We start from the raw sequence: 72,089 nt of genomic DNA on the forward strand, positions 1-72,089 counted from the left end.
CTCTACACTGCTCAGTGCACGGCTCTAGATGTGTGGTATAGTCAATATAAACTAGTGAATGAAGGGATGACTGGAATGTACGGGTCTGATTTATCATCTAGGGTACTATCATATTCACGTGTTCGAATTCCTTCCAACTGGAAGAAGAAACACAATTTGAATTATTGTCAAGGAATATTTATATATTCCAAATGACAGATATGGGACAGGAGAGCCATCCAGTGAAAGAGGAAATATTAGGCTTTTAGTGAACACGACTCTAGCCACCCAAGAAAAAAGAAGGAAATGGATTGTCTGAAAATATCACTACAAATAGTAACTTTAGAAACAATATTGAAATTAGACTATAATAAACAGGAAAAATAGGGAAGGAAGGGCATTGCCATATAGTGATGTGGGTGCTAAGTGTTTTACTTTTAGTCAAACTTATTTTTTAAAACTCTTGAAATATTAGGATATCACAACCAGATGAGGAAATAACATTTCAGAAAGGTAAAGTAAGTTGTCTAAGGTGACACAGCTTCAACACAGGTATGACTAGATCAAAATTCAGGGATCTTATCTATAAAGGCTCTAATTACTATCTCTAAAATCATGCACTATTTCACATTAAGAGCCATGTTATAGTTTGGCATAAAGTATTATTTGGGGAATTTATTTTTAATTTTTTTCATCATGACTTGTCTAATAAGCAGAGTAAAAAATATGATAGTTTTTATTTTACATATGAGAAGGTTTAGGCTTAGGAGAGGGCTCCTTTTGCCTTTTCCATTCTTTGGGCTGCTCTCATTCCATTATGCTTCTGGAATGATGAAATCCTCATCTTCATTTTTCACTGGAGATGACAGCATTTTGGATATAGTAGGCAATTTGCATTGAATGTAGCAGGCTGAACTTCATATCCAGAGATGACACAGAAGTCATCTGGCTCATTTCTTCGGTGATACCTTTCCTCCAAAATCTCATGTAGAAGGATTTTGAAAAGGCAAAGTGACTTGTCCAAAGCAATTCAGCGTGGACACTGAGGCGTCAAACTGCAAAAACAGTTTGTTTCAAAATCCCTTGGTATATTTTTTATACAACAGCTGTAGTGCTTGATGTGATGGGAAAGGAAGTCTTTCTTAGTTTCTCAGAGTTCTTGCTTCTTCTAAAATGATTGAGCTCTGTTTCAGCCACATGATGGTAAGGAGGTGGAACCAAGGTCAGATGAGACTTGGGATGATCTGATGGCCATGCTGGTCTCTGCCTAATCCTGGAATCTCACTGAATAATACTTGACAGCGTGTTTTTGGTTTTTGGTTTTTGTGTTTTTTTTTTTTTTTTTTTTTTTTTGTTTGGTTCTCCTAACAGGAATGTCAGAGATCTTTCCTCCTGCCATGGGAGGGAGGAGGAAAAAAAAAGGTCTTGTGTTTTTCTCTCCTGCATCTTTCACCAAAATTCTTTTGACGTCAGATAACCTTCGCTTAGATCACTTCCAATTTCATTACATACAACATCCCTTTATTACTCATTTCTTCCATTTTTTCTATGCCCAAGGATTTGTTTAAACTTCATCTTTTCTCCATTCAGAGAGTGACTTCAGAGAAACTTACCTTTTACCAGCCAAGAAATTCACGTGTTCTCCGGAACATGTTTTTGCTTATCCTCTGTTCTAAGCAGTAACTGCATCTATTTAAATCTGTATCTAAATCTCATTACCTATATCTATAAAATAGAGACAGAGACAGAGAAAGAGAGAGAACACAACTCTAGAACTAAAGGGAATATTTAGATACAGACAGAGAAATCTGAGAATCTAAGAATCAGAAATGTGTACTTGTCGCACGTGAAGAAATCAGGAGAAATCAGCTTTGAGTTTTTCTTCAGCTTGGAACTATATAGCCATAGAATGGAGAAATGCAATTCTCACAAGCCACTACAGCTCTAATACATTAGAAATCCAAAAATAGAACTTGAGCCAAAGCCCTCATTCATCCATCAGCCCATCCATCCACGCATTTATTCATTCAATATTAATGAACATTTAATAGATTCTAGCTAGTAGTAGATCATTACATTGCTTTGAGTTGGTTTCTACACACATATGTCTTTCTCAGAAGCTATTACTAGGTCTTTAGACCATTATCTGACAATGAATTCTAGTTTATTGTTTGCTTATTGTTAGGGCACTTTTTATAACTCCTTTTTCTTATACATTTCTCTTCATTAACTTTCTCTTTGGACAATTTCCCTCTTAAAAAATTCTATAATGATCCATTCAAGAGGCTGCAAAAGTAGTTCTCATTTTACTGAATAATCCTGGGTTTGTCATATACCTCTTCTAAGGTAAGCTGCACATTTTATTAACTATATCTACTGAGGGTTTCTTTACTAATTAGAGCGGGTTATTCCTTAACTATTAAAATCAAGCATAAAATACAGAGAGATAAATTGTAACTGTAGCTCAACTTTCCTAAGTACAAATTCTCACAAAATAGTTCAGGGAGAAGAATTATTAAACCATTTTCAGGGAAGAGAAAACTGAGGCTACAAGAGTTGAGCTCTGTCCATGGGTAGGAAGTTCATTCATGTGGAGCTGAGATTTACCTCAAATTGTCCAAATCCAAAGTCTTGACTATTTTCTACCAAATTAAAGAAGAGAAGGTTATTCGAACGGGAAGAACCACTGGATGCTACCATACTGGTGTCTATTTCTCCTGGTGGAGAGCTGTTCTTTTGCCTCATAGCCTTCCCTGGTGGCTTTTCCAGCTCTCAAACCAATGGGCCATCATGTCTGTGAATGATCTCCTCTTCTATCAACGCAGTTGGAACTCCCACTTTAAGTGTGTCCTGTATAATTTTAAAAGCAGTGCCTCTTTCCCTTCTGTAGTAACCCCCTCTCCATTCCAACCATGCAAGTGTCCAAGACCTACTATTACAGTGGTTAGTTATATTAAATAAGAAATGGTCACAGATCATAAATGCTCCCACATAAATTGTGCTCAAAAAGATGTGCACAGAAATTTAAGTTCTAGATCACATTTGTTTCCAAGTTGCACTGTGTTCACAGCATTTCCTCCTGGTTCATGTAATGAATCCTTATTTGTTTAATGACAGTGATTAGATGCGTTAAATTACCAGAAATAAAATCCATTTCCCTCAGCACTGGGCATATATACGAGAACCTTCAGTTGTGTATTCTCCAGGCTCCATTTTATAACGGCACTAAATGCTTATAAACAAGCATCTGTTGCAGTAATTTAAATGTTTTCTCCTTATGTACTGCATGTATATTAAAAACAGAATGTGTTATTTAAAATATTAGTTGTGTTCATGGGTTAGAATCTTTATTTGTGAATAGCTAGCATATAAAGATCACCAAGTGAATACAGCAGAGTGCATCTTTGTGATTCAAAGAGGCACATCTTTCATCTGACTCTTTTCCATTTGTTATTCAGAATCATGTTTCAAAGTACTCAGAATCTACATCTAAAAGAGGTCTTACCTCTTCTTGCTTCAGGTGATTTTAAAGAAAATAACTACTTTTTCTTCAGCTATCCAGAGATTCAAATGCAATTTTGACATTTGCTGCCGTGAAATAATAGTGCTGATGACAATTAAAATTAGAATAGAAATTGAAAATTAAAATGACAAAAAGGCCCTGGAGTTCAGAAAAATGTATATAAAATAGGGTCATTGGAGGAAAGAAGAGTTGGAAAAATAGTAGGCTGACAGTGATTTTAGAAATAAAATGTTAATATGTATAATGGAGGCTTATATTGTTCCATGTAGAATGAGGTGACTCTTACCCTACTATTTTGGGTGCTATGACATTTGATGTGTAAGAAATTAGATGGAACATGAATTAAACTGTTAAAAATAAGAAAGGTCAATATATAGACATTATCTGAGATTTCTTTCATTAATTTTACTGCTTGCAAATTCAAATGGAATTACAGAATAAAGCCAATTTTACAGACATGCCATTTGATCCAAGCCCTTCGAAATAATAATATTTAACCTTAATCACCAATCTATTATAAAGTGATTTGCCCTTGATTCATTCAATAAGTGGCTTCCACTCTCAGCTCTGCTTTGCGCACTTTTGTAGACATGTATTTGATGTCTATGTATCAGAATACCCTCCATTGAAGACTAGCTTCTGCATGATAGTTTAACTAGTGAATGCAGTGCCAATTAATAAGTTAATATTTACCTTCAATTAAAATATGTAGTTTTAGGGCATTCCTGTCATGGCTCAGCAGTAGCAAACCTGACTAGTATCCATGAGGATGCAGTGGCCTCACTCAGTGGGTTAATGATCTGGTGTTGGGATGAGCTGTGGTGTAGGTCACAGACATGGCTTAGATCTGGCATTGCTGTGGTTGTGGTGTATGCAGGCAGCCACAGCCCTGGTTCAACCCCTAGTCTGGGAACTTCCATATGCTGCAAGTGTGGAAGTGGGACCCTGAAAAGCAAAAAAAAAAAAAAAAGGTTTTATCCATACACAATCATTCTGCCGTTTATATATTCAGATTATTCATTTAATTATTGTATTAGTTTACTGCTGTGTAACACATTACTACTAGCAGCTTAAAACACTCCATATTTATTATCTCATAGGTTCTACAGGTCAAAGTTAGGCATGGTGTACCTGGATTCTCTGTTCAGGGTTTCAGAGGACTACAGTCCAAGTGTTGCTGGCAATACAGCTCATCTGAGAGGTTCAGGGTCCTATACCACGCTCATTCAAGTTGTTGGCAGAATTGAATTCCTTGGGGTTGCAATACTGAGGTGGGATTTTCCTTGCTAGCTGTTAAACTGGGAACCAATCTTAATTTCTAAGGCTGCCCACAGTTCCCTGCCAAACAGCCTCTAAAAGAAGTTTGCAACATTTGTTTTCTTCCAAGCCAGCAGAAGTGCTTATCTCTAAGGCCTTTCTCTGGGACCAACTAGAGGAAATGCTTTGCTTTCAAAAGGCCCACCTACATCGGTCAGCTGTACCCAGCACTGCCTACTAACTTTCGCATCAATTGATTTGAGACCTTAATTATAACTGCAAAATTCCTTCGAAGCAGTGCCTGGATTAGTGTTTAATGACATGTGTACACTTTAAGGGCCTGGATCTTATGATCTTATAGGACATCTTAGAATTATACCTAATTTACAAAAGATAAAATGACAGTTTTTTTATGAAACAAAGAGATTTCAGAATAGTCTTTCATTGGGAAGCAGCATGATCATGTATGTATGCTTAAAACTTTTGGCTCAATTTTTGTTTCCTAATTATCTGTTGTTCTAACTACATCTTATGAGCCTTAAATATTATGTTTTTATTTTATTTACCTTTTAGAATTCATCATGGATCATGACATAGTGTTTCCACACATAAACCCTTTGTACAGTGGCATTTACACAAATCCGGACTGGTGAAAAAAGGATACACATGCGCACACATATATGTATATACATACAAACACACACATATTGTACTCAGACCATCTTTAAGATCTTATAGATGCAAACTATTGCATTTGGAATGGATTAGCTATGAGATCCTGCTGTATAGCACTGGGAACTATGTCTAGTCACTTACAATGGAACATGATAATGTGAGAAAAAAGGAATGTATACATGTATGTGTAACTGGGTACCCATGTTGTACAGTAGAAAAAAAAAATAATGTATTGGGGAAATTAAAAAAAATAAAAATTAAAAAAAATTAAAAATACAAAGATCTTTGGAAAGACTTTTTACCTCTGTAAGAATAAAATTTCATAGCTCTCATAGGTTTATAGGTAGGATGCCTATGTGTCTTGGTTTACCCAGCAAAGTCTCAGTTCATCTCTGTTTTACTGGTGATATTATTAACAGTGCTACCTTCTATTCTAAAATACATCTATCTGGAGGATAATGTGAGAAAAAGAATGTATATATGACTGCATCACTTTGCTCTACAGTAGAAATTACAGCACAATGTAAACCAACTATAATGGAAAAAATAAAAATCATTTAAAAAATAAAAAAATAAAATAAAATGGATCTATGTTTGGACAATAAATCACACTGTCTACTTTATGGCTGTTGTGAGGATACATTCTGAAAATGTGTGGAAAATCCTTCATTGTGTTTGGCTAATAGAAGGCACTCAAAGACCGTAAGTATAGACACCCCCTTTTTACCAGCTTGCATTTGTGTAAATGCCATTCAGCAAAGGATTTATGTGTGTAAACACCACACTATGTTCAATGATGAAGACTGAAAGATAAATAGAATAAGAACTAATATGAAGGCTTATGGGAAAAGCCAGGGTATTAGAAAATTAGAAAACAAAAATTAAGAGCCAAAAGCTATAAGTAAATTTAATTTGGGAATATATACCTAGAGTGATCAATTACTTTTAGGAGAAGAAACTATATGAGAGGAAATTTGCATTGATTCTTAAAATATGAATAGAATTTCTGTCAATGAAGAAGAAAGGGGAGAACATTTCAGTTTGAAAAAATATTAGATCCATCCCAGAGAATGGGTTAGACACTCCATGTGGATAGAACACAGAATGATGACAGGGTCCAGTGACAGATGGAGCCAACAAGGTGAAATTTGTTCCAAATAGGACAGGATTTTGACAGCTGGGCAAGGAGTTAATATGTTTTTAATAGGTGACTCACAGTCTGTCAAATGATTTTAAGAGGCAAGGAGGGAAAGAGGAAACTGCTTCAGGAAAATCCTCCAATAATATGAACAAAAATAATGGTGTCCAGAGTTAAGACAGTAGAGGCTTAAATAAAGAGGAAAGGAAAAAAAACGTAAGAAATGGAAACATACATATGCACACATATATCAAAGCTGTTTATGGCGAGATATCATTCACTAAGGGAGGTATGAAGGAATCTATTGAATAAAAGCAGAGAAAGGTGTCATGTTTCACCAGCAGAAATACCAAGATTTAAGGTAGCAAATTTACGGAAACATATTGTTCAATTAGCGAAACTGTAGCCAAGTATTTAAATTATTACAGGTTTGAAAGGCCAAGAGAAGCTGGAAGAAAGCAGAGCTGAGTATGGTTTGCACTTTATTAAACTAAAGAGTTAGTATGGTTAAAAGCAAAAATCTGTCCAGGAAGAGATAAAAGTTCCCTTTAAAACAAGCACATTCCTTAATTGATTGCTGTGTTTTTGTCAACAGAACTCCTGTTTTATGGTACTAGCACTATAATTATAAAAAACTACAGCCAACAGAGATGGGGCTGTATCTTGTCTACTCGGTTGCACCTTGGGAAAATATATGTGGAGAAGTTTGCAAAGGAGGCAGTCATGCTGCATGGAACTTTGCAAGAAAGACTGTGGCCCAGGAACAATAAAGTTAACTTGAGTCTGCCCATTTAAGATATATTACTCATTAAGTATAGGTGTGTATTTAAAAATATATATGTATGTTTAGTACATATATATTTAAATATATGTTTTAATATATATGTTTACATGTGTATTTTAAATTTGCTTACATATATATATATATATACACACACGCAGGTATGTGGGTATGAGTGTGTATTTCCTTAGTGTCCATTGAGTTCAGCTAACTATCAACACGATGGAGGAACCAGAGGACAGGGAAAAGTCCAAGACAACATCTGTGTGGATGTTAACTTTAGTCTGCAGCAACCTAGAAGTCTGATGCTTTAGATTATCTTTTTTCTTAGTATAATCCTAGATATTTTGGTGTAGTCAGAATGGCAGTTGAACAGACGGTCACCACGGTATATGTTCTCAATTCTATTAAGTATTCTATCTATTTAGCTTCCCATTTTTCACCCCATTACTTCCAGTGATCCAGGGAGAGTATAGGTTTCAGCAGCATCCCTGACTGCCTCTTTTATATTCCCAGGAAGTGTAATGGTCTCTCTCTGCATCTGGTAACTGATACCATTAATTAGACCTGACAAATTAATGATAGGCTATATTAACCACATGTGTCTAAGCATTTCACAGATATCTCCTGCTTCTAGGGGGAATCATTTAGGCTAAAGGAAAATATTTAGAATCGTGGATTCACTAGTAAAGTCAGATTTCCTGATCTCAGGGATATCTCCAGTAGGATTTAACAAAGGGTTGGGATAAAGCTATTGCATGCATTTTTCCAAAAGCAGCAAAAGCCTATCAGCCAGATCAACTAGATTGAAACCCCAACCCAATGGACAAAAATCATCAGTAGTTCCCCATCACTCCTTAGCCAGATGAGGCACTTCATGTTCTACCTTTCCTAACTTATATCTATTTCCTTTCACATGGATTACATATCAGTCCTGTTCAATTACTTGCTAATCCATGAGTATGTTTTGAAGGGCATTGCACATTTGAAGTTCATTTCATCTAGATAAGCAGGATTTGGCTGTACTTGCTTGGTTCATCCTTATTTTCTATCCCAAGAGTGTGCCACAGCAAAGAATACACAATTTTATTCCTGCGTTGTTCCAATGGCAAGACATAGGTAGTAATCTTGGTAGAAGAAATACAACCATCAATAGTTCATTCATCCAATTAACAAACTACATGTTCTATGCTATGCCAAGGCCTGTGTATCACGGTCACACAGCAAGGAATAATTGGGGACAATCCCAGCACGTGGAGAGTACCAGTTCTCTCTACTAAGGCGTCAGGTTATTAAAAGAATAGAGAAGGAAAAGCCAGGTCTGAGGAATTTTGCCTCAAGAAGAAAGGAGGAGTCAATATGGAATTGGGATATAAAGCAAACATAGCCACTCAGCTGAATCCAGTTAGAATCTGATATCTCTTCCCATTTACCCCAAGGTCACAGGGAGGTCAACATGTCTTACGATTTAAAACTAGGTGCCTTAAGTGACTCCACAGCCAAACTGGGAAGGATTCATGCATCAATAAAGAAAGGATCATGTTGTTTTCCCTTCCCTGGACACGGGACAATCTAGGAACAAGAGAGCCCAGAGGTCTAGTCGTGGTCCTAAGCATTTGACCACAGGACTCAAACTGCTATCAGTTCAGCACCTGTGCTGGAAGGAGTTAGAAGAAACAAGAGTGCTATACAACCACCAGTAAAAGATGTATGATTATAAAGACTTCTTGTTAGTGGTGCTCACAAGCCAATGACAAAGTTCTAAAGTAGGTTGCCATTCAAGACATTCAGAATCTAAATTGATAAAATAAATTAAGACATGATTTGGAAAGCACGCATAGGTATATGTGCCTTCATTTAATGAAGCAGTAATTTTTTTTTCTGTAAAACAGGGGCACGAACACTGACATCTTGGATTTGTCAGGATTATTACACAGGAGGATAGGAAAAAGACAGAGGAAAGTGCTATGGATGCTGCATCTCCTACCCCCTGGCCCATGCTACCTTCACCTATAACTGTGACAGGGCTTTCTCAAGGTGCTGATGGCTTCCCAGGCAAGCATCTGCATCTCTCTACATCTCTAAGAGTGTTCTCCAGCACCCCTGGGGTTTGCTAAATTAAAAGCAATTCCCTATTTTGAAACATGGGGAATCAACATCTGGGGCAATGGTCTGTCACTGGGGAGTGTGAGTTGGTATATAAATAACCCAGTCTCTATCTCTGGTCTTACAGTTTGGAGCATGCTCCACACTTGCTCTCAACAATCCTCAGTGCCTTGGAGTGTCAGTTACCCACATCAGTAACTAACGAACCTTTTAGTACTTTTCTTTCTTTCTTTCTTTCTTTCTTTCTTTCTTTCTTTCTTTCTTTCTTTCTTTCTTTCTTTCTTCCTTTCCTTTCTTCCTTTCCTTTCTTCCTTTCTTATTTTACTCCCTCCCTCCTTTGCAATTTTGATCATCTCCCGATGAAGTCTGTACTCAAGGCCTTAACTCAATGCCTCCTTTTGGGAACACCCCAACTAGGATGGGAATTCCCTCCCCTCCATTCCTTCACTTCACATTATGTTGTACCTATTCAGAGATTTAATTTAATATTTTATCATTGATTCAGTTATCTTTCTTACAAAAATTTAAGCTTCTTAAATATAAGAACAAGATTGTATTCAGCATTCTAATTTTAACATCATTGTTCTCAGTGAAAGGTTATTGAATGGATGAATAAAAAAATGTAGAGATATAAATCCATGAGTTGTTTAACACCTTACTGAGGAGGCCTGTGACCAAAAGAGCAATAATTCACTTGACAATAGCAGATGGTAATTTCCATATCCTCTGAGGATTTAAACCCTGGTTTACCATAGGCCACTTTTCCAGAAGCTGAGTTACCCTCTCCTGAAAAGCAAAGTAAAATAAACAATGAAGAACCATGGCAGTAGCATATATAATATTTGGCAATCCCTGGTAGATTCAGGCAAGTATAATCCTAAGAGAGCGATCATGTTAGACTAAGGACCTCAGGAATATTTGGGAAAATAAGATAAAGAAGGTGACTTTGGGTGCCAATTTTTCTACTGGAGGAACTAACCCTCTATTTGGAACCATTCTTTCTATCTGAAATAGCTGTTCAACAAGTTGGAACTGACAGTAGACAAAAAAGTTTTACTGCCATGCATCAGGTAGCTTGATGCATTTCATGCCTGAATAAATGCAAAATGAAATTTTAGCTGAAGGAGATGGTACAGCAAATGGTTTTTCACCGAGCAGGGAGGAAGGGATATGTCTCCCATGGAGCAACTCATGGTGACAATGTGTCTGATTCATATTTTAATTGCCAGAATAAAATCAAATACCCATAAGTTCAGGCATGCTAATGAACAAGAAGCAGAATTAGATTTTTCTCTGCCTATTAAATTTTGTAATGTTGAGAGAAGCAAACAGAGCACTGTGGATCCAAATATTACCCTGAGGTGTTATAAGCACTAAAACTTGAAGATTAACATTGAATGGTTTTTTTATAAGACCCTTTTGAAATGACACTGATTCTTCAGCAACATGGTTTCCCCAAAAAAGACATATGTTAAGATAATTTGCTGAATTTTCCTATTAAATTTTATCAAATTGAGACACTGTAAAATAAATCTGACTTTTGATCCATGTTTTAAAAACTGGCTTGGACAACTGCTTGCCATAAGAATTTACTTTGTATCGCTTCTCGGCCTTTTGGCTAAGATCAAGTGTAGAATTTACTTTGTTACTCTCTCTCTCTTTAAAAATGATATTGTCTACTATATGTTATTTATTAAAGAAAATTTGTTTTACTTTTGTGAATTGACAATATAAATATTAATCCTAACTGATAGATTATTTCACAAAAGATGTTTGCTTTTTTTAAAAATGAATGACTATGTTTGCTTTTTTTAAAAATGAATGACTATGAGTTCAGCTTAAAACACATACCCATTATTAATGCTTTGGTTTGTCCAGGTATTCTAACTATAGGGAAAACACACAATCTTGAAATTGTAACAATAACTTACAAGTTCTTTTTGCAAAACATTCTATTTATTACAGATTTTTGATGTTATTGCTATGGATTTGTTGCTGTTTCAGAGGGGCAAGGGTGAGGCATATTTTGAATATATCATTCATTTTATTCCATAATGTTAATTCCATAAGTATTGAATGTATACATTCTCTGGAGGTTCCCAAAATTCATAGTATTATTATTTCCCTCCAGATAGACTTTCCTGAATTATGCAAGTTTAGGAAAGTGACAGAAGAATGTGAAAAGGCAGCACCCTGTCTATATACTTCCATATACTCATATCTAATCTGGGATGTGGACAATATAAAGCAATGGAAGTGCCTTGGCTATCCAAGTGTGATAGAGCTTAGGGTGTGATACATGAGAAAAGCAAAAATAATATGTATTTTAATAATGTAATTTTAAACTCCAATATTACATTTTTCTTTAAAATTCATATGTAGATACTTAAGAAATCCCTAGGTACTCAAAAGAAGGCATGGTAGAGTGTGGACTGATTGTGTGACTGGGTGTATGTGTGTTTACTAATGTGCAACTCTGTGTGTGTGTGTTTACTAATGTTAAGTCCAATGCTGGGCAGTAGAGGATAACAGTAATGGGATACTTATCCTCACAGTTATTTATGTCATGGGGTTTATAAAATTACAAAGGAAATGAGAGCCGATAAAAAAAGAAAACATTTAAGTATGATGAGTCAGGCGGTTCTAGGTACTATAATGAAAATCTCAGAATCAAATTTTCAGAATGACTGGAATTTGGGAAGCTGGAAAGTAGGCGCAAGAATTTATCTGAAGGATACCCAGATATACCCACAGTCTTGTGTGTGTGTATATAATAAAATTATATATATGTATAGAGTGCATTATTTTTTGATATATATGTACATAGTAAAATGATTATGACGGCTAAGCTAATTAACATATCATCTCACATAGTTATCGTTCTATTTTTTGTGGTGAAAGCAGCTGAAATCTACTCTCTTAGCACATTTATACTATTAAATACTGTATTATTAAGAATATTTATCATGCCTGTACATATGATCTGTAGACATTTATCCTATATAAATGCAACTTTATCCTCTTTGACCAATATCTCCCCATTTCCTGCCCTCCCAAACACCATTTTACTCTCTGCTTCTATGAGTTTGACTTTTAAAGATTTTTTTTAAAGATTCCACTTATGAGTGAGATCATACAGTATTTGTCATTCTATGTGTGGCTTAATTCACTTAGCATAATGTCTTCCAGGGTCATCCATGCTGTTGAATATGATAGATTTTCCTTCTTTCTCATGGCTGGAAAATATCCCATCTGTTGACAGTCTTGGATTCTTTCCATATCTTGGCTCTTGTGAATAATGCTGCAATGAACATGGGAGTACAGATTTATCTTCGAGATACTGATATCATTTCCTTTAGATATTAAACCAGAAGAAGGATTGTTGAATTTTTCAAATTCTTGATAAATCTCCATACTGTTTTCCACAATGGCTATACCAATTCACATGCCCAGCAACCATGTATAAAAAAAGTTCTCTTTTCTCCACATTCTCTCAGTCTTTTGTCTTTTTTGGTAATAGCCATTCTAAAGGGTGTGAAGTGTTCTCTCATTGTGGTTTTGATTTGCATTCCCTTGATGATTAGAGCAGATCCTTTTCAGATGTTTGATTTGCAAATAGTTTATCTCATTCCTTAGTTTTCTCATTACTCTGTTGACTGTTCTTTCTAGTGTGCACAAGTATTTCAGTCTGAACAATTGTGGGTCAAGTTTTGCTTTTGTTGCCTCTGTTTTTAGGACATATCCAAAAATCAATGCCCAGACCAAAGTTAAAAACTTTTATTCTATATAATTTTTTCTAATAGTTTTATGGTCACAGGTGTCACATTTAAGTCATACATTTTGAGTTGACTTTTCTCTATGGATTGAAATATGGGTCTTATTTCACTCTTCTGCATGTAGAAAAACCAGTCCCAACACTGTTGATCAAAGATATAGTTAGTGTATACATACATAATTCTATATGATTGTTATATCATACTGATTTGTTGTAACTTTTATAATTAGAAATAACGTTCTGATTCTTTGTAATATTCTTGTCTTATAATCCATTTCATCTGGTATTAGGATAGTGTTTTCTTACTATTGCTGATTGAATGATATGACTTTTTCTATCTTTTTACTTTTGACCTATTTGTATTTTTGAATCAAATGTATGTCTCCAGTAGATAGCACATAGTAAGATCTTGTTGTTTGCAATCAAGGCTGTGCACACTGTGATTGGATAGTATTCCATTAATAAAGAAGCTATAACAATATTATTGCTATAGCTTATGCATTTATAAAGTTTTAAAATTCTTTTTATTTTTGAAAATTATCTTCATATTTATTTATCTTCTCTTTATTTTGTTACCATTTGACATCATATCCTTGCACAAATTCATCTTTTGCTTTCACACATCATTTTTTGCTCTTACTGTGAAATTTTACATATGTGTATATTACATAGATTTTAGATTATTTTGTAAATATTATTTTCATATAACTAAGGTTTAAATCAATTAAGAGAATAAAGGAGAAAAATATTCATATAATTTTTTTTCACAGTGACAAAATTACCTTTATGAGAACCTTTTTTTTTTTTTTCTTTTTTTGCTTCTTTGCACATGTGTATCTAAATAGCCATCTGGGTTTCCTTGCTTTCATCTGGAAGGACTTCCTCTATCTTTGTTTTTAGTATATCTTCTAAGTTGACTCTGTTAGCAACAACACATTCTCTCAGTTTTCTCTACTATGAATTACATTTCATCTTCCTTTCAAAGGATAGTTTTGCAGGATATAAGAGTCTTAGTGGATGTTTCCTATTTCTTACAGTATTTTGAATATGTCTTATCACTCCTTTCTTGCCTTTATTTTGTGTAATGGAAAGCTCTTAATTTTATCAGAGTCCCATTGTACATAACTTATTGATTATATCTCACTGATTTCAGGATTTTCTCTTAGTTTGTTTTACTGCCGTTTGGATTGCATAACTTCTATCAATCTATCTTAATTTCTTCAGGCTGTTAAGATTCACTTTTGAACCTCCCCTAGAATGTTTTTTCATTGTAGGTAATGTAATTTTTCATTTTATTACAAAAATCTCAGCCTATAATTTCTTGGATAGAGCTTCATCACATGAATATGTAAAAAAAGCAAGCCCATGATCTCTTGGCTGCAGTCATCTGAAATTTAGCCATTACAATATGAAGCTGGGTGAAGAAAACTCATCCTCTAGGGCACATCACCTGAAGCTGAGTTTCTATTATGTTGAGCCGGAGAGAAGATAAGTGAGGTCATGGCTCAACTTTCACCAGCTCTCATTATCTTCATTGAGATTTTGTAGATTTTTTTAAATAAATGTTTTTTTCATTGACGTAATCCTACAATAAATTTCATACATCTTGCATGTTTATTTTGGATAATTTTCACCAACTTCAGTTGTTTTATATAGCATTAAATTCAAGGTACTTACATGGCATTTCTAGAATTTGTTACACAAGAGTTGTCTTTTGTTATTTACATCTTATATCTGTATATATCCAATGTTCAAAAAATGCTCTTGAAAACTAAGTGAATAAGGCTGAAGAAATCTAATATACTGGCTAGCATTAAATGTTAATGTAGTTGATTGGCCCCACATATAAAGGTTTGAAATTATAGATATTTAATGCCAGATTGCTTTTTACTTCTTTTGAAAATTATATATATATATGTGTGTGTGTGTGTGTGTGTGTGTGTGTGTGTGTGTGTGTGTATTATATATTTATGTGTGTGTGTGTGTGTGTGTGTGTGTGTGTGTGTGTGCGCGCGCTCAGAATCTAAGTGCACCAAGAGGGCAGATTTGATTACCATAGAAATAAGATATCTCTCCCCTCTACATCTTGTTCAGCCAATAAGAATTTTTCAATATAGATTACTCTGTACCTTTTAGAGAAATCTGTCTATAAAATTCAAAGTGGAAAAGAATGCACAAGGGAAAATGAGCATCCCTCTCCTCAAATGTCATGCTAAGTAACACTTGACAAAGAATCCTTAAATGGTATTTCAAGGAAAACAATATTTTACTTGTATTTCTCCTATGGAAAAGTCTATATTCCTATTATCATATATAATATAAAGTCTGAGAATTGAGATCCCCAAATAATAAACAATTCACTTAATAGATTAAGAAGTCTAAATTCTAATTCAGGGATATCCATAGTCAAAATATTGTCTCTTTTCCATATTTTCTGCATATCCTTACAGTGGTGGCAATAAAATAAATCCACAGCATCTTAAAATATATATTTTAGTCCTTATCTTCTGCTTCTGTTGTAGTATATAAAACTTAGCTCCTTCAACCATGAGACTAAAACACCCTGCAGCTGAGTAAGAAGTAGTTAGTAAAACTCTTGGGTTTTTACATTTCTTTTTTGTTTTGTTATGTATTTTTCATGATTAGTTTAACTGAAACCTGGTATTTGGATGGTCCAAGAAGAGATGATTACTTTACTTTAGACATTTATGAAGAAAACAATTCAAATAAATTTTTATTATTGGTCCTGCTACAGTACTGAAACAAATGTGTTTAAAAATAACAGCATAGTGGGAAACATGCTGGATACTAGATGTGCCTCACAACCTCAGCTCTCTTACTCTTTAAGTCAAGACCTTGGTTAATTACATTTTTGAAACACCTTAAATACGCCTTTTGTATTTTGTATTACTTTAGGGTTAATTTGTTTGTCTTTTCTCATACCTCTATGAGGAAACATTATCTGTGAGCAAACTATACTGATGGCGGAAAATGGGTCAGTAAAATGTGGGAGGTCTTCTTATAATTATTTCTTAAAACTGCAGGATTCATTTAGCTCAATCAGCTTCTCAAGGTTTGTGACATTCTAGGATACGGCAATGATGCCTATCAAATGGACATTGCTCAAATAATAATTGACTGTCAGTGAGCAACTAAGTTTCTTCCTTGCTTTTAATGCAAAATAATCACATGAGTTTTGAAGAAAGCATGTTCAAAACAATAGCCCTAATACATGCATGTGTGATCACTGTTTGCTCTTTTCATGTCATTATCCATTAGTGAATGAGGGAGAGTTTCCTTTTTTCCAGATGCATTAGAATAACAAATTGCCCCCAACTCTTCCATAGTCCACTGAGATTCATTTTTATATTTACAGTAATAGCCATTTAATGGAAGTTTGTTATAAAATTCTAAAGAATAAGAGTGAATCACAAAAACAGTCTTCACCATTTGTATTTTTAAAAGTGACAAAATCTGAGCTATATAAATTTTATAAACAACAAATAAAATCTGTACTGAATAAGTTTTGTAAATCACAATTACACTTCCTACTGTTCATACTTTGTAAAGCTCACATGCATTTCATGTTACTCAATTAGCTTGGAGCAAACAGACCATGGCCAAAGGAAGGATATCGTAATGCAAGGAGAGTTTCAAGCGAGTCCTACAATCATTGAAAAAATGTTTTCCTTTTTAGTTTCCTAAAGCAAGAAAAGACTGGATAGTGATTGTAACTCTCTTAGAACATCAAAAAGGTTTTTCTTTGCAAAGAATAACACATTTTCTTTGGGTGGCTCCAAAAAGAGAGGAGTATGCCCTAAGTGTACAGAAGATACTAATCCAGGATAAACTAAATACTTGTAACAACCACAATGGAAAAGATGTCCAAGTGTTTCAGCATGTTATTTAAATATATTGGGGGAGGGGCAGGATTTCAACACAGAGGCCCTAGAATTGACTAACCCACCCTTTGCTTCCTCTTTTTGTTTTTTGTTTGTTTGTTTTTGTTTTTGTTTTAGTATTTGGCTGCAACCCATAGCATGTGGAAGTTCCCAGTCCAGGGATCAGGGATTGAACCTGAACCAAGGTAGGCACCTAATCCACTGCAGTGACAACACCAGATCCTTAACCTTCTGCACAACAAGGAAACTCTGCCTTCTTTTTCTTCTTCTTCTTTTTTTTTTAGTGATATTTTCAATGCATTTTTTTTTTCCTCCAAGTACCAATCTCAGGGCAGAAATCATGTGTCCTGCACATCTAGACTGAGATGAATCCATTCTAAGTGTTTGATGTCTTTCTTTTCTCTTACTTCCTTAAGAATGTAACTTTTTTTCTTGCCTCTGTTTCCCTGATTTACTGAAACATTTCTGCTTAGGAATTCTCTCTCTTATTTCATTTTCTCTGTTAGTAACATTAAAACTTGTGGAAAAAAAAAAAAAGGCACTATTTCCCTCCATGAAGCCTGCTCCAAAGCTTCTTCACATGAACAATCTATACACTTTCAGTGACGTTCATGTTTTATATGATTAGGATATTTAGATTATTTCAAATATCATAGTTAATTCAAGTATATATGTAAGACATAATACCTTTATTTAGTGTCAGGATATTTACAGTTCTCTAATAGGCATTTTAAACCAATAATATTATTTAAATTAGATAACAACCATTAAAAAATACATATTATTATATGAGCAGAAGGTAATAGAAATTTTCAGCAAGATTGAATAATTTGGCCTCTATCATAGGTCTGCTTTGACTCCCAGTGATATTCTCTTACCACAAACTTATAACATGGCGTGAACTTAAGTAGCTTGAAGGCTGGAGGTTGAAATCACATGTAGACTCATGTACTCAGGATCTGGTGGTTTCTTTGGACTCTTTTCTAATGTCTCTTTAAAAATTGGCTAGGTCGGATAAGCAATGAGATCCTGCTGTGCAGTACTGGGAACTGTATCTAGTCACTTATGATGGAGCACGATAATGTGAGAAAAAACAATCTATATATGTATGTGTAACTGGGTCATCATGCCATACAGTAAAAAACTGACAGAACACTGTAAACCAGCTATAATGAAAACAAAACACATTATATTAAAAAAATAAAAATAAACACATTGACTTTCACTCATGTCAGTTAAAAAATATTAGCTAGGTCTGTTAGCTAGTGGTAGCCTGGGGTTCCTTACAAGATGATTGTCTGATATCAAGGGGTGAGCAGAGAAAGAGAGAGAGAGGGAGAGAAGGAAGGTATAGTGCCTTTCATCAATGGCATGAATGCCACACAATGTCACTTGTGCTACAATATACTGATTAAGTTGGTAAAATTATGAAGAAATAAACCTCTAATTTGGCTAACTACTAGAAGAACAAGTAGTAATGAAATATTATCGTGGACATTTAAAAAATACGTTCTGTTACAAATTTATTCATGGCCCATACTTTCTCCAACCTCTTAATTGTTTACTTTTTCCTTTTTACACTTGTTGATATGGACCTTGGAGAGTAAGCAGAGTCCAAAGCCTTTCATAAGTCAAATTTGGTTTCATTATGTATAGTTATGAGGTTTTTGGGAGTTGCCTTAACAATTCTAGCCGACCTTAGATTCAACCAGCACAATATCACATTGATTTTGCATCACAAGCATTGGAAATAACTGGATTTGGATTTCCTCAGTGATGCAGAGGGTTAAGGGTCTGGTGTTGTCATTGCAGCGGATAGGGTTGTTGCTGTAGCTCAGGTCTGATCCCAACCCCTGGCCCAGGAACTTCTACACACTGCAGGAGTGCCCCCCCCCCCTGAAAAAAATCTGGATTTTTCACCAAATATCCAAGAACAAATAGAGCATAGGATTTACTCCTCTATGATATATCATGATTCATTTCAATAGAACATTTGATTTTTAACCATAACTGTAGTTAAATTTATGTAATTGTGCATTGCAGTACAGCCATAGAATACGTCAATCATCATATTTCTCCCTAAAGGAATGACTTTTATTTAAAAAAATATTGACTGTGTTCTTTCTCACTTTTTTTTTTTTCTTGTCTTTTTGCCTTTTCTAGGGCCAATTCTGTGGCATATGGAGGTTCCAAGGCTAGGGGTCTAATCGGAGCTGTAGTCACTGGCCTACGCCAGAGCCACAGCAACACGGGATCTGAGCCACGTCTACGACCTACACCACAGCTCACGGCAACGCCGGATCCTTAACCCACTGAGCAAGGGCAGGGATCAAACCCGCAACCTCATGGTTCCTAGTCGGATTCATTAACCACTGCGCCACGAAAGGAACTCCCTTTCTCATTTTTTTTAACATAAGTTCTGAAAAGACCATGATCCTATAATCCTTTTCATTTTAATTGTAGGTGTTTTCAAAAAAAAAAAAAATCACTGTGTATTAATTAGAAGAATAGGTAGGATCAGGGCTGAAGTGATTAGGAAAAAAACAAGCAAGCAAATAAAACCAAGGCTCACATTATGAAATTTATCACAGAAATCTACTCACTGCTTGTAATCAGTATAACACATTTAAAAACTTCTAATACTTGATTTTCAGAATGCTTGCTCTGCTTGGGATCCTTTCCAACATCCTCTTTTCTTCACTTTCTTGAATCCTAATACTTTCTATCCTTCTTGATTCATTTCAAAGAGTTCCCATATGAATTTGACCTTGTGGAAATATACATTCTTGAGACTTCCCCTTCCAGGAACATGAAGTAAATGTATTTTTTTTCCTATTGCTCCTGCTCAGTACAACCTAAGCCTAGGATATTATATATCAAACATAAAGAGTTTATAAAGGTTAAGAGAAGAAGGGAGGCTAGCTAGGGAATTTGGGGGCCCAAGGAATGTCATGTTGGTGAGTTCCTTGGGTTTCCTTTTAGTCTTGTATATCTCAGACCTGGAGCTGAAGAAGCCAACATCCCCAAAATGCCAATGGGCACAGCCCAAAATTACCAAAACACCCCTGCTCACCCAAGCCAAACTAAAGACAAGGAAAGAGGCAACCAATCAAGAAAGAAACCATTTGAACAATCATCCATCAACCCTAGCTAAACACCACAGCCAAAATGGTGGCTCCACTTCTTCTATATCAGCAATGGCTAAGTGACTGATCTAGACTTCCATTATTGCCAGTAATGAAGTATCCCCCAAATCACCACCAGGATGGTGTCAGAGAAGAACCAGTAAAGAGTAAGGACTTTCAAGGGTCCTTGACAAATGCTAACTTTCATCCTCACTTCACAACATGATGTCAGAGGAAGCAATGTGGGGTTACCCAGACTTTTAGCCCCTAGACCTAGATCTCAATAGTAACAAGGCACTCCTCCCCCTCCCAGTGGGGCTACTATCAGAGCAAACCTAGCAGAGATCAAGAGTTTTAGCTAATACCCCTTCCACAGCATGTCACTCATAAAACAAAGAATTAAGAATTCTGGAAATTGAATCAAAAAGACATTCGGTATCTAATGATAGATAAGTTAGAATTATCTGACAAAGATTTTAAAGTGACACCATAAAAATGATTCCACAAAGAATTTTGAACACATTTGAACTGAAAAAGACCATTTATAAAAATTTACAGCTAACATTATACTTGCTAATGAAACAATTAATGCATTCCCAGTACAATCAAGAACAAGGCAAGGATATCTGCTCTTATCAGTTTTATTCGACACAGTGCTGAAAGTTCTAGGCATTGCAATAAGGCAAGAAAATAAAGACATACAGATCATAAATAAAACTTTCTTATATGCAGATTATATGATTACCTAAATAGATAATCCCAAGAAATCTACCAAAAAAAAAATGTTATCCAAGAAATAATATTGAGTTCAGTAAGGTTGTGGGATACAAGATAAATTTCAATAAATTGAATCTATCTATCTAGGAAAATATGTGGACACCAACAATGAATAAAAACAGACAACATATAATCACTCATAAAATAGGTGCGAATCAGAAAAAAAAAAGAAATTGAAATAGTATTATGCTGAAAACTACAAGATCCTGATGAAAGAAATTAAAATAGACCTAAATAAATGAAGAGACATGAATATTCATGGTTAGAAGATGCAGTCTAGACTCATCAATTATCCACAAATTGGTATAAAGATTTTATTCGATTGCTATAGAAATCTCAGTAGTTTTTGGAGATATAAACAAGATTATTCAAAAATTATTCTAAAGCATATATGGAAAACAGGATCTAAAGTAGCTAGAACAATTTTGAAAAATAAGAATAAACAGGAGGGAGTAAGTCTACTTAGATTCAATTCTTCTATAGCTATAGTAATCAAAACTGTGCGGCACCTGTGGAAAGTAAACACATATATCAAGGGTACAGAAGAGAGGATCAAGAAATAGACCTACACAAATATGCCCAAGTCATTTTTGACAAAGATGAAAATGCAATTTAATAAAACAAAAATAGTCTTTCAACAAGTAGTGCTGGTTCAATTGTACCTCCAAAGGCAAAAATGAACCTCAACCTAAGTTTTACATCTTATAAAAACCAATCAAAATGGATCACAAACTTAATGATAAAGAAAATTAAGAAAAAATTTAGTTAAGTATAAAAAAAGAAAATCTTTGGAATCTGGGGCTAGGCAAAGGCTAAGTCTAGAGTCATAGTACTGTTGTCAAAATCACAAACTTTAAAATGAAAAATTGACTAATTGTATTTTACTAAAATTAGTAAATTTTCCACTATGAAATATTCTATTAAGAGGATGAAAAATAAAATATAGACTGGGAGACAATATTTATAAACCATATAACATCAAAGGACTACTCTCAAAAAATTATCTAAAGAACTTCTCAAGCTCAATATTTAAAAAAAATCTAACTAGAAAATGGTCAGAAAGTGTTTCTGTTGTGGCTCAGTGGTAACAAATCTGACTAGTATCCATGAGGATGCGGGTTTGATCCCTGGCCTCGGTCAGTGGGTTAAGTATCCGGCACTGCTGTGAACTGTGGTGTAGGTTGCAGATGTGGCTTGGATCTGGCATTGCTGTGGCTGTGGCATTGGCAGGCAGCTATAGCACTGATTAGACCCCTATGCTGGGAAGCACCATGTGCCATGGGTGTGGCCCTAAAAAGCAGAAATAAATAAATAAATATTTAAAAAAGAAAAAGAAAATGGTCCAAAGGCATAAAAGACATTTCACCCAAGAATAAAAACCACATGAAAAGAGATTAAATACTATTAAGCAATGTCATTAGAGAATGCAGATAAAAACCACGTTATCACTAAACATTACATTAAAAAGGCTAAATTTTGTTTTTAAAAATGTAGTGATGACAGCAAATGCTGGTGATGGTGCAGAGAAACTTATTAATATTTTGTATTTATGGATATTTAAAATTACACAGCCACTCTGGAAAACAGTTTGCTTAAATAATTAAAAATGTTAACATCCACATGATGCAACAATTATACTTTTAGGCACATATCCTCCCAAAAAGGGAAAGTTAGGTTCACACTGAAATGTGTACACAGATGTTTGCAGCATCTTTATTTGTAAGAGCCCAAACTGGAAACAACAACCTTTGTGCATCAATGATGAAATTAACTACAGTGCATCCATGCTATAGAGTATACTAATCAACAATAAAAATAATAAAGCATCAATCTTTTGATGTGTGTAACAATGTAGATGAATGTCCATTACGCTCAGTCAAAAAAGTTAATTCTAGAAAGTGATATACTGTATTATTGCACTTACATAACATCCTGGAAATTATGAATTTATAGAGAGAGAGAAGAGTAGATGCCAGGGCTTGAAGAAGAGATTGAGGAGGCGGCGTAAGAGAAGGTAGCTTTAAAGTGGCAATATGAGGGATCCCTATTATAATGGAAATGTTCAGTATTTTGTATGTATAACTAATAGCATACTGGTTGTGGTAACTTTTTTTAAGGGCCTTATTTGTGGCATATGGAAGTTCCCAGGCTACGGGTCGAATCGGAGCTCCTACTGCCAGCCTTCCCCACAGTCACAGCAACGTGGGATCCAAGCTGTGTCTGCAACCTGCACTGCAGCTTATGGCAATGTTAGATCCTTAACTCACTAAGGGAGGCCAGGGACCAAATTCGCATCCTTATGGATACCAGCTGGATTCTCAACCCGCTGGGCCACAACAGGAACCCCTATTATGTTTTTATAAGAGATCTCCAATGGGGAAACTGTGTGAAGATTATGTGGAGTCTTTTTGTACTATTTCTTACAACTGCATACCCATCTACCACCAAGTCAAAATGAAATAGTCAATTAAAAATGTTATTCTTTAACATCTTATTTACTTGATTTTACATATTATCTGTAAGTTATCTGACTGAAGCATCTTAAAGACAGAAAAACACTTTTTAGAGCCCTCACCAATTTTGTCTGCCCTCTTTTCTTGACAGCAATCAGAGTCTTAAAAAGAACCCACTCCTTGGCCTCACATTACCTTTTTAATTAAAGATTAGCATAGACTTTTGGACCAATATAAATCATCTCCTGTCTACTTCTTCACCAGCATTTCACTTCTCATTGTTACTCTTTTTGTATTTAAGAGAAATTGAACAGTTCTTGACTATGTCAAAGCCCTTCCCAGTGTAGGTTTTCTTGGCTCTGAGTCTTATGATTACTGGTCTCTCTTCCTGGAATTAACTTTAAGAGACTGCAGTAAGTGGGAGAAATTTAGTTGCATGCTATTTAAGGTTTTAAAGAACAGGCAATGGAAACAGAGAAGACTGAAAAATAAGTCTTGCCAGGAGACAGGAAAGGTGGGAGGGTGGTAAGACAAGCTTATCAGGACTATTTTTGAATCCAGCTTTAAGGGGCCTGTCACATAATAAGGCTCACAATAAAACAATACAGAGATAGATGAACATGAGAGACAAAAGTTTCTCCTTTAGGTGGTTAGATGGAGGGCTGCATTTTAGAAATGTTTATGATTTTAGGAAATATTAGAAATGTATAAAGCTTTCTATCAGTTTTACAAGTCCCCCAAAGAGATTAAAATGCCGAGAATATAGTAGCTTGAGTCAGCGTGACTTTTAAAGGTAAATTTATTTAACAGTGAACTCTTTTTAAAAATGAAGCACAATTTTATTTTTAAGGTCCTTATAAGTCCTTAACATTTACTCCATCACCCACCTCCCCCCCAAAACTCCCTTCCCCCAAAACTCCCTTCCCCCCCAAAACAATTGTCCACGAAAAAGTTTCCTTTCATTGTAGCCTTTCTTTCCACATATTTTCTCAAGTTTAAGTGTGTCAGGAAAATCCCATAATAACTTTACACTTAGATCTGTCTCTGTGCTTTCCCCAGAACAAGGCTTCTGTGGTTTTAGAATTAAGGAGGGCAGTAGAGGGAGCTCTGACGGCATCAATTCCAGGGATGTAAATTTCTCCCTTTCAATGAGCTGGCAATCTCACAAGCTCAACGAGGAACTCACACCTCCTGAGATCCTCTGAATGTGGGAGAATACTTGAGATATTCCATGCAAGACCAAAACATGGAAATAGTTTTAATATCTACATTGCTTCCCACTTTTATGGAGATCCTTGAAATTGTTGATAAAAGACCATTCTGCACCTACCTGGCATAGAGGTCTCATCCCTACACCTATCTCTTTTCTGTCATTTAAAGGTCAAGCATAGATTTCAAAATCAGTAGGAAAACTTTCTGATGCAACACTATAAATTTGTCTCTTTGATGGAAAAGGGGAAAAAAATAATACTCCCTCTTCTCCACTAGTGCCCCCTGGTCATTTGCCCTTCTGATCCAGCATTTTTGATTTCCTGGTCTTGAAGCCTAATTCTAACTCTCCTATGTTCCTTCAAATCTTCAGTTTACCAATCCATTGACTTCCCACCTGCCTCTTCTAATCACAGGCCAGTAGTCTGATGACAAAGAGAACCAGTGACCTTCCAGGAAGAGGTCCCCTGGAAACGTCTCTCATGAGGTTAGTGAATGTGACAGGGAGCAATTCACAGCTGTTGCTACTAATGGCATTTAGCAATAGCTTTAAAAAAGGAAATCCCTTGGCACAGCTAACAAAGGTCATCCAGAAAGCACCCGTGCCAACTCGCAGCAAAATACCAGTCTTGCTTCCCATCATAAACTCTATTACTCATGCCTCCTGTGTCTCACAGTGTCTGTATTTACCAGTCATTCCTGGACTAGAGCCACCAACCACGCCATTGTTATAAAGTTAGCAGAGTGACTTTTTTCCCAGGTGCTTAGACCTCAATGAAAAATAAAAAGTACTGAGCCTCAGTCTGCAAGAAAACCAAACAATGTTCATGGTTCTGCCACTTCTTGTCATCCAGACTTAGGGTATTGCTTTAGCTGACTCTAAATCTCAGTTTCTTTACTTGTAGATCAAGTTTAGTTATTCCCATATTACAAGGCTTTGCAAGAATCAAAAAGATTTATGTGGTATTTCATACAGTTTTTGGCACAATGAGAGGATTTTATGAATATAGTAATATTACGTTTATTGTGTTTACTGTGGTTTTTCATGTCCTCAATATACTGAATATTTTGAGAGTCTTATGACATGTATTTACTTATTGCTATTATATGAATTCATTTTTAACATGTGCTTATTCTGAGAGGTACAGAGTCCCAGTAAAATGTCATCAAAATACCACCAATTGGAAACTGTGCAGTAAGTGATCATCAATTATTTTCCACCACCTCAGCTAGTCAAGGTATGAGAACAGACTTAGACAGAATTAAAGAAGGGGTTATAGTGGTGAAAATCAGTGACAACTACTCCAAAAACTGACCTAGAGAATTATAAGGCTCATCTAGAGAACTAAATGCAAGACCAGAAGTTGAAGGTTTTTGCTTTATGCGGGAGTCAGGACGTATATTACACAAATTTTTGTTAAATTATAAAACCACTGTAACTAACCTATATATAATCCTTTTATTGTTTGAAATTTGTCTCTTTGAGACTGTGAGCATTAAATGTCTACAAAATATGAATGAATGTGAATTTTCAACAAGCTGGAAATTTTTGCTGGTTGCTTTTAAATCCTCAACAAGCAGAAATTTGCCATCTACTTTTTTGCATTATGTTTAGTTTGGGGTTGTAAATGTGCATAAAGCATGTCCTCAGTTTTCAAAATGTTTATAGATTAAGAAGGAGGCACTGAAGCAATCTGTTGTTTAATAACAATTACTACAATGGGGTGCAGTAGATATGGTTAAGAATAATCACGGATGTCTTCAGAGACAGCTACTACTTGAGAAGAGGGTTAAAGAATGGTAGAATGTGACCAAGTATAAATTTTGTAGGAAGCATTGGAATGTTTTAGGTGGTTTATGTCGGGGGGAGAATTGTCTCATTTCCTAATTTTCTCTCCTGGGAAATAATGGAGACTCCATTATTAAATAAGATGATAACAAGGAAGATATCATAGACTAGAATGGGAGGCAGCTACCAAGATAGTCCAAGATCCTGTAGACAGCTGGCAGGAAAGACAGGAGATTCAAGATGCTGATGAGGCATTGAGAAATAACCCTCTGTAGAAAGTGGAAAGTCCTATGGCTTTTTTTTTTTTTTTCCCACCATTATTTTTTCTCACAATAATAATCTTCTGGGTTTTACAGATCCACAAAAGGACCTCAAGGTCTCCTGGTCAAGCTGATTTCAGCTTTTAAAGAATGTTGTATGGTGAGAACAAAGGGAAATTTTAGCATGCCCTGGAGGATAGAGGATCAAACTGGCTATATTGAGCAAATTTCCTGGATAACTGAAAGGAAGGCACTCCTACTCTTTGCCTTAGACCATGTCAATGCATGACTGTACTGGGAATTATATGTTCCCCTCCCCTATTAAGACTAAGATAGCCAATGGTCAGGGTTTTATTTTACTTGCTTTGAATGGACATCTCGGGGTCATAACTAGGATTATTCTCTATCAATATACAACTGAAGGATAAGAATCTAGTGATTAAGTGGAGAATTCTGAGTCAGGGTGTTCGTTCTGCAGGGAGGGGGGATATCTTAGTCAAGGCTGAAACAAAGTCCAACACGTTACTATCAGGAGTGATGGAAGGCATGGTCAGGAAAAACTTAAAAAGTGCCAAACAATGGAACTATCAGAAATATTCTCAAGAAGGCTGCACTTCAGAAGTGGTAAACCAAGGTCCTCACAAGTACCAGAGGACAATTACCAGAAGGTTGGATCCATCCATATCAGATTGGGAGCAATTATGACGACCCTTCCCACCACTAACTAACCACAAAGAAAAGGGTTCTGGTTTACAACTTGAAGGCTCTAATTTAAATATTGGTTTTGGCATATTATGGTTTTATAACTAAAGAGTTATGTACTATAACTGAGCTTCGGGTACCTTTTCTGTTAATAAAAAAGAGGTGTATGTTTATGTCCTCAAAAGTATTACAGTAATTTGTTGTGATTATGTTTTACATAATGCATGGTGTTTTACACACTCCATACTGTCTTTGACGTTGAGAAGATCACCACCACACAATCTCATCTATGGCTCTAGGATAGGTATATAGTAACAATTGGATTGAGCTTTAAAATAGTTCTTGGTTATTTACTAAACAGCAATAGAAAAACTTAGAAAACAAATTTATGGTTACCAAAGGGGAAAATGGGGGTGGGGGGTAAATTAGGAGTTTGGGATTAATCTATACCTACTACTATATATAAAATAATAAACAAGGACCTACTGCATAGCACTGGAACTCTACAAAATATTCTGTAATACCCTATTTTGGAAAAAAAATCTAAAAAAGAATAGATTTATGTTTTATGCACAACTGAATCACTTTGCTGTACACCTGAAACTACCAACATTGTAAATGAACTATACTCCAACAGAAAATAAAAAGTTTTAAAAATAAAATAAAATAGCATTTGGTGTGTGTTAGGCACTTAATAAATATAGCTGACCCTTAAATAACATGGGTTTGACCTGTATGGGTCCACTTATAAGCAGGGCTTTTTCAACAGTAAATACCCTAAGTTCTAGAGGATCCGCCCATGCACAACCGTGGATATGAAGGAACCAGGTATGCAGAGTGCTGACTGTAAATTATTGACTATGTCAGCGGTGAGTGTCCCTAACCTTCATGTTATTCAAGGGTCAAATGTATTTGATAAAATGAATCATCTGATATACTTACTCTACAATATTAGAAGAGACTAGATGATATGGATTTGGTGGCAACACCATTAAAAGAATGTCCTAGAGAAAGGTTTATTCCACTGCCCTCCTTTCATACAGAAGAAATTGCAAACAAAGAAATTTAGCATCTATGTAGGACAACCAGTTAAAGCTAACATTTAAACCATTTGTTAGCTTGTATTTGTTCTTTTCATAACTTTTTTTTTTCTTTTTTGGCCACCTTGCAGCTCATGAAGTTCTCCGGCCAGGGATCAGATCAGAGCCGCAGTTGCCACCTATACCACACCTGCAGCTGAGGCAGCAATAATCCCTAACACACTGTGCCAGGTGGGGATCAAACCCACATCCCAGTGCTTCAGGGACATTGCCAATCTGCCAATCCCTGTTGGGCCACAACAGGACCTCCATTTCATTTCATTTTATTCATTAGGTTAAGTTGAATAACTAATCTAAGAGATCTGTGGGGAAGTATTTATTCTTTATTTGGTTCCAGAGAATTCAATGACTGTTCTTTCAGACTAATGCTTCTCAAAACATAGTATGCAACACACAAACATACGTAACACATCTCAGGAATGATGGTGTGTGTGTAGCGTGTGCATGTACCCAAGGGTTCTTTTTACTATGCTTATTCCCATAGGTACAATCGATTGTATTTGAATTAGAACCAAGACATCTGCATTTTTTTTTTCTTTTTAGGGCCACACCCACAGCATATGGAAGTTCCCAGGCTGGGGGTTGAATCAGAGCTATAGCCACCAGCCTATGACATAGCTACTGCAACACCAGATCTGATCTGTGTCTGGAACCTACACCACAGCTCATGGATCCCTGACCGGATCCTCGAATCCCCAACCCACTGAGCAAGGCCAGAGACCGAACTCATGTCCTCACGGATAGTAATCGGTTTTGTTTCCACTGAGCCACAACGGGAACTCCAACATCTGCATTTTTAATGGCAGAAATCTAAATCAGATACAAACTGTTTGATTCTATTTGGAAAATACTGCTTGTATTTCTTCCCTATTTTATTTCCCAATCATTTATCCACACAACAGTTATTTTAAAATAACAATAGAATAATTGTCTGAATGCTACATCCTAACTAAATAAAATTGTAAGACTTTACCCTTGGTATTGTGGTTATTTGAACAGCATTGAATTTTTATTTGTGAATGTCTCCTGATTCTATTCCCCTTTCCCTACTGAAAAGTAATATTTTTTTCTAATTTTTTTTCTGTTCCATTCCTACAAATATTTATTATACTGTGCTTATTTATTTGAGTAGATATAATCTATGTTTGCAACTGTCTTTATGTACTCAAACTTTATATAATCTTATATGGCATGAATCATTCAGTATCTTGCTTTTTGGTAAATATAGTAATTTGAGGATGTTGGTGTATATAATTGCAGTTTACCCACTTTAATTTCAGCACATGGTTACAGTACATAGTATCTCATACTTTAACAATCTATGTCGTCCTAATGTGTATTTATGTTATTTCTGCTTTATTTATGAAAACAATGCTGCAGTTCAAACCTCTGATGTATATTTTTCTAAATATATGCCTGGAAGTAATGTCTTTACAGATATTGATACATGGCTAATATATTTAAAAGTAGTCGGGATAATATTGAAAGTTTGGGGCAACATAGCTCAATTTCTTTGCCTAAAGGTGAAGAATTCCTACTGGATTTCATAAAGATTATATGGGTCATCTTTCATGAAAGCCATGAAAAATTGTGACAACAAACAGTCCCTCCTTTTTTTCTTATTACTCTAATTTCATCTATGAATAGAGAACCGAAGGCATCAAACTGTCATGAAAATAGTCCATATTTCACATGTTTATCTAAGTCAGAGAAGTCACCTGTACAAATGAGAAACATCTGTATTCTGTCCAAGTTTGCCTGAGTAAGTTTTACTTTGATATTCAGAATCATCATCTTTGAATTTCTGAATTGATGACCTGCATATGTGGGTGGTGTGTCTGTTTCTCTAATTTAAAAAAAAAAAAAAGTGCCACTGAATCTTATTTCTTATTCTGTCCCTTTTCTCCGCCTCAATTTTATATTCATTTGCTTATCCTTGCTGAGTCTGCTCAGGCTTTTCAAACAAATGCAAACATTAAATGAAGGCTTTCCTGCAATTTCAAAGCAAAGCAAAGCAATTCCCCTAAAGGGAGAGAAGGCAGTTGTTGCTTCTCTACAGACACAGTGAGGCTCAGCATGCATTTTTGGAAGGAAAAAGGGAGGTGTGAGCTAAGAAGAGAAGGCCAGGACAATGGTGCTGTCCAATACAGGGAGGGACAGGGAGGAAAGAAAATCAAAGCACGTAGATTTTACTCTTAGTGTGCACCAGACTCTGTCCTGGGCAACCTTGCCACATTTACAAGGTAGGACAGATGACTGACTATGTTTTCGGATTTCAAGGTTATGGAGAAGGCCAGTGTCACTTATCCATTAACCCCTTCCTCAGAAAACTTTATTTTCTCTAGATTTTTTACCTCCCCCACCCTCCAACATATCAAAGCCTAATTTTTAGTTATCAAACAAAAATTTATATCCCTAATTTTATAGAATGCACAATTTCCCTCAACAAATAGAACAGAAATAGAATGTTTTCCCTTCACTAAGAAATTCTATCATAAATATCATTTAATAATACTGTGAAATCACGTGAATATTTATATGAAAATATATTTATTTCAAACGTTTTTGTGTGCTTTTAGGGCTGCACCCATGGCATATGTAGCTTCCTAGGCTAGGGGTGGAATAGGAGCTATAGCTGCTGGCCTACGTCACAGCCACAGCCACACCAGATCCAAGCTGCGTCTACGATCTACATCATAGCTCACAGCAATGCTGGATCCTTAACCCATTGACTGAGACCAGGGATTGAACCCACGTCCTCATGGATGCTAGTTGGGTTTGTTAACCGCTGAGTTACAACAGGAATTCCCTCAAAACTTGTTTACACTCTCAAAAAAATGGAAATCATTAAGTGCATGATAACCAAGGCATAAATAACTGAATTGGCATATATTCATGTTAGAGAATATTCTGCAGCCTTTAAATTGAGGTTTATAAAGAATTTATAAATGTACAAAAGAGCTTATCAAAGTTAAGGAAACAAAACAGGATAAAAATCCAAATGGATTTCAACTGTGTAAATATATACCCTTCATATAAAGAAAATATATTAAATGACTAAAAAAGTAAAATTTGTTTATATTTCTATTTTATTGTAATATTAAGTGTATTTTTCATATTTTTATGTATTTTTTCACAGTTCCTATGATAGGTATGTACTTTTTTATAGCCAGAAAAAACATTCAAGCTATGAAAAAAATATTGCTGTTATTATAGAAGGCTCTGTTTTGTAAGATTAAAAGAGTTGGGAATTAGAAAAAAGTGTTTTTCTAGTCAATGATTGGGTACAAAACCCATCAATTTATTTGAATTCTAGGGCCTCATTTAATGAGATTATTTAGCTAGATCTGCTCATGGTCCAGAGGTAGCCTGAGTCTAAATGAACAGATGAAAGTAGAGACACCTTACAAACAAATCATTAAACAAACATGCACACCACATTTTGTCAAAGTATTCCTACTTTTTATTCAAATGGGAAAAGAGGTCATATTTTATTTCTCCTAAAAATGCTCTTTGACCTGAAGATGTTGAGCAGATAGGGAAGAGAGAGTGCCCCATGAGTGGACTTCTGCTAGCATTTACTGTAGAAAATGCATAGGCTTTCAAATGAAACAGATCTGGTAATTTTCAGGAAGGTCTGATGTCTCTTAATCCGTTTCCTTACATATAGGGTGAAATTAACATCACTCCTGTCACAGGGTTGCTTTGAAGATTAATATTGATGACATGTCTGGAATGCCTTTAAGGCATGGTCTGAAACAGGGTTTCAACAAATAGGTTCGCCTGCTGCATAAAATGCCAGCTTTCTTAAATAGTGGCAAGCATTCTGTATTTTTCATTTCCACTGGTAGAAGTGATTTAAGTATTATACACTCATGTAAATACTCTTGAGCTGAAATAGTAAACAAGAAATAGAAGCCTAATGAAGTAAATCATAACCCCCAAACAAACAAACAAAACTCTACAATAAAAAGAGTCACTTCTCATGTCAACTGTTCCTAATTCTACTGGAGATGACTTCTAATTGGTTACTCTACCTTGTCATAACCAGCTGAAAACAGGCCAGAAAAATCCATTGAAAATTAATGTAGCTCCTTTCTTATTATAAACCTAAAGGAGCTTAAAATACACATGTGGACACAGTGTAAGGGACATAGGAGTTCTCTTTGGCCACATTTATAAGCACATTAATTCCATTCATCAGAGCAGAGCCCTCATGACCTAACCACTCCCTAAAGTCTCACCTCCTAATACCATCATTTTGGCCATTAAGTACTCAACACATATTTTAGAGGCCACAAACATTCAGCCTATAGCATGAGTACATACTCAAAAGAATTGAAAGCAGGATCCCAAAGAAATGTGTACACATGTATTATTATCACCAATATTCACAATAACTAAAACGTGGGAGCAAGTTGGGATCTACCAGCAGATAAATGGATAAGCAAAATGTGATTCATACATACACACACACATTACAATATTCAACCTTAAAAAGAAAGGGTATCATGACATATGCTAAAACACAGTGTTGTTTGAAGACATTTTGTTAAGTAAGATAGGCCAGTCACACAAGACAAATACTATAGGATTCTTCTTAGGTGGTGTAAGAGTGGTCAACATCAGAGATAGAAAGTTGAATGATAGTTGCCAGGGCAGATAATGGGGTATTGTGCAATGGGTATAGAATTTCAGTTTTACAAGATGAAAAGCATTATGGAGATGGATCATGGTTGCACAACATTAGAAATGTATTTGATACTACTGAACTACACACTTAAAAATGATTAAGATGGTGGAGAGAGGGGCCAAAACAGTGGAGTAGGAAGATCCTAAACTCCTCATGTGGAACAGCAAAATTATAACCATGTGTAGAGAAACTACTGATGGAAATTACCTGAAGAGTAGCAGAAATACTTCCTAAACTAAAGATAAACCACAAGAAGAAGGGTAGGAGGGGTAGAGATGCAGTATAGTCAACCCCACACCCTCAGATAGGCAACTCAAAAATAAGAAGGATAATCACAACTGCAGAGATTCTCCTTAAGGAGTGATGGATCCAAGCCCAAAATTGGGCTCCCCAGCCCAGGGTTCTGCACTAGCAAGACAAGCCCCTAGAACATTTAGCTTTTAAAGGGCAGTGAGGCTTTCTTATGGGAGACCAGTGCGCTGTAGGAAACAAAGACTCTTCTTTTAAGCAGTTCACACAAAAATCTCACACACTTCAAGTCTAAGAGAAGAATCAGTAATTTCAAAGGAACATGGTTCAGACCCATTTTCTGATCTTGGAGAGCCTACTGGAGAGGCAGGGAGCAATTGGGGCTCACCCTGAGCTTGTAGAAATTGACAGCAGCCATTATGGTGAGCTCATTCTATCAAGGACACAGTGGTATTGGCAAGCACCATTTTGCAGTCCTTTGACTTGCTTATTAGAGCCAGGACTCAGCTCTGTCCACCAGGTAGTCAGCAACAGTCCTGAATATAGCCTGACTCACCAGTGGGGCAACCATGACCCAGGACCTGGCCTCATCTACCAGTAGACCAGCCCACAAGATCCTCACAGACAGATCAGTCATAACAGAAAATTATTAAGGAAACATTGGCCTTAATCAACACAGTGGATCAGGTGAAGTTACTAGAAAATATATATTTATATATATATATTATATATATAGTCTTATTTATAATGTAATGGATAACATTACATTTAAAGCAGCAGAATACACATGCCTTTCAAGTACATATGGAACATTCTGCAGGATAGATAACATGTTAGGTGACAAAACAAATCTCAATAAATTTTTAAAAAGAATGAAGTTATTTTAAGCATCTTTTTCCAACCACAACACTTAGAGACTAGAAATCAACTGTAAGGGAAGAAAACCTACACAAGACACAAACACATGGTGGCTAAGCAATATTCTACTAAAATACCAATAGGTCACTGAAGAAATCAAGGGGTAAATAAAAAAATAGCTGAAGAAAAATGAAAATGAAAACACAATGATCCAAAAATCTATGAAACAAGAAAAATCTCAAATGAACACCCTAAACTTAAACCTTAAGAAACTAGAAAAATAACAAATAAAACCAAAAGTTAGACAAGAAAGAAATGAACCATAAAGACCAGAGCAGAAATTAATGAAGTAGACTGATAGAAAAGATCAAGGAAACTAAGAGCCTGTTCTTTGAAAAGAGAAACAAATTTGGTGAATCTTCAGATAGACTTATCATGGAAAAAAGAGGGCTCAAATCAATAAAATCATTAATGAAGAAGGAAAAGTTACAACTGACACTAGAGAAACACAAAGGATCTTTTTTTTTTTTTTTTTTTGTCTTTTTGTCTTTTTTGTTGTTGTTGTTATTGTTGCTATTTCTTGGACCGCTCCCGTGGCATATGGAGGTTCCCAGGCTAGGGGTTGAATCGGAGCTGTAGCCACCGGCCTACGCCAGAGCCACAGCAACGCGGAATCCGAGCTGCGTCTGCAACCTACACCACAGCTCAGGGCAACGCCGGATCGTTAACCCACTGAGCAAGGGCAGGGATCGAACCCGCAACCTCATGGTTCCTAGTCGGATTCGTTAACCACTGTGCCACGACGGGAGCTCCCACAAAGGATCTTAAAGAGATTACTACAAGCAGTTTTATGCCAATGAAGTGAACAACCAAGAAGAAATGTAAAAAACTCCTAGAAGTGTCTATCTCCCCAAAGTGAATCAGAAAGAAATAAAAAATATGAACAGACAAAGTATGAGTAATGAAATTGAGTCAGTTAAACAAACAAACAAAAAACTTCCAGCAAACAAAATCCAGGACCAGATGTCTTCACAGGTGAATTCTACTACACTTGTATAAGAGTTAACACTGCTCTGTCTCAAACTATTCCAAAAAATTGCAGATGAAGGAATGCCTCCAAACTCATTCTGCAAGGTCAGCATCACCCTACTACTAAAATCAAAGAAAACCACCACAAAAAAAGAAAATTACAGGCAACTATTGCTGATGAATATATACCAAAATCCTCAACAAATTATTAGTGAACCAAATTCAACAGTACATTAAAAGGGTCATATATCATGATCAGGAAGTATTTATTCCAGGAATGGAAGGATGGTTCAATATTTGAAAATCAATCAACATGATGCGTCACACAAACTAACTAAAGAATAAAAATCTTATGATCACCCCCATAGATGCAGAAAATTTTGACAATAGTTAACATTTATGATAAAACCTCTCAACAAAAATGGATATAGAAGGAACATATATCAACACAATAAAAGCCATATATGACAAACCCACAGCTAATAGTGTACTCAACTGTGAAAGATGAAATCATTTCCTCTAGGACCTAAGATCATACAAATTAAGTATGCTCACCCTCACCAATATTATTGAATATAATATTGGAAGCCCTAGCTATTGCAATCAAACACAAAAAAGAAAAAAAAAAGAAATACGAATTGGAAATGAAGAAGTAAAACTGTCGCTGTAAGTGACATGATACTATAATGTAAAAAATCCTAAAAATGCCATCGAAAAACTATTAGAATTCTCAGTGAGTTCAGTAAAGTTGCAGTACAAAATTAATATACAGAAATCCATTGTTTCTGAAAACAAATCATCTGAAAGATAAATTAAAAAAACAATTGCATTTAAAATAGCATCAAAATAATTCAAAAAAACCTTAGAAATTAATCTAACTCAGGAAGCAAAAAACATTCTCAGAAAACTATGAAACACTGATGAAATAAATTGAAGACAACACTAACAAATGGGAAGATATGTTGTGCTCACAGATTAGAAGAATTAATATTGTTAAAATAACAATACTGCATAAGGCAATCTACAGATTCAGTGCAACCCCTAATGAACTATCAATGGCATTTTCCACAGAACTAGAACAAAGGCTTTTAAAATTTGTATGGAAACACAAAAGACACCAAATAGCCAAAATAATCTTAAGAAAAAAGTACAAAACTGGAGGTATTGGGCTTCTCGATTTCAAACTATACTATAAAACTATAGTAATCAAAACTGTGCTACTGGCACATAAACAGACACACAGAACAGAAGAGAGAGCCCAGAAGTGAACCCATGCCTATGTGGTCAATTACAGCAAAGGAGACAAGAATATACAATGGAGAAAAGTCAGCTTATTCAGTAAATGGAATTGAAAAAACTGAACTGCTACATGCAAAAGAACCAAACTGGGTTACTTCTTGCACAATATACAAAATAAGTTCCAATCAATTAATGATTTAAATGTAAAACCTGAAGCCATGAAACTCCTAGAAGAAAAGGTAGGCAATATGTGCTTTGACTTCAGTCTTAGCAATATTTTTTGGATAGACATCCTTAGGCATGGCAAACAAAAGCAAAAACAAACAAATGGGATGATATCATACTAAAACCTTTTGTACAGCAAAAGAAACTGTCAACAAAATGACAAAACTTTTTAATAAATGGGAGAACATATATGGAAAAGCTCTATCTGCTAAGGGGTTGATATCTAAAATATACAAAGAACTCACATCAGCATCAAAACAAACTAATAAACAAAAAAATAAACAAAAAATATGATTTATAAAACAAGCAGAGGACCTGAATGGACATTTTTTCAAAGAAGATATAGACGGCCAATAGGCATATGAAAAGATGTTAAGCTTCACTAGAAATCAGGGAAATACAAATTGAAACCACAAGATAGCACCTCACACCTGTGAGAAGGGCTGTAGTCTAAAAGAAAAAAATAAGTATCAGCAAGAATTTGAAGAAATGAGAATCCTTGTGCACTGCTGGTGGGAATGTAAACTGGTGTAATCACTACAGAAAATATGGAAGTTCTTCAAAAAATTAAAAATAGAACAACATTATGATTGGCATGTGAAATTCCACTCCTGGATATTTATACAAAGAATATGAAAACTCCAGTTCAAGTGATATGTGCACCCCTGTGTTCATTACAGCATTATTTGCAATAGCCAAGATACGGAAGCAACCCAGGTGTCCATCAACAAAGGAATGGATAAAGAAAATATGGCATATATATCTTTGCATAATGGAATATTACTCAATTACTCAGCCTTAAAAAAAAGAATGAAATCTTGTTATTTGTGACAACATGGATGGACCTAGTGTAACAAGTCAAAAAGAGAAAGACAAATATTGTATGATTTTATTTTCCTGTGGAATCTAAAAAAAAAAGGAAAAAATATAAATAAACGTAACAGAAACAGAGCCATATATATATAAAGAAAAAAATCAGTGGGAGATGAGAGAAAAAGGTATGGAAGATTAAGAGTACAAACTTTCGTTTACAAAATAAATGAGTCATAGGTATGAAATGTATGTATGGAAAATACAGTCACATATATTGTAAGATCCTTGAATTATAATAATGTAATATGTTTGAACGATGATAGATGGTAACTAGCTTTATTGTGGTGATCATTTGGAATGTACTGAAATATCAAATCTCTATGCTGTGCACTAAGAACTAACATGAAATAGTAGGTCAATTATACTTCAAAAATAAACTAATAGAAAGAAATCAGATCTTCTTGGTGCTATATGTCAATTACAGCTCATTAAAAATGGAAAGAAAAAATGATTAAGTTGGTTAATTTTGTGTTATATATACGTTACCACAACAGAAAAATACGGGAAAAATTAATACATAACTAACAATCTAAGGTGGAAATAAAATAATTGAAAAGTAATAGATAATTCCAAAGGAAGGCAAGAAAGAGAAAATGAAAAAGAACATATTAAATGAGATAAATAAATATTAATGAAGTAGATTTAACCCAATTTTCATTAATTACACTAAATACATGTAGATTAAGTTCTCCGTAAAAAGACAGTAACTGGCAGGCTGGATAAATAAACAACATCCAACTATTAACAGAAGACAGTGTTTTGATATAAAAATACAAATTTTGAATCAAATTGAAAAAATGGTATGTAATGCAGATACTAACTAAAATCTGTATTTCATTACTAGCATTAGACAGAATAGCCATTAAGGTAAGTAGTATTGCAGGATGTGCAAAGATGCGGTCCAAAATGTTAAAAGGATCAACCTATTAGGCAAATATAATAATCTTAAGTTGTATCTGTCTAAGGCCATAATTTAAAATATATGAAACAGAATACAGGTTTTTGTCTCTTTAGGTAAGTTTATTTCTAGGTATTTTATTCTTTTTGATGCAATGGTAAACGGTACTCTTTCTCTAATTTCTCTTTCTGGTCTTTCATTGTTAGTATATTTAAGTACAATATATTTCTGCATATTAATTTTGTATTCTACAACTTTACTTAATTCATTGATGAACTCTAACAGTTTCCTGGTAGTGTCTTTAGGATTTTCTATGTATAGTATCATGTCATCTGCAAACAGTAATAGTTTTACTTCTCTTTTCCCTATTTGCATTCCTTTTATTTTTTTCTTCACCTATTGCCATGGCTAGGACTTCCAAAATTATATTGAATAACAGTGGTGAGTGGACATTCTTATCTTGTTTCTGATCTTAGGGGAATTTTTTCAGCTTTTCGCCATTGAGAATGGATGGGCAATGGGACCCTACTGAATAGCACAGGGAACTGTGTGTGATTGGGCCACTTTGTTGTACAACAGGAAGTGAAAAAACATTGTAAATCAACTATACTTTAATAAAAAAAAATAGAGAATGGTGATAGCTGTGAGTCTGTCATATATGGCCTTTATTTTATTGAGCTAAGTTCCCTATATGCTCACTTGCTGAAGGGTTTTTATCATAAATTGGTATTAGATTTTGTCAAAAACTTTCTCTGCATCTACTGAGATGATCATATGGTTTTTATTCTTCAATTTGTTAATGTGACCAGTCCAATAATGGAAAGAAGATCTAAGTAGACATTTCTCCAAAGAAGACAGACAGATGGCCATAGACACATGAAAAGATGCTTAACACTGCTAATTATTAGAGAGATAAAAATCAAACTATTATGAGGTACTACCGTATGCCAGCCAGAATGGCCATTATCAAAAGTCTACAAACAAATGCTGGAGAGGGTGTGGAGAAAAGGGAACCCACTGTCAGTGGGAATGTCAATTTGTACAACTGCTATGGAGAACAATATGGAGTTAAAAAACTAAAAACAGAACTACCATATGATCCAACAATCTTATGCCCGCGCATCTATCTGGAGAAAACCATAATTTGAAAAGGTACATGCACCTCAGTGCTCACAGCAGCGCTATTAACAATAGCCAAGACGTGAGAGCAACTTAAGTGCCCAATGACAGAGGAGCGGATAAAGAAGATGTGGGACATACATAAAACAGAGTATTACTCAGCCACATAAAGAATGAAAGAATGCTATTTGCAGCAACATGGATGGACCTAGAGATCATACTAACTGAAGTTAGGCACCAAAACATTATATGATATTACTTAAATGTGGAATCTTAAAAAAAGGATACAAAGGAACTTATTTGCAGAACAGAAACAGACTTAGAGACTTTGAAAACAAACTTAGGGTTACCAAAGGGGAAAGGTGGGGGAGGGAAGGGATGGGCTAGGGTTTTGCAATTGGCATATGCACACAGGGATATGGAATGATTGGCCAAAGGGGACCTGCTGTATAGCACAGGGAACTCTACCAGATATTCTGTGATAACCTATGTGGGAAAAGAATCTGGAAAGAATGGATGTGTGTACCTGTATAACTGAATGACTGTTGTACTGCAGAAATAATCACAACATTGTAAATCAACCATATGTCAATAAAACTTTAAAAAATGAAAATAAAATATATGAAGCAAATCTTTGATAAAAGGAAAAATAGGAAAATTTATGATCTTAGCATATTATATATAATATAAATATATTAGCATAGGCCTATGAAGATTTGATAGAACAATCAGAAAAATTTGAAGGACTTAACATAGTTTAGCAAAATGATTAATAAAGTTAACCCAACTGACTTATCTAGCAGCAAAAAGAATAACTGCAAATGAACAAACTTTTTGAGTATATATAAAAAATGATCAAAATTGACCAGGTGTTAGACCATAAACTGAATCTAAAGATGTTAAAGAATTAAAATCACGCATAGTTTAATACCCTAACAAATGGATTATATTTAAATATCTACAGTAAAAATCTATGTAGAAAACCTTTAAATATTAATTAATGAAGCAATATAACTAAAAACTCATGGGACACAAAAGAAATCACAACATAAATCTGAATGATTATTAAATGCATTAGATAGAAAGAAATGATGAAAATAAGAGCAAGAAACAACGCAGTGAGAAACACACATGCAAAAGTGCAAGTTGACAGAAACCAAAGTTAGGCTGAGATTACTTACACAAGAAAAAAGAAAAATATTAGGAATGGGAAAATCACTAAGATCCTACAGGCAGTAAAATAATTATAATACATTTTATGAACAATAGAGTAAGTTTTACTAGCAGTTCATTTGAGAATTTAGATAAATGGACAAATTCTTTCAAAAACACATACAAAATGAGTAGAAAATTTGGGAAGTTTTTATCTATTAAATTGATATATTTAAGTAAAACTTTCCTACAAATAAAACTCCAGGTCCAGATTGCATTACTTGTGAATTATTTCAATAGAATAAATAGCTTTAGTCTTATACAGAATTATATAGATAATAGAATATGAAGAAACACTCCCTAACTCTTTGTATGAGTTTTATGTAAAGCCTTGATACCAAGACCAAAGACATTCTGAGAATGGAAATTTGCAAGTCAATCTTTTGCATGCACATAAAAGAAAATATCTAGTAAAATATTTAAAATGAACACTACATTATTTAAACGCAATAATATATCATATCTAAGTGGAGATTATTCCTGAATGTTTGGTTTTTACATTTAAAGTTCAATCAATTCAATTCACCACAGTAAGGAATAAAGGATATGATTATTTCAATACATGAAAAAAAAGCATTTTAGAAAATTCACCACCCACTTATGAAATAAATTCTATGAACTAGACTTGAGGGCACTTAATCTGATAAAGAGACTCTACATGCACGTTACAGGTTAACACTGTACTTTGTGCTAAATTATTAAAAACTTTTCCCAGGATTAGGAATGAGAAAAAATATTTTACAATTACCACTTCCATTCAATGAAAAGTATATTAGAAGACTGCTATGGTTTAAATGTTTGTGTTCCCTCAAAATTCATGGTGAAATCCTAACCCTCAAAAGTGATGGTATTAACAAGTAGGACATTTGGGATATGATTGGATCATGAAGGTGGAGTCCTTATGAATGGGATTACTGCTCTTGTAAAGATATTCCACAGAGCTCCCTAGCCCCTTCCACCAACTGAAGAAAAAAAATGTTAAGTCTGAAAGTGGAAGAGAATCCTCTCCTGACCATGCTGGCCTCCTAATTTCAGACTTCCCAGCCTTCAAAACTATAAGAACTAAATTTGTGCTATTTATAAATACCCAGTCTCTTACATTTTGTTATAGCAGTCCAAATACACGCAGACAGGACCTAACCAATACAATATACAAGAAAAATAAAGGGAACTATAAAGTATATATAAAATATAAAGATGAAAAACGGATAAATTAAAATTTCCATGATTGTTTATATGAAAACTTTTTTAAGGTCAAAGAATGTTAATGTTCAAATTTAGGAACTGCAAGGTATATGCAAGTCTATGTTGCATTTATGTACATTAGCAAAAAACTTTTTGAAAATACAATGGAAAAATAAAAGATAACATTTACAATAGTATCAGAATCACATCAGATACAAAGGGAAAGTGTAGTGCCAACTATGCAAGACCATCACACAGCAAAGGAAGGAGACAGAAAAGAGGATCTAAGTAAACGAATAAATATATTAATAGAATGGAACAAGCTATTTTAAAAATATAAATGTTGAACAAGAATTTTAATTTGTTGTATTTGGTCTTCTTTTGTTTCTACTTTTATTAGTTGTTTTACATTTTACATGGGATGAAATTGATACTAACATCAAGACCCTCTAAAGCAACAACATACATGGATATCTTTAAAGGATATTAAGACAATGTAAAGAATAGTAAAGAGGCAATGGTGTTATGTTGATCTAAAGTCGGACAAATAAAAAAATGGAACAGCATGTAAACCTAAAACTGCTCTTGTATTTTAAAAAAGGTAACAGCATGGGGAGGTCAAGAGACCCACACATGTAAAGTAGTATGACTTTTGTTAAATATACCATTCAAGACACACCAAAAAATGCATGTCTTTTAAATAAACAGCAAATATGAACTTACACATGCATAGTAAAAAATGAATTTATGCTCTTACCATACATAATAAAATAAATCCCAGATGGTTTACAAATCTAAATATGAAAGGTGGAACAATAAAGATTCTATAATGTAATATATAGCATAATTAATTTACAGGTTGGGAAGTAAAAAAGCACTGATACACATAATGTTAACCATAAAAGAAAACTTCTGTTTTGTCAACTACATTGAAAATAAACAATTTAACTTGTATCCAAAGATCTTTTGAGTATGAAAATGGAAGCTACCAAGTAAGAAAAAATATTTGCAAAACATATATTTGGCAAAGGTCTCATACGCAGAATACAAATGGAACTCTCACAAATGATAAACTGAGATACCACCCAACTGAAAAAAGACAAAGACAAAAGAAGAAAGGAAGGAAGTAAGGGGGCAGGGGGAGAGAATTGTTAAGTCCTTGAATAGAAATTTTACAAAAACTGTTTACCCAAATGTTCAATAAATATGTGAAAAGTTGCTCACTATCATCGGTCAACAGAGAAATTCAAATAAAAACCACAATAAAATTGCATTAGCAAGCCACTAGCAGGACTGAAATTGTATGGTAATTCCAAGTGTGTAAGAAGATGGAGCGATAAACTCTCATACTGGAACAACCTTTTCGTTTCTTTTTTTAAAGTTTTATTGAAGTATATTTGATTTAGTGTTGTGATAACTGTACAACAAAGTGATTCAGTTATACATGTACACACACCCATTCTTCTTCAGATTCTTTTCCCATACAGATTATTACAAGATATTAGGTAGAGTTCCCTGTGCTATAGAGCGGGCCCCCATTGGCCAATCATTCCAGAGCCCTGTGTGCATATGCCAATTCCAAACCTCCAGTCCATCCCTCCCCTCCCCCACCTGTTCCCTTTGGCAACCCTAAGTTTGTTTTCAAAGTCTGTAAGTCTGTTTCTGTTCTGCAAATAAGTACATTTGTATCCTTTTTAAAAGATTCCACATATAAGTAATATCATATGGTGTTTTTCTTTTACTATTTGACTAACTTCACTTAGGAGTTCCCTCTAGGGCATAGTTAGTTAATGAACGGCTTGCTCTGTGGAAGAACTTCTTTAGACATATGTTTGAGATTATCTGCTAAACCAAACACATTATAAGATGCAGCAAATTGACCTCACATATGTAAACAAGGGGAATATCTACATATGTACCACAAAGACATATGCAACAATTTTTATAGCAACAGTACTTATAGTAGCCTGAATCTGGAAACAATCTAAATGTATATCAAGAGTTTAAAATACATAAATGGTGACATATTCATACAATTAAAAATATATAGCTATGGAATGCACAAACTAAAATAGTAATTATACTTAAAAACAAAAAACCCTCACAAACATAAGGTTGAATGAAAAAAATCTAGACACTAAAGTCTGTACCTTGTATCATGCTTGTTAGGTAGGTATTTTGAAATCTGCTGTATTTAATATCTTTATCAGTGGGTAGTTACATTGATTATTCTTTTCTTTTTTGTGAGAATTTACCAAGTTGTATACTCTAACTTGTGTACTTTATTTTATATTATACTTCAAAAAGTTTACCTAGAAGATGAAACCACATATAACACAAACCATTTTAATTAGATAAAAATAAATGTATTTATGTATGTTTAAAATGCTTTGAAGAGTCATATACCATTTAAGTCAGTAGATGCTTTGAATGCTGGACAATATGTAAGGTTTTTGATGTTTTAAGTTTTGAGAATGTGAACTGTTTGCATGTAAAACCTTGGGGTTGATAGTTTAGCAGACTTATCAAAAAACTAAAAATATTATCTTAACCTCCTGATTCTGTGATAAAGGTCATCTACTTAACTCTTATTTATTTACTTATGCATGTATGTATTTATGGCTGCACCTACAGCATATGGAAGTTCCCAGGCTAGGAGCAGAATTGGAGCTGCAGCTGTTGGCATATGCCGCAGCCAAAGCACCACCAGATCCAAGCTGTATCTCTAACACCCACTGAGCAAGGCCAGGGTTCAAACCTGCATCCTCACAAAGACAACACTGGATCCTTAAGCCGCTGAGCCACAATGAGAACTCCTAGCTAATACTTTTGAACAAAAAAATTTTTTTTTACCAACAATATGGGTATTCATGTTTCTAAATGTATAGGGTCATATGAAACAAGAAAATACTTGTTTAGGATTTTATGTATTACACCACACTGAGATCATTGATGTGGCTCTCAAATTACATTTTTTCCAAGGCTACCTTGAGTTTTCTTTCCAAAATTTACCTGTCATCTTTGGAATCTCTTGGATGAGAGCAAATCGTCCAAAGATAGAACTGCTTTATTTTTTAGAGATATCCAAGAACTGTTGTTAACATCTCATTTTATTCTCAGTGTTTGGATTATTATGTAATACATTATAGTTGGCGACTCATAAAGTAATTAAATAATATGCAAAAGTCAGTACAACTAAAATATAATGAGAATGTATTTCAGGTTATGGCTCTAGCCTGACTCTGAAATATGGAATGCCCTAAGATGAAGTCCAAAAAGTATTTGTAGAATAGTATTTCCAGTAGACTATTTAATATATACACATATTGGTATATTTGATGTACTGACACATAAATTATACTGGTTTATAGCTTAAATATAGCATGATGTACTTAGAAGTTTACACACTTTGACATTAATTGTTGCCAGAATCAGCTCTCATTTCTTCCCTTTCTAAACCTTTCTAGATAAATGATTTTTTTTCTATCTTTTTTGGCTGTACTTGTGGCATATGGAAGTTCCCAGGCCAGGGATTGAATCTGATCCACAGCTGCCACCTATCCCACAGCTGTGACATTGAATCCTTAACCCACTGTGCCACAGTGGGAACTCCTAGATAAATGATTTTGTCCAAGTTACTTAAACACTCTGACAGAGTTTTTTTCATCCATATAATGATTCTCTTAATACCAAATTTATAGAATGTGTATATGCCTGTCAGCTAACCTGTAGCTGAGTAAGTAGAAATGGCTCTGACTGGGACTAATGAGTGTAGTTCTTAACTGAGGCTACTGAAGTAGAATAGGTAAGATCCCTAAGTCCCTTCAGTTGTCATCACTTAATGAAAGATCTGTGCCAAAATAATTTGAAATCGCAACAATCCTTTGATTCTTACATATATTCCATAAGTCATTATGATAGGAATTCAAAATTATAAGGACATTTTTCAGGCTACCAAAATTAAAGACACAGAAACAAAATGAAGGAGCTGAAAGTACCTTCAGTTATCTTTAGTCCAAACTCCTCATTTCACAAATTAGAAAGCTGAGGCTGAATGCCACACTATGATCTGGTTGGAAGATGGAATAAATCAGAGATGGTTTAATTTGGTGATGGTAGAGGGAAGTTGGGTCCTCTTTTTTTTTTTTAGTATCATGCATGGATAATCTTTAACTTTATTTCACTTAACACCTTTTAAAATAGACCTAAAATCATCTTTTTACCAGTGTGGGTGGTATTAGAGGAATACCTGAAGTGTTTTGGCTTCTTGATAATAATGGTTGTCATAATTAAAATTTTACGTATTTAGTTATTTTTAGTTTTTTCCAGGGCAGTTTAGTTTCACATAAAAAATTGAGCAGAAAGTACAGAATCTTGATATGCTCCCTCCTCCCACAGTCTCCTCACCATCGACATCCCAGAGCAGAGTGGTACATGGGTTACAACTGATGAACCAACACTGACACACAATTATTACCTCAAGACTATAGTTTACATTAGACTTCACTCTGTGTCGTATGTTCTATGGGTTTTGACAAATACTGACATGTGTCTACCATTGTAGCATCCTACAGAATAGGCTGTCTTAAATATCCTCTATGCTCCACCTATTCCATCCTCTCTCAGTACACTGACAACTACTGATCTTTTTTACTGTCTCTGTAGTTTTGCCTTTTCCAGAATGTCACATTGTTGGAATTATAACAGTATGTAGTTTTTTCACGTTAGCCTTTTCATTGAATGATATACATTTAAAATTCCTCTGTGTCTTTTCATGGCATGAAAGCTAACTTCTTCTTAACACTGAATACTGTCCCACAGTCTAGGTTCACCCATTTTTGTTTGTTTGCTTGCTTGTTTTTATTCATTAACCTAACGAAAGGCATCTTGGTTTCTTCTAAATTTTGGCAATTATGAACAAAACTGCTATAAACACCTGTGTACAGGTTTTGTGTGGACATCATTTTCATTTGTCAAAGTCTAAGTGGCATGACTGCTGCATAATATGGTAAGATTACATTTGGCTCTCTAAGTACCATCAAATTGTTTTCCAAAGTGGCTGTACCATTTTGCATTCTCACTAGCAATGAGTGAGAATTCATGTTGTTCCACATCCTTGTATTATTAGTGTTTAGTATTGTCATTGTTTTGGATTTTAGCCATCTAATAGGTTCCTAAACTGTTTCACTTTGAAATTTTCTAATCATGCATAATGTTGAACATCTTATCATATGCTTACTTGTCATGTGAGATGTTCAGATACTTTGCTCTTTTTTTTTTTTTAATAATTCATGCTCTTTATTTCAATGGGCTTGTTTTCTTCAGGGAATCATGTTTTGTCTTGTTTTGTTTTTGTCTTTTTGCCTTTTGTAGGGCCGCTTCCCGCAGCATATGGAGGTTCCCAGGCTAGGGGTCCAATCAGAGCTATAGCTGCCAGCCTATGCCAGAGCCACAGCAACCAATGCAGGATCTGAACCGCGTCTGCAACCCACACCACAGCTCACGGCAACGCCAGATCCCCAACCCACTAAGCAAGGCCAGGGATCGAACCTGCAACCTCATGGTTCCTAGTCGGATTTGTTAACCACTGCGCCAGGATGGGAACTCCCTATTTTGCTCATTTTTAATTGGATTTTCTAATTAAGTTTTAAGAGTTCTGTGTATATTTTTGATAACAGCTCTTTATGGAATATAACATTTGCAAATATTTTCTCCCAGTCTATGGTATGTCTTCTAATTCTTTTAACAATATTTTTTTCATAACAATTGTTAAAAATTTTAATGAAGTACAACCTATCAATTATTTTTTCCACCTCCTTTGGTGTTTTATCTATAAACATTTCCAAACCAAAGGTCATCTGAGTTTTCTCCTGTTATCTTCTGGGGTTTTATAGTTTTGCATTTTGTATTTTGTTTTATAGGCCATTTTGAGAATTTTATTTTTGTCTTGGGTTTTCCCAATAATGAAGCTCAAAGTTTAAAGCTCTAATCAATTTGCAGAGCTATTAGGAATATTCACCAGTGAGGATTAGGGAAGAAATAATTTCTTTCATTTATTGAACATCCAAATGGAGTCTGGTAACATACTGAATCATGGGGGAAATAGAGCATCTCAGAATACATCATCTGGAAAGAGGCCTGGCAAATTGCTCCTCTTTGATTGTAATGCATTTAATGGATCATTAAAGGTATTATAGAAGGTAGATAGAAATGGCTTTCATTGTTAAATAAGTCTTGAAAAATTTTACTTAGCATGCAACAAATGTCTACCATCAGAATTTTTTTTTTTTTGGCTGAGTCCATGGCATGTGAAAGTTCTTGTGCCAGGCATCGAACCCATGCCAAAGGAGAGCCCAGAGCTACTGCAGTGACAACAGCAGGTCACCAACTTACTGCATCATAAGAGAACTCCCTGTCAGGGTTTTTGGAGCCTTTAATATATTAGTGATTCCTCTGACTCTCCAAATAGGCAAATACATTAACTAGTGTTCCCCAGTTCATGTTACTGAACATATAGTATTTTCTTAAAAAACTGGTGTTTTAAGTGAAAACAAAAAATCATTGTATAGATAAGAGAACAAGCTCCTGATGTGAAGTTCAGCATTATGCCAAAGATCATTCAGTTAGTTATTGGAACATTTGGGATCAACACAAACTGTCTAATTACAAACTGGTGTTGATTTAATTTCCACTTCTCGAAGGAAGTGAAGACTCATTCGTTAAATGTTTATGGAGCATCTATTATGGTCCTCTGGAGAGGTCACTACAATATCATCATATCCTGATATAAAGGAATGTGTTAAGATTAAGTGAGAGACTGTTCTCATATTTTAGGAGTAATGCACATATGTCAATACATACCTCACTAACTCTATTCAGCCCTTTGTAATGAGTGTGGCATCAAGATCATCTGAGAATTGCTTATGCCATTTAGGGGCATTCATGGCCTGACCTAGTGATCTTATTTATGATAACTCTAGTCAGCCCTCTCTATTTGCTCAATGACTTGGTGAATACGCTATTTTTGTGGTTGGTGATTCTGCCGTCAGGAGAATGTGTGCGTTGATGATAAATTTATTTGCTTCCTTAAAAACACCATTAATTAAATTTTCCTGCAAGCCATTTCACTCCTTGCAGAGTCAGATAAATGCCAAGTTTGGGCACATGTATTATTCAGAGAATCAAAGAAGACTTGAAATGGCAGCACTCAGTGAGAATCCTGAGCAAGGATTAACATTATGAAAGAGCTTGTCCATCTGCTAAACAAAAGCTAAATCTGATTCAGCTTGAGCACAACACATAAATTTCCCAAGCAAAGCATTCATTCAAAGTATCTATCCAACAGTCCGGGTAACACAGTGTTTATTATTAGTGTCACACTATGAATAGAAAACTCACTTTAATCTTTTTAATGTCTTAACAGATTCACAATTCAACTGTGGTAAATGGCTGCACCTAATAATCTATTCAGGAATATCACAAGTAACAGTGGATATGTTTGTACAGTTCATTTGTATAATACCCATCTGCCAAGGTTTTCTATGTATATTGCAAAAGAACACAAAACAATATTTTAAAATACACAAAGATTTTTCTGAACTAATGAATCTAAGATGTTGCTAATTTGCAAGGACTTACAAAAGCATTTCTTAAAACAAGTTTTGATCATTCTTGGCATAAACATACTAACAAAAATTCCTAAATATCCCGCTGGGCACATTCATATGGGGAAAGAACAGCAGCCTTATCCAGAATGATTATACTATCTTGATTAATGTGGAAAAAAAGACCAAGGGCTCACAGAACAGAAAAGTAATTGGTATGAATCTTAGTTCTTTCATTTACTAGTCCGTGACCATGAGTGATTCGGGCAACTCATCTGACCTCTATGTCCTCATCTGGTAAGTGGGCACAGGAAAAATTACAGTGTCATGTGTATTAACAAGTGAATAATATATAACTGTAATTTATATGGTCTTCAGAATTCAACAGATATACAGGAAATCACTGCCTCTCCTGCTTTCGCAGAAAAATGTACAATTGCTGTAGTGCTCAGTGCTAGAAAATCGAAAGGTAACTTGCTCTTGTTTCACTGATTTACTGAAACAAAGCAACGTTGTATAATAAAATACTGTGACTCAATCAAATAAAAAATGATTGAACAAGATTCAATTCATATTGTACAGTTCAGCAGTTACGACACTGGTGTTTCCTTGTGTAAATCTTCTGAATGGCATCTAGGTGATATGCAGGATACCTGGTTTTTAAAATATAATGTAGATGATATTTAAAATGCTATTAAAGCCCTTTTATTTTAGAAAGGATAGAGTTATGAAAATCTGATGTAACTTCCTCTATTAGTTTGCTTAGGGCTGCTATAGCAAAATACTGCAGAGTAGGTGGCTTAAATAATGCATTTCTCACAGTTCTGAAGGCTAGAAGTCCAAGATCAAAGTAGTTAGGTTTGGTTTCTTCTGGAGCTTCTTTCCCAGACTTGGAGATGGCCACCTTCTTAATATGTCCTCACAGAGTTGTTGGTCTATGTGTAGTTGTGTCCTATTTCTCTCTTCTCCTCCCTCCCTGTCCCCCACACCTGTGGCATATGGAAATTCCTAGACCAGGGATCTCGTCTGAGCTGCAGTGGTGACCAATACCACAGTTGTGGCAATGCAGGATCCTTAACACTCTGCACCACAGCAGGAACTCTCTAATTCTCTCTTCTTGTAAGAACAACAGTCATCATGGTTAACGTCCACCCTTATGATCTCATTCTATCTTAATTACCTCTTCAAAGGTCCTATGTCCAAAATATTCACATTCCAACATACTGGGCATTATAACATTAATAATATGAATTGGAGAGAGGGTCACAGTTCAGTTGATTACACCTTCCCATCATTACGAAGTAGAAGACAGGACAAGACATACACAACAGTTATTTTCAGGTGCTAGATAGCAAGCAGCACAGGAATGCTACCTTTAAGAGAAGATAAATAAGTGTGATGGAATCTGCCATGGCCCTAACTTTCTTCCTAGAGACCCATTCCAGTTTCCAAGCCAAGATGGAAAATTTCAAAGCAGAGCATAGCGGTCTCAACAAGGTGAGGAGAGAGATTAGACATTAGGGAGGTTAAAGTATGTTACAAGACAGATTTTTGGAGATGATAGATCTACACAGAGCAAGAGCACAAGAAACCTGAATAGGAATCTGTTTCTGTCTTTGGTAAACCCTCAGCCAGGTACATACATGGAGCGTAAAATTCCAGGAGGCCTTTCAAACAATGACGAGTATCCTGTAAACAGAATGCTTTCCAGGTATCACACTGAGTAGATTGACTTTCTAGCTCTGACTATTCATAGATTTTTTTCATTCAGCATATGAACATTCACTGGAAACACTGAGAGACCCACGCCTTAGGAGTAGTGCTCAATCATTCCTAAAGTAATAGATATTCTGAAAAAATGCCTATAACAAGTCTCAACAACCTAAAGCCAATAAATGAGTAAATTAATACTGTCAAAATTAAGTTCAAAAAATCTTTACAGGAGAAACGCAAAATTCAGATATTCATGAAAATGACATTCACAACATCCAGGATCCAGTCAAAATTTGTGAGCCATGACAATATGTAGGAAAATATGAACCAACAATTAAAAAAAATGATCAAGACAAAGAGACGTAGAAATGATAGAGACGATGAAATTTATAGACAAATATACCTGATTTTATTATGCCCAAGAGTTAAAAGAAAGTATGTGCAAAATAAGGAGATGAATGGAAAATATGAAGGAACGAAATGATACAACTACAAAATAAAAATGAGATTATCAGCAGGAAGGCACTTTGGAAGATCAGTAAACCTGAAGATGTGAAGAGAAATAATTCATTCGTAAGTGCGGGGAACTGAACATTAAAAATTTTTTTCTAGTGACCCATATAATAATTTTAAGTGGTCAAAGAACAGTGGATGAAAATTTATTAAATATGATGAAAGCTATACATCCATAAATTCAGTAAGTTAAACAAAATCCAAGCAAAATAAACACAATGATACCACAAGAAGTCATACTCTAATCAAATTACTGACAAGCAGTAATAAAATTTTCAAGTTGACTGAAAAGGCTCTTTAAAGACAGACAAAAAAGATAAGAAGTATTGTAGTTTTCTTCTGTGAAATTATACAAGCTAGAGAATAACTGAAGCCATTTTCAAAGTTGAGAGTGGGAAAGCAAAAATCCAACTAGAGTTACCCCAGAGACAATAGCTATCAAAAATGAATTTCAAATTAAGATTTATTTAGAATGAAAACTGAAAAAGAATTTTAGCCAGCAGATTTTCACCACATAGTAATTTTTCAGAAAAAATTAAAGATATTCCTCAGACACAAGTAAAATAATTCAAGATAGAGACTTGAATCTACACAAAGTAATATATAGCAACAAACATTATATACATATAGGAAAACATACATATAGGAAGTTCCATAAATGTCTGAATTTTTAAAGTAAGATTTGTTCCATCTTCTCCTCCTTTGCCAAAAAGAAGTGGAAGACTAGGCTGAAAGATACTCTCCCATCCAGTCCTCTGGTCTGTGGGAGCACAGACCTGCCTCCCTCAGTCCATCAGCACTTTTCTCCTCCCTGAAACAGTCTATAAAGGTTCTCTGCACTTTACACAAAGTCAGTTTCTTTTGACTTTAAATAAACAAATTAAATATACAGATGAACAGAATAAAATTTGCTTCTATGTGCTTATGAGTGTCAGGTGGGCCTGAAACACAATTAAAACAAATCCATCTAGGACTTGGACTTCTGAAAATATCAGTGTAATTGGATGCTGTTTTTCTATTAACCTATATACAAACAAACAAGCCCATTAAACTTCAGGTGGATACCAAGAAGAGCATTTACTCTAGCGTAAAAGACAAAACAAAACAAAACTCAGGCTGGCAAACTAAGTGGGGAAACTAGAGAGGTCCATGCAAATTTCTGGAATCTGCAAAGTGACTAAACTAATCAATATTAAGGAATATTTTCCATAATCCTCAATTTTCAAGTAAAAAAGGAAACATTTACTCTCTGGCTACTTGATTGAAACTTATGCTATACATAATGGAGCTCAGTGGTTTTCAAATCCCTGGGATGGTTTTCTATTTGCTTGGGAAATTAGGAGTATTTTCCCTGATTTCAGCTGAGGTAACAAAGGGCTAGAGGAAGTTACTCTTCAGAGAAGACAAAAGAAGACATTATGATCCACAGGCTGTGGATTCTGAATCTAATTTCCACTGAATGAACAAATACAAGTGGCTTCATATTCTTATCCCTCAATTTCACCACCTATGAAATGGAAATAATAAAGTTTACTTCTCATGGAAAATTATAAAGATTAATATATATTGGGTCTTTAGAAATTAAAACAATAAATGAGGTTCTCTATGAATTTATTTAACAAACACATATGGGGTTCTTACTATGTGCAGTTCAAATTTTATGGTGATGATCAAGACACAATAGCCCCTATTCATAAGTATAATATATTCAAGTAGGAAAAGTAGACAATAATCAGCACTTAAATCAACACAAATACAAAGGAGACATATCAAGATAGCAACATAAAGACTTATAAAAGTGAATGGATGAAACGAAATTCAAACTCCCACTTCATATCACCATGCAAGATAAATTCCAGATGGATTATGGAGTAGCAATTTTAGAAGTAAAACTTGGATGTAAAAGTTAAGGGTTGGGGGAGGATTCTCAAACAAGAATGGAAATGTATAAGCTGTACAAAAAATGTAGAGATTTTTTGCTATGAAATTTGTAATGATAATAATAGATAAAGGCTAAAATCCAATGAAAGTTCCTCAACTTGATAAGACAAAAACAAAATGCAATAGAAGTTTAGACTGGAAAACAATTAAGGTAACTAGTTCACACAGAAAAAATCCAAATGCCAATAAATATTTAAAAAAAATAAATGGGGTATCTTAGATAAGCTGGTGATGACTGTCCCCTGCAAACAAAACTTGAATAAACTGAAGGATCAAGTCATGCAGCCATACAGCAGATGAATACAACTGGAGGATTGAAGATTTAAAGCAATAGTTTTGAAATAGAAGCCACTTTGGTGTCTTCAAGTATAGCTATCCCCTTAAATCAGTGTGATAGATTATAGGGAAATCAGAAAGGTGGTAAGATGATCTGTTAGTGGTTAATTACAGTAATTAAGATGAGAAATGATGGGGGCTTCAGTTCAAGTGGTGGGAAAGTATGAGGGGAATCATGATATTTTAAATGCATTTTCTGAAGTTATAAGAAACAAACTGCTTATGGATTGGATTAGATGTGTGAAAGATACAGAAATGAAGGTTACTTAACAGACTTGTAAGTTTAACAAAATCGCCAAGTCATCTAGTAGGAGAGAGACATTAGCTGACCTCACAAAGCAATATTCAAGATTATATGTGATCATTTCTAAGAACTTCTAGGGAATTAAAATGTTTAGTAGACATCAGATGTTATATAAAAACTAAATGCATGGAGTTCCCATAGTGGCGCAGTGGTTAACGAATCTGGCGAGGAACCATGAGGTTGCAGGTTCGGTCCCTGCCCTTGCTCAGTGGGTTAACGATCCGGCGTTGCCGTGAGCTGTGGTGTAGGTTGCAGACACGGCTCGGATCCCGCATTGCTGTGGCTCTGGCATAGGCCGGTGGCTACAGCTCCGATTCAACCCCTAGCCTGGGAACCTCCATATGCTGCGGGAGCGGCCCAAGAAATGGTAAAAAGACAAAAAAAAAAAACCCAAAAAACCGCAAAAAACTAAATGCATGATTTCTTATAGTGCTCTATAATTTAAAAAAATGATTAATTATGCAATTGATATAACTTAATTTAAACTAACTAGAATAAGTGCAAGGCAAAAAAATCAATAAGACCATAAATTTACCTCCCAAATACAACCACTATTAAGGGATGGATGGATAGATGGATGGATGGATAGATAGCTAGATAAATAGATGATAGTATGTAGATATAAACACCTTAACATTTTCAGGCATTTGTTTTGAAAAATAAATATAAAATATAAATGCATATATGACACCCATGTTTAAAAATGGGACAATATTCAATCCATTAATACATTTATGGATGCATTTCTCTAGTTATCCATATTTATTATTAAATTTATATAATTTATGGCAATTTTTATTGTCAGTGCATTCAAAGGAAGGACTCAATCTTTTTGTCTTCCCCCTGCCTTCCATTTCCCTGTGAAGAAACTAATAAAGTGCTCTGCAGACAGAAGGACCTCAATGAGGACATAGAATAACTGATAAATTGAGACAAATTTGACTCTAGCAGAAGATTAGAAAAAAAAAAATTATCCTAACCATTTGTTCCTTGCTACCATTGACTTTCCCTGAGAAATTCATTGTAACATGAAAATTAAAAAAAAAAAAACCCAGCAGACCTTGAGGGAGAAATTTCATCAAATGCTTCTGTTAGAGTAATAGCACATACAAATAGAGTACATGCATCTGTGAAATATTAAATATCAACACAATGTATAGTTATTTCAAAGTCATTCATTGTATATAAGATCTTAGGCCTTGATCCTCCTTCCAATTTAACTTTGCCTCTCTGCAACTGATAGAATTTTTTTTCAAATAATACCAATGCATGTGGATATAACAACAATGTAGATTTTAGCTTCATGCTGCATGAATTACTCGTTAGACTCGCAATGAGTTAAAAATAAAATGTTTAGAAAATGCACATTTTTTGTATCTTAGCTAAGTGTTCATTTTTGTGTATGTGTTGTGTTATGTGTATATGTGTGACTAAGCATTATAAAGAAAGAGATTAGGGTGAAATTTTTGGAAATTTTAACTGGGTTGAAATTAACAACATGCTTGAAGAGTTAGAGCTGATCAAATTCAATGCTCAGTAAGGAACTGGGCAGACACTGGCGAGTTTTAAAGAGTGGATTTCAAGCCTATTTTGATTTTGTGCTATTTGACAACTTACTCAAATTCAAAGAACTGAAGTTTATTCACCCATAACATGGGAGAAATAATTAGGCCAAAGACATTGAGAGAAAAATATTAAGTGCATAGAATTTTTCAATTCATTTAGCTAACATTATATGAATGAAAGCTTGAATGAATTCAAACACAGGCAAGGCTTCTTGAAGGAGGTAAAAGGACTTCTGGCCTTAAGGATGATGAGGGTTAGCCTGATGGATAAAAAGAATGGGGGAAGAAGGCATTCTAGGCATAACCAAAGAAATGAATATACCAGAGTACAAAGCACTAGGATACACCATTAGTTTTGTAGGATCACACATAAGGTCCAAGATCTTAGAAAGCTGCAGCCATAGGTAGAAGACTTGCTTCTACTGGTGTCTTTCCAGAGTGAATATTTCATTATACACATTAGGTTAGTAAACTAAGGTTATACAGCTACATAATATAAACGCCAAAGATGGATAAATAAGATGACCTTATTTATCTTGAAGTGATGACCTTATTTATACTGTCTTTAATAATGCTCTTGAACCTGTTCTTAGAGCCCTAATGCTTAGAAATTAATGGGATAGAATCTTGATACTCCTTTTTTTTTCCTGTTAATATTTTTAGGGTTCTTGACTAGGTGTTGTAATGTATATAGACTCAAAGTGATACCCTTACATCACTCCTGGTCAGATAGATAGCCCTTGCTCTCTGAGAATTTAAATGATCCTTTCTGGGACTAAATTCCCAAGTTAAATTAAATCCCTCCAGTAGTTTTATATTCAGTGTTTCTCATCAAGATTTCTTTTTCTCACATTTTCTCTGTTACAACACAAATAGAAGTTTGAGTTTGAATGACGCAGAAAGAGATTCCCTCCACAATATTTCCATTTGAAGGTCATTTATTTACAGAGATATATTGTAGGTACTCTGTTATATTTTCAGGACCATTTATTGTTGTTTTTTTCCTTAAGAAAATCCCCCCCAAAGGAATTTATTAATATTAAAATAGTTAAGTATACTAAAGTGTGAATAATGATTATAGGAACTTTTACTATCTAAGCTGTTTCTTCCAAAACATGTTGCTAAAATTTCACTGCAATGAAATGAAACAGATCATCCATAAACCAATACTGTTCAGTTTAAAGACTCTATAGAAGGGCTAAAATGAGCTGTACATTGGATATTTCCTCATTTTTAATGACTCAAAAAGCAGTCAAAATTATTCCATAAAGAGTAGTTTAGTCTGTTTGTAAATTTTATGAAGAAAAAAAAATAGCATACTAATCAATTGTTGTGTCTTCACTCGCTCATTTACTCCTTAATTTATTCAATGGCTCAGGGCAGTAGGGGGTAAGGAAGGAGAGCCAGACTTTGACCTGAGAGATTTTGAATTTTCCTGTACAGTAGGACAGGTGAGAAGTTATAACCAAAGGATGACCTGGTCATTTGTTTCTTCTTAGTCATCCTGTTCTTGCAGAAGGAAGGAAAATGTATTAAGGGGCCTGGAGATGGGAATGAAGAATAAAACTGATAAAGCTAACATAGATTAAGAGAATATTTGATTGTCTAAAGATGAAATTATGAAACCTTAAAATAAGACAGTGAGAGAATGGTCCAAAATAAGAGGCAGAATTGGAAATGCTTATTTTGTATAAATTATACAATTTGGGTCTGTGAAATGAGAGAGGAAGAAAAACAAGCTTTATATTATCTTTCCCCTTCAAATAATAGATAATAGTATTTACAGACCTATGGAGCCACACTGTTTAATTATTCTATGAGACGTGAGAATTTAGTTGTGGAATAAAATCTCTTGATGCTTAATGAATAATTATTTGAAAATCCTAAATTCTTAGGCTATGGGGAAAAATGTTTCATTTGATCATATAAAAATGAAACTAAGGTTAGAATAAGTTGGGTGGGTCAGGAGACAATAGTATCTGCTGATGAACTTTGCTGAACTTCTTTAAACTGTAAAATAAATTCACTGAAGTGGTGGTTATGTATATTCAAGTACACTTGAATATGTTTTGAATTTTGAGTGTCCACCCAGCTTAGTGGTATCAATTCCTTAGGAAATACAGGCTGAGAATCTTGATGCAAATTTGCAAAAACGGAAAACTTTTAAGAGATAGAGAAACCAAAGGAGAAAAAAAATCTGAATAGACCATGGCTCTAATTTCTAATATAGGTTCAATTCCCATACTGTACACTTGTGTGGATGGTTTCAAATTCTCAAGGAATTAGAATCCACCTCGTACTGGGTAGTGCAAGTATGTAAAGGACCACCTCTGAAGGAGCGAGTAGCATGGCCCCATATCCTCAGTATAACCTGTAATGGAAATAGCAGACTACCCAAGGATTAGAGTAGCACAAAGATAATTTTATTCTATTTCATTTCTGAGCGTTTTGTTCATCTGCAAAGTCGTACCTGGATAGGACAGGCATCATTGCCATTCCTGGTAAATAATAGGGACTTGTATAACTTATCTTTGTGGTTAGCTCCACAGTCCAAATTCTTTGCCTCTATGATAGACAAGAGGGAGTGGAAGTTGGCCATACTGGTTTCTTTACATTTCATCCTATTTAAGCACTTCGACTAATGAAACAAGCTATAGAATTAAGTAAGACTGAAACTAGTAGCTTTACACAGAAGCAGTAGTAACATAGAAAATACATCAAGAGGCTGAAGATAAATTTCATGGTAAAAAAATAAGATCAGTACCTGAGTATGTGATCCATCATGGCCTAACACTGAAACAATAGACTGAATTTATGTTTTGTGTACTACTTTTGAGAACAAAGGCTATGCAAAGCTATACGGAATAGTCATCTGAATTGGCATCATAGATATGGCGCATGTCAGATATTAGGGATTAGCAAGTATTTGGTGGTCCAAAAAGGAGGTTGCTTAGCATTTGATTATCTGATATTTAATTTTGTAAATGATCTCCTATATTCTACTTACTTTCTTAGAATTCAGGGGAAAAATCAAGTAGTTTGAAAAGTATTGTGTTTGCAGTTTAAAAAAGGGGGGAACAGAGGCTTTATATACTCTTCTACTGACTATATGGGAGTTTAGTCAATTTATTTAAATTATCTGAGCTCTGATTTCATTTGTAAGCTGAGAGTAGTGATACCCAGCCTGTCCCTTTCTTGGCATGGTTTTGGAGATCTTTGGGGTATAGATAAAAATATTATATAAACACAATGACATTGTCATTACTGAATTATTTATCCTGTTTTATCTTTGTAAATTTAAATGCCTGAACTCTTTTTCTTAGTTTCTTGTTCCTTTTTTGGCCACACCCCACTGCACATGGATGGTCCTGACCATGGATCAAATCCAAGCTTCAGCTGTGATATATGTTCCAACTGCAGCAATGCTGGATCCTTTAAGCTGGATGATTAACCTATTGCGTTACAGCAGGGACTCCTGAATTCTTATTTAAGATACAATGAAGACACTTTTAGCAAGTCTGCAGGCCTTTCAGTGTTAGTTCCTATACGTGGTGGGACTGTTTTTACCTCAGAAGTAGACATGGGTATTATTCTAGAGTATTGAAGCCAGAATTAATCATAAAATCACTTGAAGACTTTAAGAGTCACAGGATAAAAATGAGACTATTCATAAATTTATATGTGTGTGATATCAAGTGCAAATATTCTCTTGTAATTAAAAAGGTACATTTATGCATGCATGTGTGAGAAAGCATTCGTGTGTAATGCAGCAACAAGTGTGTGGGCACATGTGAACTTACAGGGTACAGAAAGCCTTTTTAAAGTTGGTAATAGGAGTTCCCATTGTGTCTCAGGGCTATCAAACCCTACTAGCATCTATCAGGATGCATGTTCAATCCCTGGCCTCGCTCAGTGGGTTAAGGATATGGCATTGCCCTGAGCTGTGGTGTATATAGGCTGGCAGCTCCATCTCCAACAGAAGCAGCTCAGATCTGGCATTGCTATGAGTGTGGTATAGGCTGTCAGCTACAGCTCTAATTCACCCCCTAGCCTGGTAACTTCCATATGCTGTGGGTCCAGCCCTAAAAAGGCAAAAAAAAAAAAAAAGTTGGTAATAATATCAATATTGGCCTATCTCAGTCAACCTTGCTTTTTTAAAATATACATAGAAAAATGTAGGATTGAATATGTGTTGAAAATATTTAAAACTATAGAATAAATATGTAGAATGACTAGATGGCATAAACCTATTGTGATGATGGTGCAGGCACCACTGCACTTTTCGAACATCACTCTATACCACTTTGTTTTTAGGAAGAATCTCTAATAGTACCTGTTTTCTCTAACCCAAAGAAATCCAAAGAGGATTTTCACTTTTATAAAAAGACAAAAAAAAGAGGCAAAAATTGATGTTAGCATTCAGCTTTTGTTTTGCAGCGAGCTGTTATACTAACAGGGCGCACTCTGAGCAGTGACAGTAGCACCCTTAGCTTCTTCCTGGGAACCACACGTGGCATCTCAGCATCAAAAGATGTGCTTTACCCAGTTTATTTTGTGCATCTGATATCATTGTGTCCTAGGGTCATTGGTTCTTCACTTTATACCATTTTGGCTCATAAATAGTTTCATAGAGATACACTCTACTACTTTCAGATAGTAGGGGAAACCTGTAACTAGATTAGCTCAGACTATGAAAATAAACATTTTAGCTGGATTGTGTGTGCTTTAAGGAAGAGACCATTTTGAATTAAATGCATTCCAATGCCCACACCAGTTAAATATCGCATGAGTATCATTCAAAGGTGCTAGTTCAGCAGGAAGCCTAGCGGAGGAAATGACTTCTTTAGGTAAAATGATGAGCTCATTTAATCAGCTTCCAAATCCTTGACAAGGATTAATCTTCCATTAGGGAATCAGGAAACCCTCCAAAGCGAACATGGTGGGGTGTTTTTCTGCCATTTGAAGTAGAAGGTTTCCTTTTTATTGTAGTCATCCAATGCCTCCTATATTAGCACTATATTCATAATTACTTGCAGCTTAATCAAAACAAATTCTAATATTATGAGTAACAATAAATATCATGTATGAGTGCAAATTATATATTAGTTACAATACTTAGCATCTTGCATGTCTAACCATATTTTAAAATATCCTCTTAGGCACTATTACTAATTTCATTGTTTACTTGCCAAAGTTTACAGTGCTAACATGAAGCAGTGTGGGAATTTGAACTCCCTCTGTTCACTCCAGAAGTCATACTCCTCATTAGGTAGCCATTTTTTTTAACGCCCTTTCTTTTTTGTGATGCCAAGGCACAATGAAGACAACTCCAGAATTGTACTGAAAAAAATTGGAATTGTAACCTGGTTTCAACAACTATCAATTCCATGAATTTGGTTCCTCCTCAATATTATCAACTCACGTCTGTTACCAGCATAGTACTATGGAGTTAAAAACTCTTATGTGTATTTTTACACACTGTCTATCCAGTGATAACACATCCTCACGTTTTTGTTATGTAAAATACTTTATCTATTAACATCTCTTCATTTGTAAAATGTCTGTTAAAAACTTGTCTTGCAGCTCTGACGACATATTCAAGTAACGGCTATGAAAGTATTTAATGGCGCCCAACACTTAGCTCTTACCAATGAGACATTTGTTTACTAACCACTTCCTACAAACAATAGACAAAAAAGATAAGCTAAAATATATCCATGCATAGATTGGGGAATCTATTAACCGATGGGTTTTCAATGTGGGATTAAAGTAATAATGCTCTCTAGCAAATAATGGACAGATAATTACACAGTATGTAGACAGAATTAAGGCAAGGCACAGATCTTTGGCCTAAATGTAAATGAAACTCAATTTAGAAGGAAAGTGGTGTTACATGATTATCATTAAAGTTCTTCTAATCCCTATACCTCAAAATACACACACACACACACACACACACACACACACACACACACACACCCTTTTACTGGATGTAGAATAAACCTTCTATGTTTAGTATGTTCAGGGAGATGGTCCTCAAGGCCAACCCTAGACTAGACCGTGTAAGTTAGGTCTCTGTGTTATGCTGCATAGCACCTGAAGCCCTACTTCTGAGCTCCAATTCATTTACTCAGGAATTACTGCGGGGTTACCAACCCATGCATTTCATTAATCCATTCTTTTTTTAAATAACATATTGAAATAGTTGATTTACACTGAGTTTCAGTGTAATTTACCCAGTTCTTTTGATCTGGATTTATTGAATACCTACTTTGTGCCAGTTACCACACTATACATGTCACCTTGCTTAGACTCAATGGTGAACAATATATATACCTCTTACCTTCATGAAGCTTGTAGATCTAAAGAAGCATTTAGTTCATGATTCTGCTAAGGCCAAAGACTACACAGTTAGCATGTATAAGTTACCAGGCAGGGTTAATCCTAATGTCTGAAATGTGAGAAGTGATCTTTATGAGATGATAGAATTTAACTAAATGATTCCTTAGGACTGTCCAAGCTCTAGTATTTCTAAAATAATGAAGATAATGATAATGATAACAGTGACAACAATGGTGATACCAATTGGACGATAATAACTAATGCATTCTATTGTTCCTTAAATGTGAGGCTCTCTCTTAATTATTTTGCATGAATTAGCTCATGCAAGACTTTAACAAACATCTGAGTCAGATATTCTTCTTCTTCACATTTCACTTATGGAAAAGGGGAGTCCTAGGCTAGTGAGTATGGACAAAATTTTGAGAACAGAAAATTGCCAAATTCTGGTTCCAACCCAGGATGTCTGACTCTAAAACCACCATACAATACCACCTCCCTCCTGCAGAAAATTTGCCAGTGATAGAGAAACATGACTGTGGGTAATAGCAGCCCTGGAGTAAAAATACATTTGTTGTAGATAAAGATTTGAAAGAGAGAAAAATGCCTGCTAAATACAATTTGGTGTTTTTCTTCTATCTATCACACTCAATGCAGTTAAAAATACAGGAAACTTTTTACTGCCTCCCTTGCCATTTAACTTACCTCTCCATTACTTCAGCAAAAGCATCACCATGGCAACCAGTCTCTTCCAATTATGTTTACACTAACGTTTCCATTTTAACTACTGATTTTGAGTACTGTCTAACTCTGGTTTAAGTGTAAGTCAGGAGGGCATGTTGTAAACGTTAAAAAAAAAAAAAAAAAAGAAAGAAACACACACACACAGCCAAAGAGAGCTTCAAGCAGAGCCACCTGACCTAGAATCATTCACAAAAACCCCCCAAAAAACCCAAAAAACCATCCATAGTGGTAGCAATACTGATAACAAAGGCTATTCTTTAATGAATGTATATGGTATACCAGGACAGCTTGGAAGAGCCCTACATCTGTTGATCTCATTTATTCCAGTAGTGCTGAGAGATAGATATTACAGATATGGAAAATGAGTCACTAGAGGTTAAGTAACTTTCTCAAGGTCAGCTGATACAACATAGCTGCTTAAATATGCCAGATACTATAGATCACTCAGTTTTTTTTTTTTTTTTTTTTTTTTAATCTTAATGGCCTTTGCAGTGTGATTTTATGGACGTCTGAATCTGCCTTAGAGCCATTTATCTCTGGCAAGCAATTGCCATGTCAGTTATTTAGAACTGACTTTTCTAGAAGCAGTATCTAAGGATGGGATTCTTGTGAAAGTATTTACTAAAAGTATGCTCCCAGGAAAAGGAATGAATGGGACAGTTCAAATTTATTCTCTTTTCTCTCCCCCACCCCATATACACAAACACATACACAGACACCATATATACACAAAGTTTTGCCTCCAAACTAAATTCTAGGAAAGTCTACACCATTCAATTAAGATCAAGTATCCACCTTTGGTTTCATGAAATCTGGCCAAGAGGACAGGATCATATACTAAACACTTTGATGCCAGGACTTCAGATAAAGGTTAATTTTCAAGAAAGATGAAGAGACCAACATCTTAAAAAAATGTTCTTCACATTTAGCCTAAAATAAATGTCTGTAATACATAGCAGATTATACTTGCTGGTGTAATAGATAAGTAAATTCAATAGCTTCAATGTGGTTTGTATTTAACCACTGGAGTAGCCCTATGAAGTAGATGTTATTTTTCTCATCTCCCAAATGAATAAAGAGCTCAGAGAGCCAAATAATGTGCCTAAGGTCACAGAGCTCCGGCAGCAAAGTCACATTTCAAGTGCTTTTTACCACACCAAACATCCTCACAGCCCAGCTGCCTCAACAGATCCAGTATTTCCAAGGGAACTGCTGCGTAAATGTGAGAGTGTGTGATTCTTTTCATGATTCTCCCCATTCTTCCTCCTACATTAAAACCAGGTCAAGGAGGCCAGCTCTGGCTGCCACAGGCTCCTTTTAAGAAGCGGCACCAGGGTTCCCCAGAAACCATTCATCTTGCTTCCCACAGCAGGAGACCATCCAGAGCCTGCCACTCTATCTACCAGACTGTTTAGATAAATATCTCACAGATAATCTTTTTTTCTCTCTCTCTTCTTTTCTCCTTGCACTGCCTATCCTTCTTCCTTGTGCAATTTCCAAGGAATTAATCTTAGATAAGGGCAAGAATTTTTTAAGTCTAGAAAAGAATTTCCAGGGATTCATTTAAAGTCTAAGTAACTCTCAGAAATTCAATTTCACTACTGCATATGGAGCACCTGCTATGGGCCAAGTAGCAGAGTAAGATTTGAAGATTAAAAAGAAATGAGGCCTTAATGTTGAAAAACATGAAAGACTTATTAAAAAAACTTTATAAATAGCACAGTTCTTTTTTAAATAGCTAGGAGTTACTGTGGACTTACTATGTTCCTGTCACTGTGCTCTCTGCTTTATAAATGTTTTCTTCTCTGATCCATTTAACAAAGTGTATATTATCATCACTGTGTAATGAAATATTGAAACTCATGGCAATATGGCTAAATAAGAGTCCCATGTGGGATCTAAATATGCATTTTTCTGACTCTTTTCAATACCTTCTTTTATCTGCTCTATAGCTCAGTGAACTATAATAAAATATTGAACAGAAGCATAAAGTAAAACACAGTAAAATGCCACTTAAGACAAAGAGATGTATAAATTATCACATCCAAAAGCAGAATGGTGAATTCTTTTTGCACCACGCTCTTCATAATAGAATTGTCAGGGGTTAGTATCCACAGGCAAGACTTCAATACAAGTCAGAGGTCACATACTTTCATCTGTTTCTAGGAGGTTACAGTTTTATATTCTGTGGAAGTAGGAAACATGTGTCCAGAGTCAAACAAGAAATGATTGGGGAGGCAGAAAAAGAAGTTGCCAAGAATCTTCAGATGGACAGGTCACTATTATATTAAATGTAGAGAATGGGAAATGGGAATAAGAGAACAGAAAGGCAATCCAGCATATCAGAAGGTGATACAGCAGACATTTAAGAGCCTCAACTCTGAGTTCAAACTAAACCAGTTAACTCCTCAATCTGCATTTTGCTCCCTATAGTGCGTATCTAATATAGTCACCACTTAGAGCTTCAGTTCCCCCATCCTGACTTTTTACAAATCATCATGCCTGACATCAATAAGCATTCAAAACATTATCTAAATTCATAGGATACATCAGGAAATTTATCACATCTCTTGTCTCTATTAGATTGAGTCCTACCTGCTTCTCCATCTGTTGAAGGGCCAGGCTTCAGTGTCTCATAGGTGCCAGGAGCCCTGGAGAATGGATAAGACAGATAATTTAAGTCCTAGAAGTAGAGAGGGCACGTATATACCATAGTGTACATGAATTTCCCATTTTAATCCCAATAAATGTGCACAGAGAAATTAGTGTAGTCACCTGTGAAATGGGATCATTTGCCTTGACTTCTTCCTTCCTTTTGATAACACTGCCTTCTGATGCTGGCCATCTGTACCTCCTAAGGAGAGCAAAGACCTTGTTTTTTGCAAGGCGTTTGGAAAGTTGAAAGTTGTTACAGAGCTGTAAGCCAGGCTGTAGAGTCAATCGGAACTCATCACAACAGTCACAGATGGATGTTGATGGATTTGGCAATTAGCTCATGCCAGCGTCTAATATGGAAAAGGAACACATTTCGGTCTCTCTTAAAGACTTCAGAGGATGCTAACCACGACTCTGTCTCTCTGCTCTCCTCGCGGCTGTTAACTTCTGTGGGATTAATGGCTGAGCCTGCTTGGGTTGGCTTCCTGATAGGGCTATTTAAAGGACAGCAGTAAGCCTTATACCAACAACACTCACGTGATGGCCTCTTCCTTCCCCCACGTGCTTCTGATGAAGGGTGTTCAGGTGATGATGAAGCTTTGATGGTCTCCTTAAAGGTACTATGTTGCTGCCTAAGGGCAGAGTTCTCAGCAAGGCCTAGGCTCCCTGGGTAGTGGTGGAAAATGCAGAATGAAAGAATGAATAATTAAAGAAGATTTTAAGGGATTTATAGAAAGAAAAATCTAACGTTTGAAATCCAAATTAGAGGTGAAGTAGATCTTTTTACTATTTCAACAAGTGTTGTCATTGTTGGAACTTTGGCTCAGAATGTGAATACACTGGTTAAAAGGTTAAAAGTCTGTTTTTTTGGCTGGAGTTGCGTCAGCTCGTTGCGGACACACTGGTTACCTCCTGCTGAATCAGCTCTGACAGTCAGTGATAAATGTCTTTGATTAATAAAACATTAGGAATCAAATTAAATATTACTGGATACATGTAGTATCTTAGGCTCTTTCAGTGCCTGCAGGGTTTTCACAGGTGAAAATAGTAATAGTTTATAATAAAAGTTAAGTTTTACTGGTCACCTATTCTGTGATAGGCTCTGTTCTAAGTACTTTGTTAAGTATTAATTTATAAATCCTTATAATCAGACTATAAATTCAGTTTTCATTTCCATTTTACAAATGAGAAAAGTTGTAACACTTTGCCCAATGATTCACAAAGAATGTGACTCAAGTTCAAGATTAAGTATTCACTATATTTTAAAATATGATAATAATAATAATAATAACATCTTCAGCAATGAATAATGGCCACTCAAAAATCATCCTAATCCCTAGAACCTGTAAATGTTTTGAGATGAGATTAGCCTCAATTATCCGGAAGGTCCGAGCTATAACCACAAGTGACATTGTGAGTGCGAGGATGAGAGGGGTTATACACGACGAAGAGGAGAAGGCAGTGTGAAAATGGAGGCAGAGATAGTAGTGGAGAGGGCACAAGCAAAGAAATGCCATCAGCCACCAGAAACTGGAAGAGGCAAGGAGTGGATTCTCTCCGAGGGATTCTGGATGGAGGACAGCCCTGCAGACATTTGACATCCTGATTTCAACCCAGTGAAACTGATGTTGAACTTTGGCCTCCAGAACTGTGAGAAAATATTTAAATGCACCAATGCGTTTCTGTGGGTTTTATTTGCTTGTTTGTTTTTGTGTATGTGCATTTTTTTTTTTTCTTTTTCAGCTATACCTGTGTCATACAGGAGTCCCCAAGTCAGGGATTGAGTTCAAGCTAGAGCTTCGACCTAAGCCACAGCTGTAGGTAGCACTGCTAGATCTTTAGCCCACTGCACCATAGCAGGAACTCCAGTTTCTGTTTTAAGCCACCAAGTTTGTGGCAATTTGCTATAGCAGCCACAGGAAACTAATAGAGGTTGTGGAAGCTAATTAACACAGAACTGATCAAATATTTTAAATTTAGGGGAAGTATTTTGGCTAGGGTCCCTGCGTGACAACTCCTAGGAGTAGAAACTAGATTTGCTGACTTCTAGCCAACATTTTCAGCTCAGATGGAGCATATCCTGTCTTCCCCGTGATGATCAAAGCCTCCTGCTCCAAGAAGCACTTCTGGTTTATGGCAGTCGGTCTTGGGGAGTGGTGATTCTTTCTTACTACATCCCATTCGAGACTCACACAGAATATCTGGTTTAGACAACTATGTGGCTTTTGAAAGAAAATACATTTTTAAAGGGCTAGAATTCAGTCTTTCCATGTTGTTAAATATGCATGACAATCCACCTTCCACCATTTTCGTATTAAAAGGTGTAATTATATATAAAGGGCCACGCCCAAGTCAGGCCCATTTGATTTTTTTTTAAGTTTTATTGACTTTATCAAATTATTAGCATTCTTGGGACAGATTAAACAACTAAATTTTCCAGAAAGACATTATTTTCTCATTTAGACTCCTCTTTATTTAACCACATCAGACATCCCTGGAAAGGCAGGATGTTGTACTAGGAAGAACAGTGGGTTTCAAGCAAAAAATTTTTCTTTGTATCACAGGATATGAGGCTTAAAGTATAACATTAGACCAGACCTATACACTCTGATCCATAGCTGCCTCATCTCTAGGCTAGAGATCATTGTCTTTGCCTGAGCTTCTCCAACAAGGCTGTGTGTGCGTGTGTGTGTGTGTGTGTGCGTGTGCGTGTGCGTGTGTGTGTGTTTGTGTGTGCGTGTGTGTGGGGGGGGGAGAAAAATGATAAAATCATAATGGATCTTGTTACACTTTTTTTAACATGAAAAATTCTATATATACATGAAGGGTTTTAATCGACGTGATTTTCATTCTTCATAATCTCATTTGCTTGTTGCCTCCGGTTAAACTTCCACAAACCTTCAAGATAGATTAAGCTTTTTTTTTTTTTTTTTTTTTTGTTCCATGTTGTGCAGTGCTTATCTCCTGTCTCATGTAATAATACTTAAAACTGCACTACAATGGGTTTCTTTTTCAAGTCAAGCTCTCCTGCTACTTCCCTGACCTGCATGAGTTATTTACGCCAGCCATTGCTATCCATCTCCTAACAACACAGACTATCAGTGCATGCCAAACCATTTTCAGGGGCGACATCCAGAGACATCCTTTAAAGCCAAACTCTAACATCATCTCGCCAACCATCTGATCTGCTAAATAGCATTTAGAGCTGATTCCTGACGCTGAATTAATTTCTTTAAATATTTCTTTACCTGATTTACTTGGTATCACTTCCCCCATTTTGAACTAGTTCCTCTTCTTAACTACGGTATAAATTTTACCCCTAAGCTAGCAGCCTCCTAGTTCAAAAGTAAATACCCATAGCAGTCATACCTGGCCCCAGGATGCTCATAGGAGTACAGTTAAAGGAGCCCTTCATACGAAAATCACACGTTGGCCAGCTATAAAACTTAAAGAGCCTGCATACGATCTCCTCATATTTAGAAGTACATTTCTCTATACCCCTTAGTACCGTTAACTAGGATCTGTGTTGTATTCAGTACATGATCAGTAAACACATGATCTGAGTAAACCTTAGGAAATAGCTTATCAAGCTCCCACGATCTCATTAATAGCTCACCTTACTATAAAGAGAGTTCTAAACAAGACATTCTGGAGATGCTTACAGGATAGTCCTGGAGACAGGGGAGTAAATAGACTGTTACAATATAGCCCCTGGGAACGTGTTTGAAGAGGAAGGTCCCAGATGCCAAGGGCACAGAGAAAGAGAAGCTACAGAGACTACGGGAGTGCAAGGGTAAATTCTGAAAGAAAATGATTCATGAAGGATGAAGACTGGGACGTAGCCAGGTGGAGAGAGGGAGCGAGCAATCCTCAGTGCCGCTCTGTTTCTCTTTCCTTTCAACACGATTCCAGGCATAATGAACACCCTGCAGTGTCTTAAACTATTTCCATATAATCTCCTCACTTCTCTCTACCTTTATTCAGCCTCTGTATCTTCATTTGTGAAACTCTCCTTATAGTTAGTTGGATAACATAAGTAATAAAGCAACAATATCGCAGTATTACTGCGTATAAAATCAAATAGATTTTATACTTGGCCTATAACAAAAGCTATGAGTTACTGCTGAAAATTGTTTAAAGTGTGATGATCTTTGGGCTTGTCCCCTCGCCTCAGGTTTTATTCGAAAGACACAATTGGGTGTTTCATGTAAAAATTGGTAGGATCATACCATTCAGTGACTATAAAAGCTTGGTTCCTTGGTATTTAAATCCAAGTTCCAACTAATTTGTGACATTACATTTATGGTCTTGCTCTTATGAATGGAGGTAGAGTGTTTTAAAAAGGCTTATTAAAGGTTTCAAAATACCAGTCATGTTAACACTGAGTAACAAAGCTACTTAAAAGAACTAAGGGTTGTCGCCCACAGAGATTGAAATGGGTCAAAAGGTCCAGAGTAACTACTGAGTTCATCTATATGCAAATACTTTCCTAGAAGTGTGACTCTTCAGCTTTGATTTTTAACAAGAACAGCTGGAGGAGATTCTAGGCCAGGCAGTATTATCCACTGAAACCTTGATTATAATATATCTAGAGAAATATCACATAGACTTCAAATTAGGGGTTACATAAACAATAATTAAAAAGCAAACTCTCAACTTTCTGTAGGGTTTCTTAGCTTATTCATCTACTATAAATAAAAAAATTGCAAATATGTACTAATCATTTTTTTTTTTTGCCAAGTGCCTCACCTTGCTTATTCTATTTATAATATAACAACACTGGAAATTAAATATTATCATTGCAATTTAAAGATGAACACTGTGACTCAGTTAGGCACTGCAGTGTGCCAAGTCAACTGCTTAGTACTGATACGAGCCCATGCTGTCTGGTCTCAAATAACAAGCTTTTCTTCCAGGCATCTGTCTAAAAATGCTATCGAGAAATAGAAGCCAAAAGAAAGCAAAGTAGCCAAATGAACTAATCTGAATTTTACCGGTCCTGAGCACCTCCAAAGACAAAAGAGTCAGACTGAGGTTACAGCTCTCTTTGAGGTAAAGAAATGCAGAATAGAAACTCTCTTGCCCATGCCTTACCTTGCTAAATGGTCATCAGTAGACACAAGGAGAAACTGATTATATCATTGACAAGCAAATAAAAGGAAGTAAAGGTAGTGATGCAGAACACTCTGGATGGGGGTGGGGAGCATTGTAATGTTGGCCCGTCCCTTCCCTATTGAGCTTGTTTAAGCCTTTTCCCATCACATAGGTCTTTATTTTTATAGGACGGTCCTTCTCTACTTTGGTGTAAGTAGGACTTTTGTCCTTACTTTCTGAATTCTCTCTTATTGTCAGGAGCTAAGCTAAAGCATATCAGTATCTCCGTTTTTTTTCCAGACCTGAAGGCAAAGTCAACTGGTCAATTTCTGCTTCCATTCATCTCAACCCATCTTGAACACTGAGAGTACTCAGATTAAGAAACAATAATGAAAATAACAGTATTATCCACTTCGTCTTTTCTGGTGTCCCAGGTCTTGTACTAAGCTCAGCTTAACCAGATGGGTATTGTTAATATTATTTTAATTTTCTAGATTAGAAACTGAACACCTTAACTAATGATATACAGTTGGTCATTGGCTGCATTTAGATTCAGAATATATTTTGTCTGACTACAAATGTCACACACTATAACAGAAAAGCCATTCTCTAAGCCTCTGTATATCTACATAACGGAAATAAAAACCCAACTTGTGGTATGGTTATAAGAAATATATTATATTCATGTGGTAAATAAATAAAACATCATAAGTTCTTGCTTAATAGACAGCATTCTTTTAAATTTTTTTACTAGACTCCTTGGTAAAAAGAGTGAGCAATATATGCCAAATGCTTAAAAAACATTTCATACGTAAATAATTGACCAAATTAAAAAAAAATAATAGATGAATGAATGGATTGAAATCTGTTGATAGTCTCTCCCTGCCCCCAGGAATCCTTTTAGATTTGTAATCTTTCAGTCTTCTGGACATCAGATGAGAGAAGATTTAGAAGGAAGAGGCTACTAGACATTCTTAAGCTCCCTGGGTGAAGAACTATAATACTTTTGAATCTTTCAATTATTTGCCCTTTCTCATGTTTGTAATTGATTCAGGCCTACTGGATGCACCTAGTAATAAAAGGCAAAAAGTAGTGGAAGATCTTATTTCCATCACTATAAATACAAATTCATTATTAGAGTAACATATAA

This window comes from Sus scrofa, chromosome 6 (genome assembly GCF_000003025.6).
Source record: "Sus scrofa isolate TJ Tabasco breed Duroc chromosome 6, Sscrofa11.1, whole genome shotgun sequence".
NCBI classification, from domain to species: Eukaryota; Metazoa; Chordata; class Mammalia; order Artiodactyla; family Suidae; genus Sus; species Sus scrofa.